Source organism: Carassius carassius, chromosome 9 (assembly GCF_963082965.1).
Source record: "Carassius carassius chromosome 9, fCarCar2.1, whole genome shotgun sequence".
NCBI lineage: Eukaryota > Metazoa > Chordata > Actinopteri > Cypriniformes > Cyprinidae > Carassius > Carassius carassius.
Genome location: NC_081763.1, coordinates 25,836,943 through 25,909,031, shown reverse-complemented (window position 1 = coordinate 25,909,031; position 72,089 = coordinate 25,836,943). Strand labels below are relative to the sequence as shown.

General features: G+C 40.5%; 1 protein-coding gene across 1 annotated transcript; it reads right to left on the bottom strand.

Annotated features, from left to right (window-relative positions):
• Positions 1-19,538: 19,538 nt before the first annotated feature.
• Positions 19,539-52,979, bottom strand: LOC132149430 (protein shisa-9B-like). Its single transcript, XM_059558667.1, has 4 exons — positions 52,116-52,979; positions 49,534-49,655; positions 29,652-29,804; positions 19,539-20,921 (listed from the first exon to the last, which is right to left on the bottom strand). The coding sequence occupies exons 1-4, from the start codon at positions 52,739-52,741 to the stop codon at positions 20,524-20,526; spliced, it is 1,299 nt and encodes a 432-aa protein (XP_059414650.1). The 5' UTR covers positions 52,742-52,979; the 3' UTR covers positions 19,539-20,523.
• Positions 52,980-72,089: the final 19,110 nt, after the last annotated feature.

The window sequence follows — 72,089 nt, the reverse complement described above, 5'->3', positions numbered from 1 at the left end:
CTGTTTCCTCAAATCAAACGTGCACGCGCAAGTGGGCAGGTCATGTGTGGCAAAAGGGTGGTTGCCATGGTTGCGAGAGAGTGACAGTCGCCTAAGCCAATCCTATGTTTCGTCCCGAAATGGAAATAATGAGCTGTGATTAATACAGATTAAACGGTCTAAAGTCACTCGATTTTTATACTCTTTTTATCAGAGTACTTACATTTTAATTATGCATTGATATATATAGAAAGTTTAAACAAATTTGGAAGAAAGTTGTTTATACATGTATTACCTACCCTGCCTTTAAGCGAGTTATCTGCAGTATTTCATTCAGTTATCATGGATCTATGTGCAAGCCAGAGAACGTTTGAGTTTAAAGTTCAAAGTAAAGTGGTCTTGCCCATTAAACGTGTTTTGATTGAAATGTGTATTGTTTGGATTGAAATAATGGTTTTCAAAATTCTATAGGCATGATTTTTTTACATTTCCAGCTCTGGTTGAATATTAAAGTTAAAATCAATAATCAGAATTAAATAGTTGTGTTCTTATTTTTAGATAGTCTAGTGTGACAACTTACCTGCCGATGGGGCAAGTTGTCACAAGTGCACATTCTCTATTCAACAGTACTACAATTCCGTAATGATATAAGATATGAAAATGTAATGAAAACAACATATGTGCCCAAGACTTCATTCTTTCATTTGGTATGACATTTATATCATTTTGATCTAGTTGCTCATTAAATGTTAGACAGTTTGAAAAGTGTGACAACTTACCCCGCTCTTCCCTATTGCATTGAATTTTATGTTTTGCCCCCGGCATGAAAACTACAGTACAGAGATTGGATAAAAAAAAAAAAAAAAGCATTTAAACATCATCTTCTTAAGAAAATTAATAAATATAATCTGACTTAGGGCCTACTTACATAAAAAAGGGGATGTTTTTTTTTGTTTTTCTTAATCCTCGAATATGAGATTCATACTCCCCTGCAAACTACATGGGCCATGAAAGCTTGAAATATACAATTTTAACTCCTCTTTTATTAGTATTATTATTATTACAGTATTTGTTTAAAGGTTAAATAAGCCATTCCATTGTTGAAACTTCAGTTAGAACCTGCAGCCTGTGGCCTCTTGTACTGTAGTTCACATTGTCTTTAATGCTGGGTCAACTTACTAACAGTGTTGTGCTAGTTACTAAGAAATAGTAACTAGTTACAGTTACTAGTTACTTAATTCAAAAAGTAACTCAATTACTTTGTTGATTACTTACACCAAAAAGTAATGCATTACTGTTAAAAGTAACTTTTTAGTTACTTTTTTAAAGAACTTTCTTTAATGTTCCCATTAATGCGCTTTTATGCGTTATGGTCCATACAAACACAAAGTAAAACAGAAAGTATTTTTTAAACACTATTTTGATTAAGTCAGACCAGCACAAACTGAATATTGTATATCACAAGGATTTCTGAAATAAATAACAAAACACCTGAATAATATATTCAGATTCAAAAACTAAAGTGGCTTCTGCATCATAAAAGCTGTTGTGTTGAGCCCTTAAAAATGTTTTAGGCTTAAAACTTTCACAGCTTAAGTATGAAAACTATCAACAATGGACAACATAACAAAAGACATTTTGAAATAAATAAATGAAAGCAATCTGAATTATTCAGAATCAATTTCGAGAAACATACATACATCTGTATATATATATATATATATATATATATATATATATATATATATATATATGTTATAATGCTAAGGAGCTGACTGAAAGCCAACGACTCCACAGTAGAGACAGGCTGCATGAGAAAAACATACAGAGAATCACTTAAGACACTTTGCTGTAGACCAATTCCACATAATAATATTCATTAAAACTGTATGTTAACACGTAGGAGCTTGCCGCATGAATCCGTGAGTAGGCTACAGTTTACAAATCCATGGGAACACATTGCGAAAGTGTGCGCGCAGATTATGAATTCGTGGGTACAGATTCAAAAACCGAGGGTACGGTTTACAAAATCTGAGCGCACGGATTGGAAATTCGTGGGCTAGGATAGGACATTCAAACCAGAAAGACACAGCTTACATTTGACTAAAAGGTTTTCATCTTTATGCTCAACTAAAGGGAAATAATGAGCATATTTCTACTTTGAGAAACTCGTGTTGCTCTCGCCTTGACTCGCCATTACTGCCGCACATACTTGAATAAACGGAAACACGCCCACAGTGCGTCTTCGTGTTTACAGTGGTTGGCATCCACCAATCCTACAATGTGTCGCTGCAAACAGGTTAGGCTGCACTTCAGTCAAAAAAAGTAACGGACAATGCACCATATGGTAACGGTAACGGAGTTAATTTATTTAAAAAGTAATGCGTTACAGTATTAGTTACTTTTAAAATGGAACTGCATTACAGTAACCCGTTACTAATAACGCGTTACTGCCCAACACTGCTTACTAAATGCCAAATATGTAAACATGAACAGTCATATGTTCATGTGTTTATGATTGTGATGCCAGTACCACTTCTGAACAAACATTTTACTTTTAATTTCCCAAAAATTATTGTTACAGGTAGTTATATGCATGTCTACAATTATCTGTTTAATCCATGTAAAACATTTTTCTCTCATAATATGTTCCCTTCAAGTGGAGTTAATAAAATTACAAAACATTTTCATTGTCAGTCTGTCGGTGGTAAAGTGGCAAACTCTTTCAGTGTAAAGTCCGTCACGCCAACTTCAAGCAGACTGTTGCCACAATTAATTAGTTTCATGATGCATTTTATAAATAGCATGTATATGTGAAACATTTAAGGAAATCCTAAGAGTGCTGCAGAAGGAGTGAGAAAAAGCCTTGTCAGAAAGTCTCCAGAGTATATGTAAACCTAGCAAAACATAACCAGTGGCCTCCAAATGCATTAAAAATTCATTTAATACAGGAGTATCAGCTTGTGCTTCCACCCACCCATCTGCTAGCTGGACCTGTGCTTCGTCCACGGGACTTTAGGATGGACTGGATCAGTCCACCATCACCATTAAACTGACACTACACAACCAGACATTATGCGACCACAGGACATTTCTGTTCAGGGTTTAGATTTAATACATTTAAACGTGGGTTATATGGTGACAAAAGTAGAAGCTTTTCAGATGTCTTGTTGAAGGTATGACTGGAGGCTGCTTGAATAGTGAGAGACGTATGGTAAAATGATGACAGATGTGCTATTACAGCACACAGAGAAGATAGGAAATATTCTGCATTTACTCACAAGGTCTCTTGTCATTTAAAGCCAATCAGAATAAACATATCAAATTTGAAACAAATTATTTGAATTAAATTGAACTGCTCCTGTTCAACAAGCAATAAGATGCTTTTCAAGAGCTGAACTCATAGGGCGGAAAATTACAAATTATATCTCTGTAATATCTCAGCTGATACCCTTTGACAGCATTGAGATTAAATTAAGAACAAATAGGAACTTTCATACTTTTTTCTACTTAGAATGGTATATTATATATATATATATTGCTTCCACGTTGAGAATAATACGATTTTTTTTTTTTTTCGGAACAGCAAATCAGCATATTAGAATGATTTGTGATGGATCATGTGACACTGAAGACTGGAATAATGATGCAGGATTTTTGCCATAACAGGAATAAATTACATTTTAAAATATATTAAAACAGAAAACAGTTACTTTAAATCATTCGTTTTTACAGTTTTTACTGTATATGTGATAATATAAATGATGGGCATAAAATACATGGTTCAAAAGCATTAAAAAAGTAATTTGAACGGTAATATTAGTGTATTGCCAGATTTGACATCAGTGGCATATCATTGGTTGAACTACTTCTGTAAGTTAAAATAAACAAAAAACAAGGCTGAATTTCCTCAGCGATGAATGGACAAGCTGTGATCAGTGAAAATTTCCACCCATCTGTTTTGAAACTCAGATTTTGACATCTTTTATTTTAAAAACATGTCCTTCCCTTTTTGGGTGAAATCAGAATATCAGGAGAGATAAAAAATCATATTGCATTAATACACCCTCATGTTGAGAGTCTAACACCAGAACATCCACTTTCATCATCCGAGGCCCAGAGAGCACGAGATGTTCTCATGTCTTAGGGAATAACCTGCTGTGAAAGAATGATGAGAACTGCACAGAAAGACCTAGAGCAAATCTGGCCTGTCCTAAATCACAACATGCTTTATTAGTCCAGAAGTTTGATGTCTGTTTTATTAGTTTGGATGTAGCTGAAAACACATAACATATCACATAGGGGTTGAACAAAGCAGATGAACCACAAAAAGAGAACTCAAATGCCTCAAAGAAAAAAAATGTCCTATTTAAGTCAGTCAAACTTTTTCTGTAACCACTCCCATGATCAGAAACATAGCTTGTACCTTAAATCAAACACAATGGGTTGTTTCTAATTTTAGGCATTGTTATGTTTGATTAAATCCTGCTTGTTAAAGCTGTAATTCACAAACAGACAATAACAAGACATTACAAAGCCTGTTATTAAAATTAACGTGTATGTTTCAGTATTGTTCACTCTAGCACAAAGTTTGGGATCCAAAACATCTAATTGAATGTGCATTTCCCCCTCACTGTGAGAGAGCTCCACAGGATTCGGCATCAGGGGAAGATCTCTTGCACGAGTCTATTGCAAACAAGCAAAAGTAGGTTAACTGTAGGAGACATTAAATGCCCTTTTCCCACTTGTTTGAAAAGCAAAGTGCTAAAATCAGTGGCACTGGCCCATTTAAATGTACCCCAAACTTGGAACGTGCTTGGAATTATTGGCATTGGCCTTACTTTATCTAAAATAGTTTATGACCCATTTCTACTGCCACAAAAGAAGAGTAAATTTCTGTATGTTTCCATTGTCATTTAGGCCATTTTTTTCTGTATGTCAAAGTGGCTGAAATATCTGGATCAGATTTTCTGTCTGGTTTATTATTTATTTGTTGGGATTGATGATTTCAATCGGAAAAGGATCAGGCATAACACAAGCCGGACTCAAACTACCATAACCCACCACCCACCAGTTCACATCAACAGTAATCGATCTTTCTAGTTTATGGTTTTTAGAATACTTGATTTAGGTTCAGATTTAGGTTCAGGTTATTTTATTTGTAAGTAGATTTGGTTTTCAGTATTCCAGTTCATACATCTTGTTCATACATCTTTTTTTCAAACCATACAGATAGTGGACAGCATAATAAATATGATTAAAGTGATCCAAATTCCCATCATCACTTGCAATATTGCCATGTATTGTTTATCACACACATACACACACAATGGTTTTATATACTCTGCATAGACCAACTATACTGCTTTTTTTGAAGCACCAAAAGGTTTTGTTAAGCCACAAAATGCCACATTTGTCATTTCGATTTTTATCACAGTTGTGTTTCCATTCGCCTTTCATCCAGGTTCAGTAGCCCATGTCTCTTTCTTCTCCTATAAATGCACTGAGACAACTGAGACAGATGCAAAACAACAGAAGGAGCTTTCTTCCCTAACATGAAAATGCAGCTGTGGCATCATGTCCCTGTGGACCATAAGATCAATTAAACCTTTTGCTGGCAGAGCTGGAAAATGTAAGGCCCCCTCCTTCCCTTCCACCTTTGAACTGTGGATTTTGAAAAAACAGATTTGTTCTGCTTCATTTTTTCAGGAGGAATCAATTGTGAATGAAATTTCCAGAGGCCCATTTTGACGGACTATTAAAGCACGGGATATTTTTGTCTTCCAAAAGTCAGACCTTCAAGTAGAGTCATTCAGATGTGCCCTATTATGCTCCCTAATTCTATTCTGAAGACTACAGCCGTACTGGAATCACTGCTGCACAGGGAGACCCTGTCTGATAGAGGGCTGGGAAATTAGCATAATTTCTAAACAGCACTACCCTGGCCCTAATTACTGAAGGGTTTAATCAGCCATATTAATGAGGCCACGCTTTAGGCAGGTGAGAGACACTTTTACACCTGAAACAGCGTGTGTCATGGGAGAAACAGGACGCTTTTATGTCCTTGTCACTATCAAAAGGAACGTTAAAAACTACAACAGCCAGTCACATTGTTGATACACAGTTTAACCTTGGTTTCTAGGTTAATACCCAAGCGTCTAAAAACAAAAATAGCATTGCTTTAGGAAAAAAAACTTTTTTAATGAATTAAAAATTTGAATATATGTGCAGGCATTCCATTTCCATTCCATTCCAAATTGAGTCGCGGCTGCTAATTCCTCCCTGAAAGGTTTTTTCACCTCAAAGTTTTGGGCAGGAGATAAGGCTTTATTGACCACCTCCTCAGAAAGGGACGGTTTCTATAAGGTTTGTGTTAGCGGCGGGTGTCTGTCTGCACACACTCGGCATGTCAATACTTTAATCCCTTCTCTCTCGGTCTTTCTTGCCTTTGCTACAAAGTAAAAAAAGAAAAAGAAGGTAAGAAACGATTGCTTGGCTCATCCTCCAGGAAATATGGCCTAATAATTAATTAAATAAATAATTCAGATTCATATCTTTCTATTTCTAATGCATCTAGACTCTTTTTAAAAAGTGTACTTCAGCACACTTTTTAAAAGAGTACTTATTAAGGCAGTGATATAGTTGAAAACAATACTTGAATTTTCAGGCACTACAATTTAATGAATATGTATTATAGTTTGTAGAACTAAGTAAATTTATCTCATTTATCTAATTTATTTTATTTATTTAGTGTGATAAAGTTCGTATGGCAGAGAAGGAAGGAGACCAGGGTCGGCGTACTGAGGCTCGTGGGAACTTTAATACGCTAAATCAAAATGAACGAAACACACAGTCGCGCCACATGCGCATAAATCATAACATTGATACTTTCAGGCTCTCGCTTTCTGTCGGTCGTTTCTCCCACGAGTCCTCAGGTCTCTCACTTTCCTCTGGTTCCCAGCTGGCTTAAATACTGCTTCCCCACGCCAATCACTGCAATGAGAAGCAGGTGTCACTTGTTTCTCACTTAACTCACTTACCACCGCTGATCTCCTCACTCTCTCTCCCGTCGCAGACCTCGCTGAACCACACCTCCCCTGCCACATACCCCCACCGCCCGACTCAGGCCGGGGAGCCATCCGGCCTGCAGCCCCCCCCCCCCCCCCCCCCCCCCCATTCCTGGAGAGGAAGTCGGCCACAGCCATCTGCGCCCCCGGCCTGTGAATCACCTTGAACTTAAATGGCTGTAAAGCTAGATACCAACGGGTGATTCGCGCGTTGGTATCCTTCATGCGGTGGAGCCACTGGAGGGGCGCGTGGTCCGAGCAGAGGGTGAACTCCCGGCCCAGGAGGTAGTAACGAAGGGTGAGGACCGCCCACCTGATGGCCAAACACTCCTTTTCTATGGTGCTGTACTTAGCCTCTCTCTTAGAGAGCTTCCGGCTAATGTACAGCACCGGGCGATCCTCCCCCCCCACCTCCTGGGACAGGACCGCGCCCAGCCCCCTGTCCGACGCGTCAGTCTGCAACAAAAAGGGGAGAGAAAAGTTAGGAGAGTGCAGGAGCGGTCCACCACACAGGGCAGCCTTGACTCGGGTAAAGGCCTGTTGGCACCGCTCCGTCCATTGGACCGTATCTGGTACCTCCTTTTTAGTGAGGTCAGTCAGGGGGCTAGTGAGGTCCGAATAACCAGGAATAAATCTCCTATAATATCCCGCCAGCCCCAGGAACTGCCTCACCTCCTTTTTGGTCTTGGGTCTGGGGCAAGTCGCAATTGCTGCCGTCTTGTCAATTTGGGGACGCACTTGCCCGTGACCCAAGTGGAAGCCCAGATACCTTACCTCCACCCGCGCACTTCTTCGGGTTGGCCGTTAGCCCCGCCCGTCTCAGCGCCTCGAGGACAGCCCTCACATGCTCCATATGCCGCCGCCAGTCGCCACTATAAATGATAATATCATCCAGGTAGGCGGCGGCATATGCAGCATGCGGGCGCAGCACCCGATCCATGAGACGCTGGAACGTAGCGGGGGCCCCGAACAAGCCGAACGGAAGCGTCACAAATTGGTGTAAACCAAACGGCGTGGTGAAGGCTGTTTTTTCTCTAGACATGGGAGATAAGGGGATCTGCCAATATCCTTTTGTCAAGTCCAATGTCGAATAAAAGCGAGCCGTACCTAACCGATCGAGCAACTCGTCAATCCGTGGCATTGGATAAGCATCAAATTTTGACACTGCGTTCACCCTGCGATAGTCCACACAAAATCGCACCGAGCCGTCCGTTTTGGGGACCAAAACAATCGGGCTCGCCCAATCACTGTGGGACTCCTCGATTACTCCTAACCCCAGCATCGCCTCTAATTCTGTCTGAACCACCTTTTTCTTGTGTTCAGGTAATCTATATGGCCGGCTGCGAACCACCACGCCCGGCTCCGTCTCAATATGGTGCTGAATCAGATTAGTACGACCAGGTAGAGGCGAAAACACGTCTGCAAATTCGGACTGTAACTGTCCAATGTCAGTGAGCTGCGAGGGCGAGAGGTGATCCCCTCCCGGGGCCAGGGCGAGGGATTTTCCTTTAATGATCGCCTCTGGCCCGAGATCCTCCTCTCCGCTCACTGCCGTCGCTAGCAACACTGACTCCTCTTCGCTCCATTTTTTAAGGAGGTTGAGGTGATAAATTTGCCTGCAGTCGCCTCTATCTGTTCGTACTACTTCATAATTGAGATCGCCTATTCGCTGTGTGACCTCAAAGGGCCCTTGCCACTTTGATAATAATTTGGAGCTGGAGGTTGGCAGTAATACGAGCACTCTATCTCCCGGTGCAAATTCTCGGAGCTTAGCTCCCCTGTTATACAGCTGGCTTTGTCTGCCCTGGGCCTGAAGCAAATTCTCCATTGAGAGCCGCCCCAGTGTATGGAGTTTTGCTCTCAGGTCCATGACATACTGAATTTCATTTTTGCTATCCGAATGTCCGTCCTCCCAAGTTTCTTTTAGGACGTCCAGCACCCCGCGGGGCTGGCGTCCGTAAAGAAGCTCAAAGGGGGAAAACCCCGTGGAGGCTTGGGGGACCTCGCGCACAGCGAATAAGAGGGGCTCTAGCCATCTATCCCAATTTTTCGCGTCTTCTTGTACGAATTTACGAATCATTGTTTTCAAAGTGCGATTAAATCGTTCGACCAGTCCGTCTGTTTGTGGGTGATAGACGCTGGTCCGTACCGCTTTAATGCCCAATAATTCGTATAATTCGCGAAACGTGCGTGACATAAACGCGGTGCCTTGGTCCGTGAGAATCTCTTTTGGGATTCCCACGCGGGAGATTAAACGAAACAGGGCGTCCGCCACACTCTTCGCCGAGATATTGCGGAGCGCCACTGCTTCGGGATATCGTGTTGCATAATCCACTATGACTAACGCAAAACGATGTCCCCGTGCGGATCGTTCTAATGGCCCGATGAGGTCCATACCAATTCGTTCGAAGGGGACCTGCACTAGAGGTAGAGGGCGCAACGGCGCTTTTGGGGTGGCCGGTGGGTTCACCAACTGACATTCCCGACACGACGCGCACCATCTGCGGACGTTCTCGTGAATGCCCGGCCAAAAAAATCGGGTCATTAGACGATTTAGCGTGGCTGTCATACCCAAATGCCCCGCCATTGGATTGCAATGTGCCGCCTGGAAAAGCATTTCCCGACGGCTCTTAGGTACTAATAATTGGGCCGTATCTTCCTTTGTCTGAGCGTCATGGGTCACTCGATACAACCGGTCCTTAATAACGGCAAAATACGGATAAGAGAGCGCGCGGTCAGGAAGGAGGACCTGCCCATCGATGGAACGGACCTGCTCGAACGCATGTTTAAGGGTTTCATCCTGGGACTGCTCCAGGGGAAAGTCATCGCGGCTGGAAAGGTTTAGCCTCACCAACTCGCTCGGTTCCCCTGAAGCTTCCCCACTGGGTCCGGGTACACACTCTCCCACCTGGGCGCACGCCCCGCTAACCGGGCCTCTCTTTTTCCCAGAGGCATCCACTGTTAAACACCCCAATAATTGTTCAAAAGCTGGCCAATTGGTACCCAAGATTAGTGGATGCCGGAGGCGCGGACTAACGGCCACCTCCACATAATGCTTTTGTCCCCTAAATTTGATGCCTATGGTTTTTATGGGGTATTCCACTATATCCCCGTGCACACACCTCACCTTAACCACGCGGCCCGTATCCAATGCCCCGGATTGTATCAGGCTTTGATGGATGGAGGTCTGGTTACAACCTGAATCCACCAAAGCCTGATAGGTACCCCCCTTAATACTCACGGGTATTTGGTACAACCCGGCTTGATCGGGGGCAGCCTGCGGGTCGTCCGGGATCCGGACCCACGTCCCCACTTCCATAACCGGGCACCGGTCCACAACATGGCCCGGATCCCCGCAACGCCAGCAGGCCGGCCCAGGCCCCCCCGCCACCCTAGTGGTTGGAAGTGGGTCAGGTGATTGACGTGGGGAAGCAGCTGGCCGCTCAGCCAGACCCTCCCCGTGCGGCGGCCCCATTCCCCTGGCCGGACCCCGTGACATGGCGGCCGGCTCTGTCCCTGCTCTCCAACGGGGGGCGGCCCTCGGTGGCCCCGTGTACCGAGACCTGGGTAAAGGGACAGGCTTTGGAGGAAGAGGAGAGAGAGAGGGGGGGGAAGAGAGAGAGAGAGAGACAGATGGAAGGGGTTCGCCGACCCCGGAACACGCCGCCAGCTGATCCTCCGCCAGTTGGATGGCCAGATCCAGCGACGCCGGCCGGTGGCACTGGACCCACTGAGCAGTCCTCTTCGGGAGTCGTGAGATGAACTGCTCCAGCACCACGGTGTTGATAATGGTCTCGGCGTCGCTTCCTCCGGCCAACAGCCATTTGCGGCAGGAGTCCCGGAGCTGCTGGGCTAAGACAAAGGGCCGGCCCACTTCGGTCAGTTCTAGCGACCGGAAGCGTTGACGGTGCTGCTCGGGGCTGAGGCCGACCCTTTGGAGCACTGCTCTTTTTAAGTCTGCGTATACCAGGAGGTTCTGGACGGGCAGTTGTTGAGCAGCCTTCTGGGCCTCCCCTGACAGCAGCGGAATTATCCGGACCGGCCAGCTGTCCTCCGGCCACCCACACGCCTCGGCCGTCCTCTCAAACAGATCGAGGAACGCTTCCGGATCATCTGTTGGCCCCATCTTCGTAAGAGGCATGTGGGCAGCAGGGCTGGAACTGGGGGAGGCCGACCTCGTCCGAACCTCCCGGTCCAGCATGCTCCGGAACAGCTCGCGGTCCTCCCGCTGGACCTGCATCATTGCCTGAAACCGATGTTCGTGGTCGGCTCGCAGCTCCAGCAGGGCTTGATGTTGTTCCTGATGCAGGCCCGCGAGCGATGTAATGAGCTCCGCAAACGGCGTTCCCGATGTTCCTGACGGGGTTTGCATGGCGGCGTCGTTCTCCTTCCTTCCCGGGTTTTCGGCACCAGTGTGATAAAGTTCGTATGGCAGAGAAGGAAGGAGACCAGGGTCGGCGTACTGAGGCTCGTGGGAACTTTATTACGCTAAATCAAAATGAACGAAACACACAGTCGCGCCACATGCGCATAAATCATAACATTGATACTTTCAGGCTCTCGCTTTCTGTCGGTCGTTTCTCCCACGAGTCCTCAGGTCTCTCACTTTCCTCTGGTTCCCAGCCGGCTTAAATACTGCTTCCCCACGCCAATCACTGCAATGAGAAGCAGGTGTCACTTGTTTCTCACTTAACTCACTTACCACCGCTGATCTCCTCACTCTCTCTCCCGTCGCAGACCTCGCTGAACCACACCTCCCCTGCCACATTTAGTAAACTAAATCTAAGTGTAATAATGAATAACACACTACAGTTAAAATGATACACAAGTATACTTTAAATATGCTCCAGTATGTTATCAGGTGTACTTCATACAGCATGACACAAGATTATTAAACGTCAAACAGTTAATTTGACATTATTACAAAGTGCACTTTTTTAGAATGTTAAGAAATATAGTGTAGTGTACTTTAATTCTGAAATGTATTAATATATATATATATATATATATATATATATATATATATATATATATATATATATATATATATATATATATATATTTCAGAATTACACTACACATGCACATTCAATTCAGTTGAGCACACAATGAAATACTACCACAGAAATCTGCAAGATTTTGTTCAAATTCAAGCGACTTTTATTCTAAACATTAATCTCATGCAGTTTAACCAATAAGCAAATGATGTTTTTCTTACTGGTGGCTGTGGAATTTGTGCAATCTCATTCACATGTTTTCGTACCATCTCCTTGCCCCCCAGTCACGGTTATGTTTAACGGTGGACATCTATGCTTACTTTTTTCAAAAATTTTTATGTTTTAATACTAATCACATAGTACTAATTGAAATTGCCAACTTGTATAAATTATGTTTTCTAATGAGATCAGGTTGGCAGGACCTAATGATCGAAGACCACAACCATGACTTTTTTCTGAATGACTTAACGGTTATGGAAGAGGATAAAGGAGACATTAAAGGAAAATTTCCTAAGGTCAGTGAGGGCTTTCTTCATAGAATGGCCAGGAGCACATTAGACAATAATTAAAGGCCTTTGCTTCTTTGAAAAAAGGCCACATACTCCTAGAGTGAAGTAGCTGACAGCGGTGTTAAAAGTTATTATTGAAAAATAGCTGATTAGCTCTCATTTGGAAGAACTCATGATTGAAACTGTGCTTTTCTAAACTTATGTACTGCAAAGCCTTCGGCAAAATCCAAATTAGTGCTGATTCTCTGTTTTGCACATCAGTGCTGCAGATATAAACCCTCACACTATCTCCTCAAGGTATTGATCAATTTTGCTACAAAGCAATTCTGGCAGTGTTTTTTAATACTTCCAAAATTCAGATGTCCTCAACCTTACCAGATATTTGTCCTTACTAAAAGGAACGGTTCACAGTTAGGATTTAAATTCTGCCATTATTTACTCACCCACTCATGTGACTTCCTTTATTATATGGAAGCATGAAAACGTCAGTTCATTCAAGTCAAATCAAGTCACATTTATATATAGCCGTGCCTTATACAACACAGATTGTTTCAAAGCATCTTACATCAATTACTGTATGAAATATTTAATCTCAGCTATAAGCAGCTCTACAGAACACAGATATTATTTATCTCAGTTTAGTTCATTGTTGTTTCAGTTCAGTTCAATAACTGTTATTGTTGCTTCAAGTTTATCATTTATGACCCAAATTAATCCAACTATAAAGCAGCTCTGCAGAAAGCAATAGTGTCATTATTCATCCCAAGACAGTTCAGTGCAGATTAAGTTCAATTCAATAAGTGTTTTTATTTTCATTATTCTGTTTAAATTTTCTTTTCATTCAATATTGTCAGTGCAGTTAAATTGATAATATTACTGAATATTAATGGTCTTTATTGTCTTATTTCCTCTAAAAGCATGGAAAGAAGTGACAAGTTCTATTTTTCTAAATAACTTCTTTTGTGTTACACAGAAGAAAGAAAGTCATAAGGTTGGATCGGCATGAGGGTGAGAAAAAGATGACAGAATCTTTATTTTTGGGTCTAAGTGGGTGATGTTGGCCAAAATCAGCTATTTGTTAGCACTCTCATTCATTTTTGTGACATCCAAAGTGGCAAACTTTAATGAGCCTTCCATAAAGAATATATACAGTACTGTGCAAAAGTTTTAGGCCACTAGTATTTTCACCAACAAAAAATAGTTTTAAGTCAGTTATTTCTATCTTTTGCTGTAGTGTGTCAGTAGTAAATATCAGTTTACATTTCCTAACATTATTTTTGCTGTTAATAGTAATAATCCAGTGATAATTTTTTGTTTGCACAAGGAGTCTGACAGCAGCCAGGGCTCCGCACAGAGATCTGATCTCACCATCATCAGTCTGTCTGGAATAACATGAAGAAACAGAACAAACTGAGACAGACTAAATCAAGAAGAACTGTGGCAATGTCTTCAAGATGCTTCAAGAAACCTACCTGCAAAGCTACCTGAAAAACAACGCACAAGTGCACCTAGGACAAAAGCTTTTTTTTTAAAGCATAGTGTGGTCACACCAAATGTTGATTTTTTATTTTTATTTTTTATTCTGATAACAGAGCTAACTAAGCCAAGCTAACCAGCTAAATCTTTACCCCTTTGCCAGAATAAGCTACAATATTCCCATATTCAAGTATCTGGTCTGTGAAACAACACATTTTGTGCCTAATAGCCTATATCAGAACATTATGGCTCATCTTCACTGCAGTATAAGGCACATCTTCCCAGACAACAGAATCTGCCTAAAATCATTTGACATGTTAAACATTAGCATAGTTAATGTAAAAAAATTAATAAATCCATGTATAGAGGAGACATTTATTGTAAATATGTTTTGTGATTTGAACAGTACAACAGTGCTTAAACTTTCAACTTCCACATAGAAATGTTACATAGAATACATTGTTTAAAAAATGTACCTTAGTGTATTAAATGTGATCTGCGAGCTGCAAGATGTGCTCTGTTTCCCAGATGCTTCGTTTTGCATCACCAATGAAGTAGACACAGCATTATGACTAACTGAATACTATATTGACACATTTTCAAATAAAGCTGGATCACAAAATAACCTTCAATAAAAGACACTCAGGTTTCATTGTATGATTTGAGCTTGTGCAGGTATTACTTTGGCGGGTAATCCTCAGTGCTTCGTCTATGAGATTTACAATATAGACCACTGAACTGGACAGACTTGGTCTCATCAGCAACTACTATGTTACTACTTACGAATATCAAGTTATTGTCTAACTCTTTTGGCTTTATGTGAAGAATATGATATGAAATATTTCATAAAAGAGTGTGATACTATAGTATACCATCGGCATAACAGCATTACCAGAATAAACAAATAAATCAATGAATTTCTGACTACTTGTCATAAGTATTTGAGGTATTACTTTTCAAAATGAGATTCTAGAAAATCGCATTTGAGTGTTTAAAATGAACCAGTTAACAGATGCAAATACACAAACCAACATCAATATCAATTGCAGTGGGGTTATGGGGGTTTTCAACACATGAAATAAAGGGCAATATCATTTAGCACAGCTTATTATAACATCTGCCATAATGCATTCGCTCAGCATCTAAACTTCATGATCACAGCATTAAAGTTGTTCAAATTTTCAGCCCTTTTGTGATGTAATGTACACCTGACTGTTCAAGACTGCGTCTGTTATGTGCTAGCTTGTCATGTCTCTAACTAATAAATAATACCTTGTGCTGATGTCAAAAGATAAAAACCTCTGTATGTTCTTTCTATGCATTCATTCATTTCCAACCCTAATAACCCATGAGTGAAAACATAAAAATGACATCTAGTGACTGTTAATGAACAGCAAGGCACAATGATAGGTGGAAACAGAAATCAGTAATAAGAAGACCCTCCTATGCATCATACATTTCAACACATCTGAGATGAATTCACTAAGCAGTTGCACCACATTTTTTGTGAGGTATTTTAGCTCTTTAAATCTTTATTCACTAACAAACCATAATCCAGGTTAACCAGGTATTATTTACATTGGTATAGTTCTGTTTGGTGTATTAGGTTACATAAGTGGTCCAGACTCTTTGCACCAATTGTGAATAGCAACAAAAATAATCTTTTTACATTAATGGTAAATAGAAGTGATATTTGTAAATGTCTGAGCAAAGAGTTTAGGTATGGTCACATTGGTGAAATTTCAGCTAACTTTTGCAGACAAAAAGGTACATTGTCTATTGTCAATAGTGTAGAGATTTATGAAGCATGCTCACATAGAAGTCACGTTTAAACCAGCTTAAAGCAGGTTGTTGTTGAAATCACGTGACCACCTTGAACCCAATGCAAAATCTGTGTTAGGAAAATCTCCTAGATTCTAAATTACTTCTAAATTACTTGAATTCACTTCAGAAATTCAACTGTAAATGAACTGTAAATTAGCCTTAGCAAACACGATTGATTATTTGTACTGTACATATAGTTTAAATAAATATTAGCTTTAAATTATTAGATTTTCTGTGCAAACATGCCTGATTTACTATGTACATTAAGATTCATTCACACTAAGTTTGATCATGTGAAAGTTAGACACTGAAATTTATATCAGCAACAGCAGGATATGTCACACTTAACATTTTATGTTTTTAGTAAATAATAACATATAATAATAATAATAATGCATTCAAAATGTGAAAATATACTGCCCAACACTTTCCTGCAACACTGCAAACCATGAGTCAAGAGATCATTCTGTAACATATATATTTTCTATTGGTTTCGAATTTGTTTTTTTAAGCAGATTTATAGGTCAGAACTTAACTTTTCTCCAAATCAAAATCTGATATGCAAGACAACACTTTTTTCTCATTTGTTTCACTGTTTGGTTTATGTGTAGGCATGGCAATGATTGAATCAAGAGTGACCAAGCATGTGTAAGTATAGTATGACTGCATCTTAATGTGTATCATAGATTACTTCATATTCACAAAATCATGCAGTATTTATTTTGCTGTATTCTATATTGCGCAAACTGTTTTTACCTTTGGTGCTAAAACAATGGTAATAAACGAATCAGTGGGTGCAAATCATTCTTAGTGAATTCTCTCCCAATTGTTAACCCAGATTATTTCCCACATGCCTGATTTCTATATCACAATGGCGATTTCATATGTTATATTATGCAGTCAGACTAAAGCCCTGGAATCCAGCTGTGCAGGTCTTTTTTAGCTGCATGGCGAATCTTGACATTATCTGTGCTAATCCATTTCTGCTGTGTTTGGAGATTTCAGAGGGAAAGGTATTCACTATGAGATTCAATTCCAAGAAAAGTGCCCCCGGTGAGTGATCCTGTAGTGCGCTCTGAGTCATGAGGTGACCTGCAGTGAGACACTCAGGTTTAATAGATGTTGAGTGTACTCAGTGACTGACAGACCAGCAGCCAGTATGTCAGGCTTAAGTAATGGTTTGTTGCAGGCTGTTTGGCTGTGACGCACAAAGACAGTATTCAATGGCATGAAGAAGACAAGCAGTTAAACTGGAGTCAGGGCTTGTATTATTGTGCAGTGTATTTTTTTTTTTTGAGTGAATTCATAGGACAGCTGAGGCCAAAATTAGACACAATACTGATATTGCTATGTTATTAAATCTTGACAGAGATTTTTATTTCTCATCATACATAATCAATCTTAAATTTACATGCAACATGATTTGGATTCCAACTGGTCTAAAGATCTTAAAATGTTTTATTTATATGCGGCTTGGCTGGTCATACTAGATTTATGGAATCTGAAATTTTTAGCTTTTGTAGCTGTCTTGCTGTTCTAATATTTGTTCAAATGGCTTAGGGGGTGATAATTTATTCTTGTTGGGCTTTAAAACATTTCAGTTTGCAGTAGAAGACATACTACACCTAAAATGTCACTAGCTGACAGATATAATTTACATAGCTGTCCTGAGAAGCTGTCGCAGTCTCTGTGGCAGCCTTTCACTCTAGGAAAAATCTGTTCAAATACAGCCCAATGTGCTCTGTATTGATTTTATTTAAAAAAATTCACAGGTGTTTCAACCGTATTTAGAAACACCTGGATTTTAGGGAAGAAAGTAATGTCCATACATTTTTGAGTTAAGTAGATGGGTTTGTTTCTTCATCAGAACAGATTTAGAGAAATTTTGCATTACATTATTTGCTCACCAATGGATCCTCTGCAGTGAATGGGTGCCATCAGACCGAGAGACAAAACAGCTGATAGAAACATCACAATAATCCACATGTAAGAAACAATACTCCAGACAATCATTTACTGTCTTATAAAGTGAAAGAAAAAGCAAAGCAAGTTTATTTACATAGCACATTTCATACACAAGGGTAACTCAAAGTGCTTTACAAATGGGTTTTTGAGTCTAAATTTAAATGTGACTAATGTTTTAGCACATCTGATCTCTTTTGGAGGCTGATTCCAACTGCGGGTGGCAAAATAGCTAAAAGCGGACTCCCCTTGTTTTACCCCTTGGTATTTCTAACTGATTTGATCCTAATGATCTGAGTGCTCTGTTAGGTTTATATTCAGCAAGCACATCTGTAATGGTCCTTTTTAGGTCCTAGGCCAGGGTTATTCAAATCTTGTCCTGGAGGGCCAATGCGCTGCAGAGTTTAGCTCCAACACTGATCAAACTCACCTACCTGTGATTTTCTAATGATCCCAAAGACACTGATTAACAGGCTCAGGTGTCTTTGATCAGGGTTGGAGCTAAACTCCAGGCATTGGCCCTCCAGGACAAGATTTGAATAACCCTGTCCTAGGCCATTGAGTGATTTATACATGAGTAAAAGTACTTTAAAATCAATCCTTAATATAACTAGAAGCCAGTGTAGGGCCCGAGGACTGGTGTGATATGCTCAGACTTTCTGGTTCTAGTCAGAATTCTGGCAGCAGTGTTCTGGATGAGCTGCAGCTGTCTAATAAAAGCATAAACAAATCCATCATTAAACCATTTTAACTGTACACTGTCGCTTTAGGCTACAATTCGAGTCTATAAACCATAATAATGCTTCCTTCAGTGAAAAAGTCCATCCTCTTTTGTCCTCTCATATCAAAATCTTATGAACACTTATAAATAGTGCTTGATCAGAGCATATTTCTCTCCTGATTACAAACACAAACACTGTAGTCTAGGAGTTCCTTGTGTGGCTGTTTTGTCTCTCATTCTGATGGCACCCATTCACTGCAGGGAATCCATTGGTGAGCAAGTGATGTAATGCTAAACATCTCCAAATCTCTTAAGATGGAGAACAAACTCATCTACTCTACATCTCGGATGGCCTGGGCTGAGAACATTTTCAGCAAAATTTCATTTTTGATTGGACTATTCCTTTACCTTAAAGTTAAAGTGAGTAATTTCTGTGCCACTAGCAGCAGGTCAGTCAGTGACATTTAGACCCTCTAATGGTCAAATATCACTGCACAGTTTTGTAGGTCAGAGTTCACCAAACTTAAAAACAGCAGAATACAAACACAAATTCTAGTGCGGCCACCCCTTAAGTTTACTATACTAAAACTGAGAATGGGTTTCCTACTTGTGAAATAAGTGTGTGTGTGAGTGTGACACTGCAGAAATCTGCACTGCTAGATAAGTAAATGTCTTTTTATTTTCACTATAAATTAGCCTGCTAATTTGCCATCTCGATTTAGGTAAATGATGTAGGTCATTTTAAGTGTACTGAGATAAAGCCACTTGTTTCACAGCAATCTAAGTTTATGTGATCCACATTATTCACAGCCAGATACTTGGGATAATTTGAATGTGGATGACAAAACACTGAATGCAGCATTTTATGCTAATTGAAATGGTTCACATTATGTTGCTAAAGACAAAAGAAACTACTGAATCAGTTTTCAATACCCAAAATACTTGGAATGCAACAATGGCAGTGTTGTAACCATCTTGTTCAGTATCAGAATTAACCATTCACTTTTATCAAACCTAACATTGAAAAGTAATGAATGTCTATCATTAACCCTATGGTACTTCCTTTGTCTACAGTCTACAGTTGCACTAAAAGATAGGGCCATACAATATGTGAACACATCAGAGAAAAATGGCAAAACAGAAAGGAAAATGTGTATTTTAGAACACTGACAATCAACATTTTCTTCTGGAATATGACAGCCGTAAACAATAGGTTTGTTTATATTTTATGCATCTTTGTTATTGAAGAAACACCATGTGCTCACTGAAAAGCACAAGAGCTCTCATATAACGAGTTCCTCTGTTGGAAAGGCACAAGCCCAGTGTTTTTCAGGGTATAGCGTGTTACTTTGCTACAGGAGGTTTTTGGTGCACACGCTCTGGAAAGTCTTGAGTGTTGAGATGAGAAGAGCTAGAGACATGATTGTCCTCACATCATCTTTAACCTTCTAGACCGATGTCTTTTGCTTATCCGAGGAAGCTTTTGACATTTTACATCCTTGGTAACATTCTGTTATGTACAAGATTATGAGAAAACAGGACAGTGTACCTTGAGGGACTTTCTCACAAGCTTTCAGGTTGTTACGAATCATGACAGTTGTGCCATCTAGTACGTTTGATTGCATTGATTGTTTAGGGTTTAAAGGTGTCCTCATCACTTTGACGGACGGCTTTGTGACATACTCATCACTACAGGTCAGATTATTCATTTGTAACAGAATGGACACAGAACGAGTTCCTTTGAACAATGTTACATTCTCCCATTCAAATGAGGCCAGGGCACACCTGTTCCATGCCCAGCCGCTCAAAGACAAACAGCACACATACAGCCATGCAGATCTTGATCTGGACCGCTCAGTCAATCCTTCCAGTAGGACGGGGTCCTAATCCACACTTCTTCCTCTATCAGGCTTCCTTTATTATCCTCATTCTCCGATCCACAAATCCACTCAGGCCTGGGCTCGATAAACCCGATGTTGCAGCCCCGTTCACACGGTCACCTCAGTCTTGCTGTTGGTGACAAAGTACGGATGTGGTGGCAGGTAGTGCTGGCTGTGGGCAGACGTCAGCTCGTTCACTTGCTCCATGGTGGTGCTGTGTCTCTTGGGGGCGTACATGTGCCGGCGACCCAGCGTTTCTGTCATCTCCCAGCCCTTCAGCATGCCAGGGTTGGCAATGGTGTTCGAGCCAAAAGCCAGCGGGTGAGAGCTGTGGACCTTGGTGCTTTTGGACTTGTGTCCGTTCTGCTTTTGGCAGGGCAACTCTGGGCTGTAAGGGTTGGTGGGCTCCTGCTCCAGGCTCACCGAGTGCATGGGAAGAGTGCCTTTCGCTGCCAGGTCGGCTAGGTGCCGTCTGTTGGTGTAGAAGTTTTCATTTGCTTTTTCAGCTGGAAAAGAAAGACAGAAGAGCAAATGTGAGAAAAAAAATCAATAACACTTCATTAGTCAGATGCAAAAAAACAACCTGATTGCAGATTTTTTTTTCATCCCCTCATAAGTACCAAATAATTACACATTTAATAGATCAAGGGTTATCATCTTTTTTTCCCAAATGAGCTATATTTTGCTCTGAAAATATTTGACAACCATTTCCTCATACAAAAAAAAAACAGCAAGTTTCTGTATAGAAACGGTTAATTATTTATTGACCACCATGTCATTATAAACTAGTTATTTTTCTAATTTCCGAAATATTTTCACAAATACAATTACATTCTCAAATAACACAACATATACACTTACTTTTAAATGTTTGAGTTCTGTAAGTTTTTTTTTTTTTAAGCAATGTTATTGATCAAAAGTGACAGTAAATGTCAAAATTATGTTACAAAAGATTCTGAACTTTCTTTTCATCAAATGTTCCTGAAAATCAGCATAGTAGAATGATTTCTGAAGGATCATGGGACACCGAAGACTTGAGAATGAGATGCTGAAAATTCAACTTTGCATCACAGGAATAAATTACATTTTAAAATGTATTCAAAAATAATAATATTTTGTAATAATATTTCACAAGATTAGTATTTTTACTGTATTTTTGATCAATTAAATGCAGCCTTTGTGCATCAGCAGAAGACTTATATAGAGCATGAGTTTGATATTTTTGGAATTACATGAAGGTGAGTAAATAATAATTTCGAAAAATATTTATTTAATTTTATTTAACTAAATCAATATATATATTGATTTAGTTAAATAAATCAATAGCATTCTACTATGCTGATATATATATATATAAATTATGGTTTCTTTACAAAAATATCTTAGTGAAGTGAATGCTGATATCTAAGAGTACCTCACATATTTATTATAAGACAAGCTTTTAAGTTGGAATTGTGAATGGCGACCAAATTAGTTAGACTGTTTGGTGCTGTTATAATGCTAATGTCAACATGCTCTTCACTCTTTGCTTCAAGAAAATGTGTTTTTTGAATGCAAAATTAGTCTGGATTGCTTCCATCATCAAATGGAAATATGCAGCTCTTCCTGCTCTTTTTTTCAACCAGTGGTAGTCGATCATTGATAGCGTGAGACACAACTTGCTAAGACCAGATCAGACAACAGAGTATAAGTGATTCTTATGTGTTTACAGACAGTATTACTAATCATTTCTGTTTTTATGTGTGTGTTACAACATTTTTTATAAAATCCATGGAATGTTGCTAACGGTGTATCACCTTCCAACTCAGCCAGGCTTTAATTGGGACTGACTACACTCTGCTTGAAGTCCTCCTCATTTCAGTATGACATTTTAGACATTTTAGACATTTTAATTAAATATCCTTCAGTTGACCTTTTTAACAGCTTTGACACCCCAATGAGTCACAGTAAACCGCAGATCTAAAACCTCATACCAGGAGGCCAATCGCAAAATAAGCCAGCCCGACGAGAGAAGAGCTGACCTCTGACGAGACTCTTTCATTGACATCAATGCGCTGAGATTAATTTCACATCAGAGGAAGGTAGCGCACTGAACTCAAATGTTTCAGACCCCCAACTGTGGCTTGTCTCCTGGGCTTGTCTCTAACAAACTGTCCATTTTTGGTTTCCTAGTGATCAGTCTGCACAGACAGCACTTCAGTGGATTAACAACTGAGTAGTTTCATCTGTGGCTGAAAGTCTCAAAGCATCACTATCATCACACATTTCTGCTTCGGCTGGTTGTTTGTCTGCTGTTTGCTAGCTGTCATCTCACTGAAGTTTTTTGATAGGCTTCACTCTAATGCCAAACGAATTGATGTGAGAAGTATAAAGTGACTATGTTACTACCAAATGTTACCACTGCAGTGATGGGCGCATTTAGGGGTGGGGTGGAGTGGGGGTATTGGACAATGATTTCTGTAAAGTGAAGTGACATTCAGCCAAGTATGGTGGCCCATACTCAGAATTTGTGCTCTGCATTTAACCCATCCGAAATGCACACACACAGAGCAGTGAACACACACACACACTGTGAGCACACACCCGGAGCAGTGGGCAGCCATTTATGCTGCGGCGCCCGGGGAGCAGTTGGGGGTTCGATGCCTTGCTCAAGGGCACCTAAGTCGTGGTATTGAAGGTGGAGAGAGAACTGTACATGCACTCCCCCCACCCACAATTCCTGCCGGCCCGGGACTCGAACTCACAACCTTTCGATTGGGAGTCCGACTCTCTAACCATTAGGCCACGACTTCCCTGTAAACCTGTGAATCATGCGAGTTCATTGAGATTTTGACCAGCAGGCATCATCAGAATGTGGTGTTTCGAGGGCTTTGAAACAGTGGATCATTTTGCAAAGCAATTGGTTCAACTGATTCGAAGTTTCGAAAAGGTTTGTTTCTTCCATCACTATAGAACGCAACTTAAGTGATTTAATTATTAATTATTTAAAATAAAAGAATCCGGCAGCTCAGCGGCGGTACAGCAACCATGGCGACGGGGCGTGGCGTCTCCGTTCCCTCCTTCAGGTGATCGAGGGTTAACATACGTAACCAAGAAACTCCCTTTCAGTCGGTCACTCTCGACGCCACGTCGGTGACCGACGAATATGGGATCCCTATCAAAGCGCCATGGGTGCTGCCCCTTCCAGTGCCCTGTGCGAGCCGCCTGCGCCCCTATTAGGTGTAGGCCGGGGCTCAGAACAAGTAGCTCCACTCACCGTTGTCAAAGCACTACCTCATTGGGTGAGATTGGATAACACTGGGAAAACGTACCCGGTCCACTTGGAACCGGGACGCTGCGGAAGCCCCATCCTTCCGGAAGGAGGTCTCGGAGGCAAATACACATATAGCATCCGTTTAGGAGTATACAGAGAAATTTGAGGTGATTAAAAAGGCTATACCATGGACTATACACATACGAGTACGAAGGCTATAGAACCTAGCGAACGTGTTAGGGGTCGCCCAGCCCGCAGCTCTACAAATATCTGTCAGCGAGGCACCACGAGCCAGCGCCCAGGAGGAAGCAACACTTCTAGTTGAGTGAGCTCACAACCTGAACGGGCAGGGCACATCCTGAGCCTGATAAGCCAGGGTTATGGCATCCACAATCCAGTGGGCCATCCTCTGCTTAGAGATGGCACTCCCCTTCTGCCGGCCTCCGTAACAGACAAAGAGCTGGTCTGAGGTCCTGAAGCTTTGTGTCCGGTCTACGTAGCACCTTAATGCTCGGACGGGACAAAGCAAAGCCAGGGCTGGGTCTGCCTCCTCCAGGGCACGTAGCCAGGCCGGGGCCTAAGGATTACCTGGGAATCAGCCGGCCCGAACTCTAGGCACGAATCGTCGACCGAAAATGCATGCAGATCCCCTACCCTCTTGATGGAGGCCAGTGCAAGCAGGAGCAGAGTTTTCAATGAAAGAAACTTTAGCTCAACTGAATGCAAAGGCTCGAATGGGCCCTGTTGTAGTGATTTAAGCACTAGAGACAGGTCCCAAGAGGGTATACAGGGGAACCCTCTAAGGAACCTGACGATGAGGTCATGCTTAGCCAAAGACTTCCCATTCACGGGGTCATGGTACGCAGCAATAGCAGCAACCTGGACTTTGAGGGTGGAGGGAGTCAGCCTTCGCTCCAGACCTTGCTGCAGAAAGGACAGGACGACCGCAATCGGGCATCTGCGGGGGTCTTCTCGGTGAGAAGAACACCACTCGACGAACAGGTTCCACTTCAAGGCGTAAGCGTGTCTTGTAGATGGTGCTCTTGCCGAAGTGATGGTGTTCGCTACCTCTTGGGGTAGGTCACCTAGAACCTCTGCATCCCGTACAGGGACCAGACATGGAGTTTCCAAAGGTCTGGACGCAGGTGCCACATGGTGCCCCATCTCTGAGTCAGTAGATCCTTCGTCAGAGGAATTGGCCAAGGAGGGGCTGTCGCAAGGAGCACTAGTTCGGGGAACCAGGTCCGCGTGGGCCAATACGGTGCTACTAGCAAGAATTGCTCCTCGTCCTCCCAGACTTTGCACAGTGTCTGTGCGAGAAGGCTCACTGGGGGAAATGCATACTTGCATACTTACCCTGAGACTGTATGACTGTTGTATGTGGCCCCCCAGCCGGTGGTGGAGGCATCCGTGTAAACCACAGCATCTCTGGAGATCTGCTCTAGGGGCACCCCTGCCCAGAGAAATGCAAGATCTGACCATGGATTGAGGGTTTGGCGACAGGCCGGTGTAACTTGGACCCGGTGAGTGCCGCGCTTCCACGCCCACCTCGGGACTCGGCCATAAAGCCAGTGCTGAAGCGGTCTCATATGTAATAGGCCGAGCGGTGTAAGTGCCGCCGCGGCCGCCATATGCCCCAGGAGCCTCTGAAAGAGTTTCAGTGGGACCGCTGTCCTGCTCTTGAATGTATTCAAGCAGGCTAGCACCAACCGTGCACATTCCTCTGTGAGGCGTGCTGTCTGTTCGACTGAATCCAACTTCATAGCGAGAAAAGAGATCCTTTGCCAAGGCGAGAGTTTGCTCTTTTCCCAGCTGACCTGAAGGCCCAACAGGCTCAGGTGCCGGAGCACCACATCCCTGTGCTCACACAACTGATCTCGAGACAATGCTAGTATCAGCCAATCGTCTAAGTAGTTGAGAATGCGAACACCCTGCTCTCTGAGAGGAACGAGAGCTGCCTCCGTGACTTTCGTGAAGACACGGGGAGACCGGGACAGCCCGGAGGGCAGGATTTTGTACTGATATGCCAGTCCTTCGAAAGCAGAAAAGGTCTGTGGCGCGGAAGGATGGACACATGAAAGTTCACGTCCTTCAGGTCGATCGCTGCAAAACCAATCTTGGGGACAGACGCACCTGAAAATGCGTTTCTGTGTCAACACTTTGAACGGTAGCCGATGGAGCTCGACTGCGTCGCCGAAGAGGCCGGTCTGGGACACAGGGTCATTGAGAAACCGGACCTTGTCGGTGTCCTTCATGTCTGCCAGACCCAGCCAGAGATGGCGCTCCTGGACCACTAATGTGGACATCGCACGACCCAGCGAACTCGCGGTGACCTTCGTTGCTCGAAGCACAAGGCCAGTGGCGGTTCGGTGTTCTTCCAGAAGCGCTGGATCATGACCATCCTCGTGCAGGTCCTTCAGTGCCTTAGCCTGGTGCACCTGCAGTAACGTCATCGCGTGTAAGGCGGAAGCAGCTTCCCTGCAAGCCGCATAGGCACTGCCGGTCAGACCAGACGAGTGCCTACTGTGACCCTCAAACCACCTACTGCCACGCTACTGCCGGAAGTGGTTCTCATCTGTCGGCTGCCAGAACGAGCCCGAGATCGTGGCCGCAGCAACGGGACTCCTCCCCCCTGAAGGAAGCGTAGCCTGGTTCGCAGCTCCGAGATGGTCATATTCCCGCAATGAGAACATGACTCATCCACGAAAGCCACCTCACCGTGCTCGACGCCCAGACACGTGAGGCAGCGATCGTGACCATCACCCATTGCCAGGTAACGACCGCACCCAGAAACACACGGGTGAAACAGCATCCTTATAAGGACGATCCGTCGTCTTTACAAAGGCGCACCCGTGAAACTCTTTTAGAGAAATTTGCTCTTTAGGAAATGCTCTTTTAATGCTGAGGCGCACAGGGGAATTGGCCGCTTGCAACACGACAAGGGTAGTGCAGCCTGAAGTGTGCAATCCACTCGACACAGGAACGATCGCCGCTGAAGCGCCGTGTCGCCAACACACGAAGCTTCCGAGAGTGTGCTGTGTTCACAGCAGACACAGTTGAGCAGAGCGATACTAACGCTCGGCTCCGAAGCGAAAAGCTGAAATGCATTGCACCTGCTGCCTTCTTATACAGATATCAGCGGCAGCTGGATGCAGTAATTGCATGCCAATGTACATTGGCTCGTTTAGTTTACACTCGAAGTAGATTGGTCTATCGAAACGATATCCCATATTCGTTGGTCACCGACGTGGCGTAGAGAGTGACCGACTGAAAGGGAACCTAGATTACATGTAATCAGTTACTACTCAGCACTGTTGATAGTACAAGATAGCACTGTTAGCATACTTGCCAACCTTGAGACCTCAGAATTAGGGAGATATTAAAAAGGACCGGGGGGGGGGGTGTTGTGTGTCGTCATATATATCACATACACAAACGATGTGTCGTCATATATAATATCACATACACAAACGCAAAGAAAAATGTAATTCATTTATTTGACAAATTCAATTCCATAAGGCCTCTCCTCAGGAGGTTAGACCCTAATTTGTTGAATGAAGAGATATGAAATAGCTAGATCTTATCAATAAACATTTATTAATTCATAGCCTAATGCAGCAATTACATAAGTAAACTCTCAAAACATTATAATTATGACATTTCATTTTTAAATTTTCATGTAACAGTCTAAAGCTAAATAAATAGCTGTTCTTGCCTTTCATTTCAGACATCTGCTTCTAGGGGCCGTTCACATATTACATCTTTTTCGCGCTCAAGGTCGTTATTTCAACCGTAGGTGCGTGGCCGCGGTGAGCACGCTCATAATGGAAGCAACGTGGTGTGCTACTTTTTCCAGGCGGGTTTTTCCTTCTCATCTCCAGAAATATATCTAGTAGTAAAGCTAATGCGAGCCGAGGTGAGGCTAGAAATCAATTAATCCTTTGCTGATACTTCTTCGTCGTCATCATGGAGAGCGCAGTTTGGTTGCATAGCAACGACAGACGCCATGGGAGCGCAAGCATAGACATGTATAGAAAGGCTAGATGGCTCAAGGCGGAGTCAGCTGTGTCGTCACTTGGCGGCCATCTTAGGTCAGGAGACTGCGCTGCTGCTCCCTGCTGCTGTGGACGGAAGGTGAGTGACATACGCCAACTAAAATGCTCGTAACTTGCTGAATTCTTGACGGATTTACAAACGGTTTGGTTTATTACAAACCTTATTAACGTGGCTATGATTTGTGCTGATGCCGATGTTTAAATTGTAGCTTCACGTTTTGAGAAACGCTTAACATTGCAGCGTAGCTGTGTGTTTCATGGCTGCCCTCTACTCTAAAGTGATACCACAGTCGACATTTTCAATTATTAACAGGTTTCCTGAGACCAACAACGTTTCTTGACAACCTAATCTTTTGTCTAAATGTCATTTTGTGGATGTGGTTGTATTTATTTGCTGGCTAGAAGTGAAGAGGTCGTAAGTGAGTCACCAAGCAATTGTAAATTGGTGGGAGAGGCAGGGTTAGTCTTTCGTTTCAACATAGCTTTGAGTTACACATGATTTCCAAGTGGTTTGGTTTCTTAAAAACATCTTTACATTTGGATTACTTTGTTGGTTTTTTGTTTACAGAACTTCTGATTACGCTTGTGGAAAATGAGAGGAGGAGAGGGAGGGAGCTGTATTGATTATATTGTATTGATGGAAAGAGTTTTGTGTCCAATTGTGTCTTAATGTTTTTTTTTTTTTTATGTATATTTTGTATATTTTTTTTGTAAGTTTTTTCTAATTGTGTGCCTTTGGACCTAAGTAAAAAAAAACAGAAAAAAAAACCCATCTCTTTTCTCTTTATTTTACAGAATGGCAACTTGAGACAGATTTATATTATACATAAATTTACACATGTATTTAATAATGTAAATATTAGTAATAAACTAAATTGCACTATTTCATGTTTCATGTACCTTATAAATATTGACATCATTACTGTGTGTGTGTATGGGTATACCTAGTACTTTACCTGTCTAGTCTACTTAATATACTATTTTCTTAATAAACTCCGTGGCTATAATTTTTCACAAGTATGCAGTTAAATAGCCGCATCCCTGAAGTTTATGACACACCAAGCCGTTTGAAAATCGGTTGAAAATTGAGCAAAATATAGTTATTTCAGCACTACATGCACAATAGACTTTAATGTTATAACTGGACGAGCGGTCCTGTCCTAAGATGGCCGCCGTGTGACGTCGTCGGGTCCCATTGGCTCTCAGTGCCGGTAAGCTATTTAGCCTTTCTATACATGTCTATGAGCGCAAGCGTTTGGTCTAAAACGGCGCCCAGTGACGGATGGTGTAGCAATATTGTTGTCCGGGTGGAAATCGGGAGAAAGGTCGGTCCGGGAGATTTTCGGGAGGGGCTTTGAAATTCGGGAGTCTCCCGGAAAATTAGGGAGGGTTGGCATGTATGACTGTTAGTGGTGGACATAATAAATTCTGAAGCACTGATAATTCAGTGACTGGAAAAGACAAATTAGATATTTCACCAAAGCATTTTTTGTTTCCCAACATTATAATTCATAACATACATATTCCATAAAACATAATGTCTGATTCTGTGCATACCTTTATGCTGGTTTGCAGCTCTCCTGACATCAAAATCTGAATATATAATTTCTAATAAATTAATTAAGCTCATCAGTTTTTGCAAAGATTAAGGACTGTGACCATGCATTAGGAGAACATGCTGTAGCTGTGCTCATAAAACATTTAAGTCAAGACCAGACCCCTAACATCCAGAACAATATAAGACCATGTAAAGCTCCAAAAAATGTCCTGCCAGTACATCAAAAAGATCTCAGGTCAAGATCACATGACTAAGAAATCTAGCAAAAAGTAATCACACAAGTTTCAAACATAATTTTCTCAATAATGAGCTTGATTAACATAATTCAATAAAATCCACATAAAAGCACATTTAAGAATGGCCGACTTACCCACAGCCTTGAGTGAAGCATACTTGTTGTGCTCATTTCCAGTTTGAGATGGCTCATAGGGCTGGGCTACAGGTACCTGTCCAAGGGCAGGGTATTGTGTCATAGCTTGCATCATAGATGATCCAGGTCCCACACTGTTTATTTGGGCACCCTCTAAAGCAAAAGAACAAACAACAGATATAAGATGTAAAGTTTTTCCATAAATGTTATCATTTTAAAATAAAAGTAATGCTTCCAGAGTCGTCATGACCTACCTACCTTATTGTTTGTTAGATTGTTCGGTTGTTTGTTCATTCATTCATTCATTCATTTTTATTTATTGATTTATTTGAAGGGAAATCAGTGTCAGTCCTGTGAGGTGGATGGGTTATCTCTCCAAAGGAGAAGTGCTCACTAACACAAATTTAGACAGATTTGTGAACAATATTTGAGAGAAATAGGCCTTTTGTATACATAAAAAAAGTTCAGCTCATGAAAAATGGGTGCAAAGTGTTGCGTTTATAATTTTGTTCAGTCTTTGTGTGTATATACACAGGGGTTAAAGTGGGCCGGAACAAATTAATAAATAAATAGATTCATGAATATCAATGATAGAGCGATGGTAGGCTATAGTAAAAAAAATAAATTGCGTGTGGACTGTCAAATTGCAGCCAGCCTGGTGCTTCTGATCTGAAGGAGTCTTTACGCATCAAGTAATATCACCCCCTGGCCCTGCCTTCACAAACACGCTTCCCGACGTGTGTTATGTTCTAAGTCACGGTTCTCCTGTCTGATTTGAGGGCATCGCTGGTTCAACGCAAGTCGTGGTGTTTACAGTTGCTGTTCTAGCCACAGCTAGTCGATGTTGCAGTGGAGTTAAAAGTCTAAGGTAAAGTAGGCTAATGTCAAATTTCCATAATTAAGACAGGGCAACAAACACAAGTTAAAGAACGAGCAAGGCTCCAAGTTAGACTATTATTTGCAGGGCGGTATGGCTCTGTTCATCAGCTAATGAGGAATTCACCAAGGATATTTTCGTAAACAAAAACTGAAACTAAGATTTAAACTATTGGTCAAAATTTTTTTTTTTTTCGGAAACTGGAATAAAAAAAAAAAAAAACACAATAATTGAAAAACGAAACTAACAACAGTTACTGAAATAAAATATTAATGAGCAAAAATCAAAAAACGTTTTCGTTATTAATAAGCTCATTACAGTGGCGATTAACCGCTCAATGAAGGACCGTAACCTTGAACACATTGCTAGCGTTGTTAGTCCCAAGCGGCTGATCATAAAGGATGCGTCTGTGGCAGTGAAATGGAAAATAACACAGGTTATGAGACAGAAGTTGAACTTTAAACTTGAGTGCTGCATTTTATTTTCTTGTGCAAGACGCGGGTGCAACAGCAAAACAAGTTTGTCAAGCACAAAAAAAAACAAAAAACTTTATTGTAGCCTACTACTACCGTATGTTTGAGATGTCATATTTTCATGAAGGTTGACAGGCTGAAATGTGCTGCATACACAAACAGACAGACACACGATTTCATCTTTAATATGAATTAGTTTGTCTGAATTTTTCATAGTTTTTACTTGTATACTTTTAAGTTGCATTTATTTGTTTTTGTTTTTATTTTGTTCAATCCCAAACCATTATTTTATTTTTATTATTAAGATGTCTGCACAAGAGTTAACTAATCTGTGCAAAAAAATTTAACTTTGATGAAATTAAATGTCTTGCTTTGGTCTTCACTGGAAGTGTTCTGTTTGCTCTGCTAAACTATAATTACTAATAAAATAATATAATATAATTACTAAAACTGAAACTTGATCTAAATAAAATAAAAACTATATAGAAATGTGTTCGTGAAATAAAAAATAAACTAAAACTAACAAAACCATTAATGAAACTAACTAAAACTAAACTGAAATTTAAAACTAAATTGAAAATGATATTAAAATAAAAACTAATTTAAATTTGCTAAACTATCATAACCTTGTGACAAACATAAGGTTAACTGCAAGGTAGTTGGCTAGCACTCCAGCTTGTCACTATTGAAAGAGACAAAAATGTCCATGAATAGTAATTACACAGAATAAGGCAGTCTGTCAAAACAAAACAAAACAAAATAAAACCATTAAAATATCAAGTAAATAAGTATTGTGATACTTGGTGCCACAGTGACACTCTTGTCCCAAAAATTATTTCTATAACACGATACTCAATATGTTGTCCCACGGCGTGTAATTTTTCCCTGTTGCACCTACACAAAATTTGAGCGTTCCCCCACCTGCTAAATCCCACTTTAACCAAGGCATATACATATATATCTATCTATAATAGATATATATATATATATATAATAGATATATCCCAAATATTTAAGTAAATAATGATGCTGAATGACTATGACGCTTCTTGGTACTACTTATTTCTTTTGTGGAGGAGCATTACGGACATTATTCAGGAAGGCTAAACATTGTATCAGAATCTATTGTTCTTCTACACATTAACACCCTCAGAAATCTTTCCCAGTGCGTTGTCTCACAGCAGTTGGGATACCTCCCATCAGAGTCCGCTAAATTAACATTTAACAATATCTTTAACTGCCTGAGGGCTGTTCCATTGACCCATCAACACAACTTGTGAGTTTTCTCTTTGGTGATTCACTCTATTCCCCCAGGAAGCAGATCATTAGTCATGGATTTCTGGAGCTCCAGCCAGGCTCTCCTGTGCTACTAATCGAATCCGTTTGGACTGCTGATGTCAAAACATGTTAATGCCTAAAGCACTGGCAAGTGACGGTCACAATGGACAATTTATTGGGTTTTTTTTTTCCACAAATCTTTGCACTTGATTACATCAAAGACTTTAATATTGAGGGCTGCAGATGGTGTAAATCATAAATGATATTTTTAGAGATTGCATTAGTTGACATCTGGCCAGCTGAAGGGGGGCACAGGAGCATGAAAAATTGACTTGCCTTCTGTTATTTCTAACCACGATGAGTTGCATGAGATATAGAAAGTACAGACACCGGATGGCAACTGGGAAACAAAAAACAGTATATTAGCTGTAAAAGACACTGTTTGTCTAATTCTTTCGTTGTGAATTATGCACAGAATGAGTGTTGTATTTGTTTTCAATGCAAATCATGTTTTTTGTAGCACTATGCTACAGTGCAATAGCACTGTCTGATATTTTTCTGTTCTTCAGATGTGTTTTAGTTGTTTAACTCTTGTTGACCTGTTGTCTTGGAAACCTCTTTTATTCAATCTTACTGGATGGCTGTTTGCTACAAGATTCTGTCATCTGCATCACAGGACAGACGGGCTCTTTGCTTAATACACTTCAAACACAAAAGGGCTGAAGACAAATAAATAAAAAATATCAGTTTTTCTTCTATTTCAGTTTTCTCTCTAAAACCACACAGACTATAGCACAGTTGACACTGTTGGCATCCATTGTATTGTTTTATTTTTTTGGTTTTACAAGAAAGTCAACAGAGGAACAGCTATTTAAATTTCATATTAAAGGGTTAGTTCACCTAAAAATTACAATTAGCCCATAAATTACTCACCCTCAGGAATTCCTAGGTGTTTAAGACTTTCTTCTTTCAGATGGATCCAGTCTGAGTTATATTAAAAAAAAATCTAAATTTAAAAAAAATAATACATTTAAAAAAAAGTTTCTCAAATGGCTCCGGGGAGTGAACAAAGGCTTTCTGCAGCGAAAGTATGCATTTTTGTAAGAAAAATATCCATATTCATGGAAGCAACTCTGGGAGGATGATGTATGAGGTTAGCCTTGTGCATGCATGAGTTGTAAAAAAAAAAAAAAAAAAAAAAAAAAAAAACAACTTACAATTGCAAGAAAAATGGCAAATTTGTGAGATAAAAGATTGCAATTACCTTTTTATTTTTTATCCCGTGGCATAAACGTGCTTCCAAATTATAGTAATAATTAGAAACGGTGCAAATAAAATCATATTTTGATTCATATAATCAATCATCTACATCATTTGGAAATGTTGCTCATAAAGGAAATGACTTTAATCATAAAGAAATAATCTCAGATAATTAGATTAAACAATTTGACAGTTCAGACTCCAGGCTTCCAAACATGAAGATCCCATAAATGCATCAGTTAATATGCTTATAAACCAGGTGTGCAGAATATCTCATTAAATGTGAGGAAATTAATTACGCAGTGATCCAAAATCTCTTAGGCAGTAAGATTAATTCCAGTTCTAATCAAAAGAGGGGATGAAAATAAGTCATTATGCAGTGGAACTGTAATAAAGGCAGGGAAAATGTCCTGTCACAGAAAATTAAATGCCTGTCCTGGGGTTCCATGAATGATTATTGAATGTTTCCAGAATCAATCTTTCAAATACGGAGCTCCACCTAAAACAACCTTATCTTCAGAAATGCTGTTTCTGTGGACTCTTTCCTGACTCGATTGTGGCATCCATTGAGACTGATTGCAGGTAATGGTTTTTCAAATCCACTGACAGTGACAAATTTTCTTTTTGACGTGGTCATTTGTCAAACGGAGTATGATACTACCTCCTGGTTATTAATATTGAAGCAAAGAGACACTTGTGGCATTATTCAAGACACAACACTGATTTAAAATTAAATTAAATTAAATTAAATTAAATTAAATTAAATTAAATTAAATTAAATTAAATTAAATTAAATTAAATTAAATTAAATTAAATTAAATTAAATTAAAAATGTAAATTAAATGTATGCATTTAGCAGACGCTTTTATCCATAGCGACTTACAGTGCATTCAGGCTATCAATTTTTACCTATAATGTGTTCCCGGGGAATCGAAGCCCCAACCTTGCGCTTGCTAACGCAATGCGTTACCACTTGAGCTACAGGAGCACTAAATTTAAACTAAAAAAAAAACGGGGGGACTAAAATCTAAAATCTTGTCCAGGGCACCAACAGAGCCTGGTCCGGCCCTGACTAGAGACATTCACTGTGGTAAATGAAACATTCCCACCTGTATTTAAAACACTTATTTAACCAGCTTGAGAAAAGCACCGGATGGTGGAAAATAGATTTGTAGCCCACAACCTGTTCCATCTTTCAGATAACTGGATTAGCTCACTGTTCATACAGAACAATCACACCACATGAGAAGCCGCAACGGGTTTGGGAATAACTAGCCACTGATTCCTCATCTGTAGAGATGAAACTTTAGTTTCTTTGGGCTTTTCTGTAGCATTGCTGTGACGAGTGGGGCGGGGCCGAGAGCCGTGGGAATGGAGCAAGTCCGGTGGAGTTAATGATAGCGACACCTACCTCGCTCCGTTCCCACGGCTCTTGGCCCTGCCCCTCTCGTCACAATTGCCATGCAACCTCCAATCCATAATAAGCAGCCTTGATTTAGGATACCCTAAGTATATATATATATATATATATATATATATATATATATATATATATATATATATATATATATATATATATATATATATATATATATATATATATATATATATATATATATATATATATATATATATATATATATATATATATATATATATATTGCAGAGAACAATCATTCCAAGCAAAAATCATTTATTAAGTATATTTGTCTTCTGGTTTTTAGGAAAAATATGTGAACATTCTTAAAGAAGATACATTTACTGAAACTGCAGAAGATTAATTTTGGTCTACAAAACCCAAAATTGATAAATTCTGTCATTATTACGCACGCATGTGTCTCACCAAGTCATATCTTTCTAAACCTGTATTACTTCTGTGAAACACAAAAGTAGATATTTTTAATAAAGTTGGTAACCAAAATATTGTATTTTATGCTCAACAGAAGAAAGAAAGTCAGGTATGTTATGTTTCAGGTCATTGCCTCAAAAATATGTTTTGAAATACCATAAATATGGTAACAGAGGGAAGTCGTGGCCTAATGGTTAGAGATACGGACTCCCAATCGAAAGGTTGTGAGTTCGAGTCCCGGGCTGGCAGGAATTGTGGGTGGGGGGAGTGCATGTACAGTTCTCTCTCCACTTTCAATACCACGACTTAGGTGCCCTTGAGCAAGGCATCGAACCCCCAACTGCTCCACGGGCGCCGCAGCATAATTGGCTGCCCACTGCTCTGGGTGTGTGCTCACAGTGTGGGTGTGTGTTCACTGCTCTGTGTGTGTGCATTTCGGATGGGTTAAATGCAGAGCACAAATTCTGAGTATGGGTCACCATACTTGGCTGAATGTCACTTCACTTCATATCAATTGCCATGGAGATGAATGGAAATGCGAACGGATCGCTCTCTTCTGGTAATATAGACCTGGTTGGCTGGTCAGGAGCTTAACAGCAGACAAAGCTGCTTGTGTTTGGATAAAAATAGATTTCAAGTGACAAAACTATAAACGCCGGAGTGACAGAAATTGCTGTAATTTGTGAGGGGGTTCAGAGAGAGAGAAAGAAAGCCAGTGACCGTTTTTCTGGCAGGAGATGTCAGCTATGCGTGAGATGTCACCCAGTACTGGGTTCTCATCATTTCACTCAGCCAGAATGTCTGATTGGAATTTAGCCCATTTTTGAAGAGAGCAACTTAATGAATGTGCCAGTTCTAGTTATGCTACATGCACAGTTCGATTCCCTCCTGGACTGTGATTCAGAAGCCTTATCTAACGCTGCTAATATATAACTGAGGTCAACTTTGGGAGGGAAAAAATGCATGAGACATTTTCGTCAATACCTAATAGAGATATTTTGTCCCTTGGAGATATTTTAGTTAGACTGGTGCTGAATTTTTCATGAAGAAAACAATAATCAATGCACCTGCATTTTTCCAATAAATAATACATCTAAAATGACCAAAATTTAGATGTCTGTGTTTTAATCAGCATGTTTGTCTGTGTTTTTAAGTGGCATGCATACTTGGCAGATTTTAATTCCTTCTTTAATTTTACATCTGGATGTATTTGAAGTATATTATACAGCACACACTAGAGGGTTTGTGTACAGAGAGACCAAAAATAAAATTTCATATATATACAGTACAGACCAAAAGTTTGGACACACCTTCTCATTCAAAGAGTTTTCTTTATTTTCATGACTATGACAATCGGTATTTACTAAATTATTTTACAAAATTTTTTATTTTCAAATTCAGTTTCCATTGCATTCTTGCCTGTACTGCATCATTAGTATGGTACCGCTTCATGTGGTTATTTTCCATAAATATTCAATACCCTTCCTCAGCCTCAAATACAATAAATATTAATGGACAGAGATCGGCACAGCATTACCCATTACCCACCTTCAAATATTCCCATAGTTATTAGTACTACTGTTTGCTCCTCCACAGCAAATGGGTTTATATTGTACTGATGCAGCCTTGAGAGACAGTCAGTCAGACCAGGACTTGAAAAATGGGTAACAGCAGAAACATGTTATTTGATTTTCAATGAGCCACGCCATAGTGACCAGAGGGCATAACATGGGAATACAAAATGTATGCTACATGAAACAAATGGAGCAATCAAAATCATTGAAAGCACTAAAACAACTGCCTTGTAGATTTATTTAAGAGTTTACAGTTTATTTGTTTACAGAGGCTGCTTGTATTGATATTTTACATTAAATTGAGTGTTCAAATGCTTTTGGGACTCATCATTGACATTTCTTTCTAAAAACACAGTTTCACCTGATGGTGAACTCAGTTTAACATTGATATATTTTTTTATATTAATGAAAAAATAAATTATACATTGTAAGTCTAATGTTGTGTTTAAAAAGAAAGCCATAAAAATGTTTTTTTTTGTATGCACTTTTTCAGTGCAAAACCCTGCGATGGGAATCATGGGATTTACAAATCGCCATCTGGCTTAAAGGAATAGATGACCTAAAAATGAAAATTTGCAGAAAATTTACTCACCCTCAGGCCATTCAAAATGTGGATGAATTTGTTTCTTTATCAGAACAGATTTGTAGAAATTTAGCATTGCATCACTTGCCATGTTTGGGTGAACTATTAATTTAAGATGTGGTCACATTTAACATCGTTCTCCATATTTTCATGGAAGAAATCCAGTCATTTTGAATACAGTAATTTGCTTGAGGGCAAAACATTTCCCAACACAGATTTCACTTAAATTCATCACACAGATTTGCAGCATCAAGCCAATCTGCTAGTTAGTGGTGTTGACTAAGGAGCAAAGCATAAGCTTTTTTACACAGTAAACATTTAGTGAAGCGATGATAAAACAACACAGACAGCATAAATGTCAATATAAACACAATTCCTAATAATTGTGTTTTTATGTTTGTTTCATAATGGAGTAAAATGTTCAACATGGTAAACAAACACAAACCACATTCAACCTGAAAAAAAAAAAAAAAAGCTCAAAATCAATAAACACATCAGTTTATCTGATATGAACTGCCTCACTCCCTAAATGCTAAACATAGTAATAACCTGATTTTTTTCTCTCAGTGAACTCTTCAAACACTTGTTCCAGAAACTCTGGAAGATAAGATGCCCTCCAGACAAAATTCTGCCACTAAAAAATGTAGAACAATAAAAAATAAATAGAAAAAAAATGGACCCATTTCTTACAGCGGTTCCATAAAATCCAGATTGGACTGACCCACTTCAGGAGTGCACATCACCGCTGGGCTTACATTTTGACTGAGAGGAAGTGGTCGGACAGCCACTCAATGACATGGTTTTTAAGTTGAGAAGAAATACTAACCCCCCCCCCCCCCCCCCCCACACACACACACACACTTGAACACCTGCTGTAAAAAGAGGCCATGCTACCGTAAGTGCTCCAGTTGTGGTGGGAGGCTTGTGCCATGGACAAATGATAGGAACAGGAGTTAGCACTCATGTGCCACACAGTCAGGGGGACAGCATGTTGACACATTGTAGAAGAATAATTTTCATGCTGTTTATGACGGCTCCGCACTTGCATAACAATAACAGCTCTTGTAGGGTGCCATTATGCCACCAGAATACATTTGGGCAAGTACTTGAAGCTATAGAACATGTACAAACCAACAATCCACATTTTGAAAAACACTGCAAAATACATGCCTACAACTACTAAGCTGTTCAATATATGACTATAAATTTTTTTTTAAGTTTGGGGAACGAAAATGCCCACGCCGCCAGACTTTCAAATCTCTGCCTAATGTGGAAGAGCACAGCTAAAGCAAGAGAAGGAGCCTGACAGAATTCGGGGACAACCCGTCCAATGGCCAAACTTCAGAAGGAGTGAGTCTTGACCCCCAGGAGAGGGGAGATCAGAGGACTCGAGGCTTAGGATAACATCCTGATCACCGCCTAGCATAAGCTTCTTCTGGCCGGAGGCCTCAGCCTCAGCGCACCATGGAGGAAACATTAAACCAGAGGGTTTCTGCCCACTGACTGGCCACCGAGAGGGGCGCGGTAGGCCACCATGGCCGCCACATGGACCTTCATGGTGGAGTGGGTCAACCCTGCGGAGAGCCTGCAGGAACTCCAGCACTGTACCATACGGGCAGTTAACTGGGTCGAGCTGGCGGTCTCCGCACCAAGAAGTGAAAAGCTTCGACTTCAAGGCATACAGTTTCCTCATTGAGGGAGCTCTGGATTGGAGAACGGTCTTACAACCTCGGTTGAGAGACGGGAAGCTAAGAGTTGTGCCTCTTCAGAGACTACACCTACAGTCTCTAAGCTCCATGCGGGGGCGCATTCTCCGCCTGCGAGAGGAGATCTCTCCTGATGGGAACCTCCCATGGAGTGCCGTCAAAAAGAGAAATCAGGCCCAGGAACCATTCCCGGCCCGGCCAGAACGGGGCTACTAACAGCAGCCTGCTCCGTCCTGGCACACTCTCTCCAGAACTTTAGAGAGCAGAGCAATCGGGGGAAAAAATTTACAGATGAAGCCTCGGCCACGTCTGTACCATGGCGTCCAGCCCCAGTGGAGCTGGATGAGTCAGAGGAAGCCAGAGGGGACAGTGCGATGTGTCTCGAGTCGCAAACAGATTTACCCGAGTCTGGCCCAACTCTCCAACTCTGCTTCATCACCTTGGTGTGAAGCCACCATTCCCCGGGCCTTGGCCCCTGCTTCAACAGGATGTCTGCTCCCATATTAAGATGCCCAGGAATGTGAACTCTGAGCGAGAGGAATTTGTCCTGGGCCCACACAAGGATATGGTACGCTATTTGTATAAACGGCGTGAGTTCAGACCTCCTTGGTGGTTGATGTAAGAGACCACCGCTGTGTTGTCGGTGCGCACCAACACATGGCGACCTCTTAGGTCTGGGAGAAAATAACGAAGTGCACGAAGCACGGCCAGCATCTCCAGGCAGTTGATGTGCCATGTCAGATGGCGACCACTCCACAGACCGCGGGCAGGGTGGCCACTCATGACCGCACCCAAGCTGGTGAGGGACGCGCCTGTCGCTAGCATCCCGCGACGACAAGGAGCTCCCAGCACCGGGCCCTGAGACAAGAACCAAGGCTTCCTCCACATATCCAAGGCACGTAGGCAGCGCCGCGTGACCTTTAGCATGCAAAGTGGGTTTCCCTTCAGGGAGAACCCCTTGGTCTCGAGCCACCACTGTAGGGGTCTCATGTACAGCAGGCCAATAGTATTCACGTTGGACGCACCTGCCATCAGACCCAGCAATCTCCGTGATTGCTTGACAGTGAGTGACCGGCCTTCTCTCACTCTCGCGACTGCAGTGAGGATCGACTCGATCCGAGCAGGTGACATACGTGCCTGCATCGTGGTCGAATCCCACACCATGCCCAGATAAGTGGATCTCTGAACTGGAGAAAAAGGACACTTTTTTTGGCGTTAAGTCTTAACCCCAGCTTTTTCAAGTGAGCGAGAACGACACCTCGGTGCCGAACCGTCATCTGCTCAGATTGAGCTGATATCAACCAAACGTCAATGTGGTTGTGTCGTGAAAGTGTGGGGTGAGAGTGAAAGGCCAGAGGAAGATCCGTATTGGTAGGCTTTTGCCCCCAAAAGCAAACCTCAGGAACTTACGATGAAGAAGGATGGAGATAAGTGCATCTTTTGATAGATCGTGACACACCAGTCCTTGGACTTGGCCTGTGCAGGCGTGCTAAACTTCAGTCCCCTGACTGAGAGGTTCAAAAAGCACAGATCTAGAAAAGGACACAACACCTCATCCTTCCTTGGAACAGTGAAGTACCGGCTGTAGGACCGGACTCTGCAACCCAAGGAGGGACCACATCGATGGTCTCCGTCCTCAGAGAGAGTCTACTTCTGTTCCATTACCAGAGCTTGCTTGGGGCCCACCAGAACTGGATTCTGTGGCCTCTCACTACAGTGTGCAGGACCCACTGAGACAGCCAAACTAGCTGCTCTGGAAACCTCCCAGGAGGTCACGAGCCTCTTAGCACCGCTACGTTTCCGGGCGGTAACTGAGAGAAGCGCTCGGTGGAGAACGCTGCGCCCTGGAACACCGGCAGGGTTGGCAGATCGATCTCCTGAGGGCACTGAGGAGAGACGGGCACCGTGTAATGCGGTGTATACCGCTCTTCCCCAGAGGGGCCTGCCCTCCGAGGTCCTGAGCCGCAGCCTCAGGACTCTCGTAGCTGAAGTCTCCTAAAAACGACGTGCTTCAGACCCACGTTGTCTGCTAGGAAGACTAGAGCCTGCTCGGGGCAGGACCCCGTGAAGTACACTTGGCAGGGGCTCCCACACTGCCATGTGACCTCCTAAGGGAACCAGTCTCGCGAGACTGGCCTCTGGTGTGCCTAGAGTCACTAGCTCGGAGTCCTGAAGCGGCGGATCAGCAGGGGACGACCATACTAGCTGCTCTAAAGACCTCCGTAGAGGTAGCGAGCCTCTCAGCACCGCTACGTTTCCGGGCGGTAACTGAGAGAAGCGCTCGCTGGAGACCGCTGCACCCTGGAACACCGGCAGGGTTGGCAGATCGATCTCCTGAGGGCACTGAGGAGAGATGGGCAACGTGTAATGCGGTGTACACCACTCTTCCCCAGAGGGAGCTGGCCCTCAAAACGTCCTAGGCCTTACGCGTCAGGACGTTATGATGAAGGCTATCCAGCGAAAACAACGGTCCGTAGAACTGCTTTCCACTAGAAGCCTTCGGCCTGGGAGCGCCACTCTGACTCTAGCGTCTGCGGAGTACAAAAGTGACACCCCCGGCATGAGGGGCTGGAACATGGTTGGGACTGCTCCGCCCAGCAGCCCCTGACCGCCTCAATCTCCTCAGAGGAAGAGTGGTACACACGTGTTCTCACATAAGAAATTACATCCCTAGAGCCCCTGCACCTCTAACTTCACATAGTCAGATAAATATTAATATATAGTAGTCAACAACCAGACTTGTCAACACTGTCTGGTGTAGAACTCACATAAAGATGAAACAATGTAATACACGTGTTGTCTTTTTTATATATATATATATATATATATATATATGCTACTCAGTCACACAGACAGCATCAATCCCCTCAGAGAAAGACGAATGCTGCAGCGAGCTCTGCCTCCGAGGACGAAGAAACCCCAGCACGGGTTTTCAAGCCTCGAGACTGAGCTCTAGATCTAGTGAACACGGGGTGGAGATAGGACGAGCCGTCTCCAACCCGTTCGCCAGATCATGTGCGATTCCCGCCATCGCGGTCGCCGCCGTGCATCAGCCCCAGCGCGACCGCAACCGCAAGATCGCATGCACGGATACACTCCTCATAGCGTGCCCGACGAGAGAGCATGCAGCAGCAGCGAGCTGTCTCAGAGGGCGAAAAAACCGCAGCGCTGGCTTTTTTTTTTTTTTTTCAAGCCTCGCTGGTTTCCAAGCCTCGAGAACGAGCTCTAGATCTAGTAAACATGGGTGGAGATAGGACGAGCCGTCTCCAAACCGTTCACCAGATCATGTGCGATTCCCGCCATCGCGGTCGCCACCGTGCATCAGCCCCAGCGCGACCGCAACTGCAAGATCGCATGCACGGACACACTCCTCGGAGCGTGCCCGGCGAGAGCGGAGCGCTTCACTCTCAAGCAGACAACACACAGCTCGTGTGTCCCTCCCTTTTTTTTTTTGGAAAACACACAGCCTGAACGCTGCCTGCTCTCGCCCAAAACTTCTCTTGATTGAAGCTTTGACAATGGAGTTTATCAGTGGACAAACGACACTAAATAAGACTCACAAACAGATAGTGACTGACACACACACAGAGCGCTTGCTGAAGACACAATGCTGATTTCCGGCTTTGCCGCTCATGCTTTATGGTTCCTGGTCTCTGACGTCACCCGCCTATGACGTCACGCCCTTCCTTTGGACTGATTATACACATTATTCAGAGACGTCACGCTGGACGCGTTCCCCAAACGTTCTCGACGCAGCGTCTCGTTCCTGAAGAGGAACTTATTTTCCTCTGAGGTACACTTGCAATGTACACTAATTATTTTCATATTTATTATTAAACATTATTATTTATTTTTTTATTTTTTTGGCTGTCCTGCCTTTAATAAACACCCCCTTAGCATGTGGAATCATAAATTACAGTTTGCTGCCCTGGGATGCAGCTTTTCAAATATAGTTTTTAACTTTTCTATATCTCAATGCCAGTTTCTTCCAAAAGCCTGCATCACATGTGACAGGATCACAAAATAATCTGTACTGATAATTATACTATGGACCCTTTTTACAAACTGTCATGATAGTTTCCACCGTTAATAACATCATAAATCTAGCAATTATTTTATTTTTATTTTTTTCACTCAGAACTGGTCAACGATGCTGAGTGAGTGAATGTAATACAAAGTCTGAGAGACTGACAGCAAATTTGACAGCTTTTTTGCTTTCTTTTAAATAGTATAAACTAGGCAAAAAATACAAGTAGCCATGATTTAACTAAAACTATGATGGATTAATAAAATGTGGCCATGAATTAATAAGTCGTGGGAACAAATTCTTATTTGCAACAATGATATATTTTTTTCCACATATACATTGGCCTCCATTCCAAACAAACTGATAGTATGAGACTGGAATGACCAGAGATCTTAAACTAACAAGATAATCTTTTCTAAACAGCCACTCTTTTGCTTTTTTTTCAGTACGCTATGCAGAGCTGTAGGTGCTACACAATATCCATCCTGTTATATTACGTCAAGCTTCTGAACACACAATAGGTGATTTTGATCTGTACATGTGGGCGGTTTTATGTTAATGTTTCATAAATCTGACACACTTTAGAACAAGGTGATTTTTTTTTTGCATCTTAAAAGATCACATTTGATTTCTCATGATGTGACCTTTTAAATTAAATTGGGCAATTGCTCCTTTACAATCATCTATGGCCATTTTCAGCTCAATCTGTGGGAGTGTTTGACTGATGGTGGGATGTATGAAGGTCTGAAGCAATCCACCCCCTATTGTGACACAGATCTCAAAGAGCCTATTTGGGCCCGATAAAAAAGCAGCCTTTCTCAGCTCTCATCATCTCAACAGTTGCTTTAGCAGTGTGAGCTCGCATGCACCCTCTGAAAAGCCAGACGGGCGATTTATGTCACAGCTCCAATCGGGGATTATTTATATGTTTTGCTTGGTTTTGATGGTGTGCTTTTTTTTCTAATTATAATGTGTTAACTTGGAGCCTATGCGATCTGAGAAGTCCACACCATTACTTGCCAGTCATCGCAGCCTTCTTCGGATGCTGTTGATTTACATAGCCACCTACCTGCCAGCACATTGACTGGCAGGAAATTAACTGATAATTATTCGAGGGGGAAGTGGGGCATTAGAGGGAAGAGGGAACTCTGTTTAAGATGTGATAACTGATCTGACTTCCCGGGCTCTACTTGTCCCTGCCTAAATTCATTAACCAATAACAGTCATTCCAGCTGTACTCTTAATCCCTCCCCTAACATATTTTACCATTAAGTGTTCAGCACCATTATGAGAGACTGCAATGATTAAACTGCAAAGGAGAAGAGTGACCACTCTACTGTACTGCAAAAAGTAATTGGAGTTTATTGAAGATATCAGATGATATTTTGATATAAAGTTCAGTATTTATTCAATATGAACTATATTATCAGCGTAACTGTTTCTTTGAAAAAAAAAAACGTGAAATTTCTTAAAATCCCAAAAATATATGTTTATTAGAACATTTAAATTAAATATGAAATTCAGGATTTTCAATGTGATCTCAGATAGGGAGGCAATAATATTAAAATTATGACTGAAACCAATAAGCTGATAATTATTTTCATGCGCTGTATGATAAAATCATTTTAAAAGCTAGTCAGTTTAGGTCTCACAACATCATATTGTAGGGTATGTTAATTTGATATTTAATTTGACAATGATTCTTTGATAAATTGTGGATTCCAGGAGTAGCGTAGCATAACAGCGCCTGTGAAAAACATAATATTCAAATAAAAAATAAAAATCATTCAATTCTTTTAGTTGTTTATCCCTGGGTTTAAGATCAAATATAAATAGATAAATTAACACTGTTAGTGAGTGTTGGATAACGGTGAAGGTGATTTAAATACAAAAATTGGAAATATTTAAATTGTTTTTTGTTTTTTTTAGGAAAAGTTTGTGATATGCTGAAATTCCATAACAAGATATTGTGACTGATACGTTGACAAATTTATGACCAGGTCATTATTTTCCATCGTGCTAAAAGGGCAATCACTACCAACATTCATGCATCTGGCACAACACCCATATGATCCCATTATGATGGTTTATTTTGCCTTTTTTCAGTTCAGCTGTATTTTTATTTTTTCACAGAGAATGAAAACAATGGTCAGCAAAATCTAACACCATTTCCATGGAAACAAGCAGTGCAGCCAACCAGGTAAAGCTGTCTGTGTAACTAAACCACAGCTGAACTCAAGGACTTTTGACAGGAATATTCACTCCTTGTAAAATTTCTTCTGTTGTGTTTCGCTACTGTAAGTGCAGAGAACACATAGCATTATTATAATCTGGATACATCAGCTATGACTTAACTCAGCTGCAGTTTTACGAACTCCACACAGTACTGCATTTCGATTCATCTTCATGCTGCTTTCACCTCTAACAGTTATTTAGTCCTTTAAGCTCACAAAATCTGCTCTAAGCTGTTCTGATGTGTAAACAGAAGACAGAGAGTTGATTAGGTTAACTGGCATAATAATGAGTCACCGTTAGTTTCTTTGCCCAGTGGGTTCTGAGTTTAAGCAGATTCTTATGAGTAAAACTGTGCTGTACAAACACTGGCTCAGGGTGTGAATTAATTATGTATCATTGCTGTCACCTGTTTAAATAAAAACAGCCTCTGTACAGTTTAAAAACAGTAACTGTGGGCATCCCAGACTTATTGTGCAAGTTAGATCTGTATTGTAATGGAAAATTGCAGCGGTTGGGCTGTAAATACATAAAGCTCTCAAGCCAAATCAAGTTTATTGTGCTTGGTTAACCCGGACTGCTGGACCGGGACTATGAAATGCATTCCAGTCACTGATTCACTAATGGTAATTCTGTTTTTCCAACCACTATATGACTCAGTTTTGAAAATACGGATGTAATTTCAAGTCAGTGTGTTGTAGAACAGAGGTATTTCGAGTGTAATTAGATACAGTAGCATGTGACAAGAAATTTTGGCAGTGAGACGGTCTGAGGAGGAGGAGATGGACCATTCTTAGAAAGTTATGTCCTGCCTTTCAATTAAATTAACCAGTCGCCTCATTACTAAAGGCATCGTCCAGGGAGTCAAGTTTTGGCTAGATTCAGTGGTTTGAAGGTTTAACAAAAAGCTTCAACAAAAAGCTTCATAGATGGCTAAAACATAGCGCTATTGTGATATCAAAAAAGTTATTCTTAACCACTCAGCATTATGCTAAGCTAATAGGCTAAGCTGTTAGCTTGCTAACTGAAGGATAACTGAAAACAGAAAGATGGAAATATTTAATTTCTCAGTTTTTGGCTCTGGTGATGTGTAAAATGTGAAGTAAAATATATTTTCATGATTAAGAACAATACATCGTTATGCATTTCATGGACATGAGCAAATCAATCTGAAGAATAAAGTTTATTAGCCTGACTTGAGCAAAAGAAGGTTATAGAATTACAAAAAAATAAAAAAATAATAATATTTCATTTACCAAAAGTGGCAATAAATACATTTATAATTTCACAGAATATTTCTATAAAAATAATAATAATAATAATAATAAAAAAAAAAAAAAAATATATATATATATATATATATATATATATATATATATATATATATAGTATATTACGAGCCAGAGCTAAACTCGTCACCCACATTGGCACCACAGCACAGCGTCTGGTTTGGCACAAGGCTCTGTCACTAAGTTTCTACTTCAGTCTTCTCAACTTTCATGAATGGCATGGCTCTCGACTTTGTCTGCTTTGCTTTATATGTGTAACCTTGTTTAATACAACAAGGCCAAGTCAACCCCTGGTCCCAGTGTGGCACCAGTCAGCACTTCTCAAGTAAACACTTTAATGGGTTTGTGGCCACATAGCCTTAAATGTGAGCAAGCTGGTGGTTTGGACAGTTTCCCCCATTTTGTACAGCAAGATGTTTGAGCTCCCTGCAGACGGTCCTTCTCTTATAATGTTATTTCTCTCCTGTATTTGTATAGACAGCTCTTTAGAGGAGCAACACCTGCATGTCGCTCGCTCTGCCCCGTTGCACTGTCAGCACCAAGCGAAATCACTCAGCCAGCCTGTTAACATATATTCCCCATTGCCTCTTAAGTGTTGTTGGAGGAAAAACACGGGTGTGCACTACAGATTTCACTCTCTTGCTCAAAGTGCTCGATTTGTTTTCTTTCCAAGAAATCAGTTTCTTCCATCTCAGATAATAAGCGGAGATGAACAGAAAAAGTCAAGCATGAACATGCATTGTGATAACAGGCGAATATCAACAAAGAGCTTTTCACTTCCACTTAAATTCAGAAATTACACTCCCTGTTCACTGTTAAAGGAATTGTTCACCAAATAAAATCTCACCCTCAGGCCATCTAAGATTTCTTCGAAAAAGCAGATCTAGAGAAATTGCTCATCAATGGATCTTCTATTGTGAATGGGTGATGCTAAATTTCTCCAAGCTTGTCTAATTTAAAAAAACAAAAAACAAAAAAAAAAAAAAACATTTTCTACATCATGGATGGCCTGAGGGTGAGAACATTTTCAGCAAATTTTAATTTTTTTGGAGAACTATTCCTATAAAGCAACCGCTGTCAGGCCACTGAATTACACTATGGAAAAATAAAAGCCACCAGACTTTATACAGCAATTTATTTACATAAACATGCTTTCCCAGGCACATCGGAGAGTTTGCATGAAAGACACAGGCTATAAAAAGAGCATACGACATCTGCTACAACTGCTTTTCTGACTCTTATTAGGAGGCCATCAAATAAAACATAACTGTTTGACTCAACACAAGGCATACTGATCTAAACAACTGGGAAACAGATCGGGAATCCGTCAGCACCATGGCAACACTGTGACATGCCACTAGACAATGTTAGTAAATCAGTGCTGTCTGTGGGCTGAACTTTATTGCATTAGACTTCCTAGCTCTTAATATTTCATTTTAAACATTATTTATGGAGGAAGCATTACTGATTGTTTTTCATGCCAGATATCTTTTGGTAAATAATATATTCACATTGCCTTGCAAAGTAATGTTTAATCTTTTTTGCCTCAGCTAAATTAAAGGAACTTATAGTTAAGCAATTAGATACAATATGGCCTCGAGTGCCTTGTCACTTTAAAAAATGGTTACTATATATAAAAAATATAAAGAAAACTATTTTTCATTATTTATTTTTTTATTCTGCAAATTCATTCAGGTCTATCTTTTTAGTAGATACAGTTCCAGACTAAATAGACCACTGCATTTCAACAAAAATATGAATCTGCTATAGGAGCAAACAGTAATATAGTGAACAGCTGCTTTACATCATAACTGCCTGTAACTATATCATGAAGTGTTCTTTGTATTGACTAAAAGGCATCCAGGACCAGAACTATCTGTTTTTATCATTTTTAATATTGTGCAGTCAGCCTATAGGACCAGAACTTCCCATTTTATAACATATTGCACTGACTAATCAGCATCCAAGTTTAGAAATGACCGTTTTAGAATATTCCATATTGACCAAATCAGCATCCATGATCAGAACAGTCTGATGTAAAATATTTTGTATTGACCAGTAAGCACCCAGGACTGGATCAATGCATTTTAAAATATATTGGATCAACCAATCAGCATGCACTACAAGAATTATCTGTTTTATAATATTTTATTCATTCACCAGTCAGCATCCAGTATCAGAACTATCCAAATATATAAAAGAAATTAGAACACTTGCCAAAGTAAACATGATATTTTTAAAGTGATGATTTTATTGTTCTTATATTTTACTGCACATTTGTATTTTTTTACATGAAATAACAGCATGAGGGAGGTGAAAAGAGAGTGAGCGAGAGAGATAGAGTTGTGTGTGTGAGAGTGTGTGTGTGTGTGTGTGTGTGTGTGCTTGCTGTGTGTGTTAATCAGCCACTTAGCCTGTAGTAATTACTATATCAGCATGTTAAATGATCACTATAGACGCAGGTGCTACTGCAGCCCACCGGACATGCCAAAAGTGGGCTTCTGTAACTACTTCCCCTGTTCTCAGTAGGAGTCGAATCAAGCAGGCGAATATATTTACTGTTGAATAGCCATAGGACCTCACAGCTGCTTCTCTGGGGTGAAGAAGATGCATCTGCTTCTACTGGATTGTCACAGCAGAGAGTGTTTTCCAGAATGGACTAAACTGAGCTTTGAGTGATATGGATTTGACCTGTTGTGCGTGAGCTCTGATGGTAAGGAACAGATTTACTTACGCAGGTTGTTTCCTGTTGCTCTGGCCTGCATGTTCTCGTAGTGTTGTCCATGCGCCGCCAAGCTCTCCTCTCTCTCCACATGTTCTCCTGGAGCTGTCTGGCGCATCACCTGGGCCAGTGCTCTATGGAGAAAAGCTTCATTTACTTATCTTACAAAAAATAAAACTGTTAATTAATTTAGAGCAATTCAGTACATATTTACTGTTTGTGACTGACATTTGTTTAGTAGATTATAAATAAATGTTGACAAAGTTCTACTGCAACAATGTTATATTAGACCAAAATGAAAATCTGATAAAATATGCTGATGAGTAGTTTTCTTTCCCTTTGTTGATGCATCTCCTATTGAAACAGCAATCATTTATTTATTTATTTATTTATTTATTATTTAAATAGCCAATATGCTTTAGTTTTAATGCAAGATCCGGTTATAATAGTGAAGTTAAGTGTGGTCAAGTATGGTGACCCATACCCGGAATTTGTGCTCTGCATTTAACCCATCCAAGTGCACATACACAGTAGTGAACACACACACCGTGAACACAGATCCAGAGCATTGGACAGCCATATTGCTGCGGCAGTTGGGGCTTCACTGCCTTGCTCAAGGGTCTTACCTCAGTCACTGGTATTGAGAGTGGAAGAGAGTGCTGGTTATTCACTCCCCCCACCGACAATTCCTGCCGAACCTGAGACTCGAACCCACAACCTTCATGTTACAAAGCCGACTCTAATATTGCATGTTGGGAAATTTATAACTAATTTTTTGTAGGCTGAAATTTGTAACACCCTGTGTTAGCAAAGTCATTAAGTTTCAGTTGATAAGATTAACAAGCATTTTCAGGAATAAGAAAATCCTCTCTAAGTTAAAATGACTGAAACACAACATAAGGGTAAAACTATGTATATCTGCTAAAAGCTGTATTTTTCAGTATTTAAGAAAATACTCTCATAATACTTGACCTAAGAGACATATGGTCTAAGCTACAAAACTCCCATCTTATGTACATAAAACTGATAGATTCCTTCACACCAAAGCTTTGAAATAGTATGGAAAGACCTTTTTGTGGACATACGTTGATTAAACTATCATGAAAATAATTTAAATGGTCACCATGGTGCAATATTCAAAAGGCACTCTATTAAAAGGGTGTAAATAGCGTGTTGTGGGTGGTGGGTGGTACACTATGGCAAATATGAGTTTTGATTGTGTGTACGGGTTAGTCTAAATAGAGTGAAAGGTCAGTGCACAAACAGAATGTCCTTGAAATATTAGTGTCATTAGACACAGATCAGTGTCCATTATCCTACTAATGTCATGGACACCTCTCTACCGATGTTTAGATGAGTGAGCATACGTGAATGTTCGTTTGTTTGGAGTAGAGGCTTTTATAGACTAAATCTGTGCTTCACCATGGAGATAATTAGAGACTTGCGGAGATGTTGATGAATGTTCTAAACACTGCTGATCGAATGCTAGTCAGTTTATTTGTTTGTTTTTGAGTTGTTGGTTTTTTTGTAGTACATCTGCTTTCAGCTCCCTCTGATTATCTGCAATTTATCTAGAGTCTTCCGGAGAAAACATGTCCAGTCTTTAATTTTTATTCAAAGAAAGAAATGCCTTTTTCTTGATTTGAAAGAAAGTTACTTTGTACATTCCATCCCTTAAATAGGCCTACTAAACCTTGAAACTCAAATGAATACCTGTCTGTGAAACTAAAGTACCATATTCTGTGCTTCTGTACATGTCAGTGTTGTAGACTGCTTGAGTGATAAATGGAGAGACAGGAAAATGAAGCCAGTAGAAGTTAGAAAAACTAGCACAAGGTCATGATGATAGAGTCGTGTCAGTGTAATCCTTGAAAGCCTTGAGCTATGCTGAATGACATCCCAGAGGAAAACCGTCTTGTTTTGAGGTTGCTTGTGATAGCTCAAAAGATATAAGCACTCTCATTCATACTGATATCAATGTAAACTAAACTAAATAAACAAATCTCATTAGGACAGAATAAAAATAGATGCAAATTAGGTCATTGTTGACCTATTGTGAGATTTTACAGCTAAATCAATGCAAATAGCACATCTCTGATTTTTCAGGAATACTGTCATATAATGAAGTCCATAATGAAACATCTGATGGCAGACTATCTTGCAAATTGAAGGACTGTTTGTGCCATTGTAAGATAATTTCTGAAACTCTGAAATGTGGAAACATGCAAACAACTTAAGTAAACATCTCCATTTGTTAATCACATTGTTGTCTACAAGAAATACAAATTGAGATATTAAGGAGATCTAATTTTTATCTTTTTATTTCCTGTGGAATAAACTGCTCATCTCTACAACAATTAACAACAACTTCTGGAAAGGATAGGCCTAAATAAAACACACAATTACATATACATATAGAGATATAGAGACACATATAGATGTAAAATAGCATATATATTTGGTTTTGGAATGATTATTATTTATTTTAAATCTCATTTTCTTTCATTCCTATGAGATAAAATCAGCTCCACAACAATCACGCAGACAATTTACAACTGCGTTTGAACTTGAATTCGTAAACATAAGTCACGTACCTGGACATGTTCTCTCTGTGAGGTCGATGCGCCTTCTCCAAGCCAAGTTTGGTGAATATTCCAACCAGCGCCATGATAGCAACTACTCCGCATATGATATACACAATCAAATTTGTTTTATCCTTGGTCGAATCGTGTTGGTCCATCATCTTCGGTGGTGGCCGGCCTGTCATAGACCATGGCGGGGTGTCGTAGTTTTTGCATGTGGTCTGATCTAATCTGGAGTTCTTAAACTCGCAGCAGAACCTGAAGCCACAGGTCCCGCAACAGTACAGGTAGCTACCCGTCCGGCACACGAACGGAGGATCCCACTGACCCATCACATCATAATAGCCCCGACACCTTTCCTCCGTGTGAGGGGTCTCAGAGAGACCGTTTTCCCCGTCTCTGGAGTCGTTGAACCTGGACGCCGTCGCCAAACCATCCAGGTTTTTCCCAGGTTCTCCATCCGCGTCGCACACAAGAACTTTCATCAAAAAGTAACCCAGTAGTAAACCAGTGCTTTTCATCCTGCGCTCTTCTCTCCTCTTCTTTGCCACGGCTAATCGGACGCTGGAAAATAGAGTTAGGTATCTTTTGTCATGGAGTGTCAGGACGCATATCTCCATCAAGAACATCACCGCCATCAGAGTTGATGCTCATGTTTGAGGATACTTGAGCGCCACGGTTGGTTTGTGCGGGCTTTGAAGTTTGCAAGTGTTCGAATATATATATGTAGATTTCTATCGTTTCCAAGTGTGGCATAGCAATAAACACTACTGTGTTTTGTCTACTATTTTAGCCTATCCTAAACACCAGCGGTCTTGCGCACTCTGGTGCGTGGAGTGTCTGGAGCGCAGTGAGCAGCGCTTGACCAGAGCGCTGAGTGAGACTGAATGCGTAATGATGAGAGGGGAGGTGGGGAGACACCCAAGTATGGGCACATGGAAGTAACAAAAGGATTAGGAGAAGGAGAGAGAGAGAGAGAGAGAGAGATGTATGCACTCACTCTAATGCGAATGATAAATGTTTTTATGCCTTTATGCCCTTAAAAAAAAAAATAAAATAAATAATAATAAAAAATTGGTTGCAACTGAACTCAAATGGAAAGCTGTTGATAGGGTAGCACTTTTTATCTCTGGTGAAATTGATGAAACCTATATGCTTGTATATATATATATATAAATATGGGGGGGGGGGGGGTATTTTGGCTTTCTTGAGGGGGGATCAGTGAATTGATTTCACGCAGCGACATTTTAAATTCTTGGAGTGGCACTGACAAAGCGGCATGATAGTATTTAATTTCAATAACAGTTGGCAAATTCCGGCGACATTAGTGACAGACACCAGTGATGAAAGTTGAGAGGAAATCAACTTCATGCAAATGATAAGATACATGATGCAGTGACTTCCAGTGGTAGTTCTAAGTTGGACTCAGAGTAGGAACACCAACCAGAAAACAACAGCACATCAACCCTATGAACTGCACTTAAGGAAAAGTAAACACAGGCACAGTGGTGTTGATATTTTAAAATCTTCCAAGATTTTGGAACTTGGTATATAAATTCAGTGGAGAATGCCTTATTCATAAGCTGGAAGAATGTGCCTGGTGAATTTATTTTCATATTCATCTCTCTCGCTTTTTTTTCTGCGTCCTGTAATACAGCATAGAGGGAGGGAGAATTCTATTTTTCCTTTTAAAAATGTTTTTTTGAGGTTGTTCTGTCATACAGTGTTGTCTGTAGGCACTTAGTGAGTAATTCTGGGAATTGTGAGCACATGTAATGTAGTTTTACCGAAGCTCTTCTACCTAACTAAATCAAATGTTTATTCAAAAGTCAATTTAGTTGCCAGTTAGACAGTTGATTACACAATCAAAAAGCAAACCCCAGACAGGCTTACATATCTCAAGAGAGATAATATAAATCAATTTTATCGTGTTAATATTCTGTATTAATCTCTTGTTTTGTATGGACTGCATTTACAAAATTATATGCGTCCTAATGGGCATTTGGCATGGCAAACAAGACCTCCGCTCAGAATAAGCTAATTACATACTGCTGCAGATGAATAAGTAATCTGCATTGTTTGTCTTTGAGCGGACAAATAAACCTGCCTAAGGTGGCAGAAATTGAAACCTTTGAAAGGAAAATGAAGCCCTAATGCAACTACATAAAATAAGGGTTTTGGTGTATTAATATTCTGAGCAAATTCATAAAACCTTGCATGAAAACAGCAAAACTGCTGCATGTATGAGGGTTATCAGAATGCACGAGTCAATGAGGCCATACGTAAGGTACTTGAGAGACACTGAGGGATCACTTGGTCTTGTTATTGCCATGGTAACCAGGTGCATAATGGCCTAATTTCATTTTCCAGGACCTATTGAATTAGTAAAGTAATTTTTTAAACACACAGAAAGCCAGGGAAAAGTGCCGTCTTTCTTTTTTTTCTTCAACAGCACAATCCTTCAAGTTGTATAAAGGACAGCTGAAGCTGAATGATGGGTTGTGCAAGAGATGCACCCTGTTGTTTAAAGGTCAGTACGTAGTGAATTTCCTCATTTTTTTTTCTTCTGTTGTGCATCCAAGGAAATTCTTTGTGGAGAGCATATATGTCTTTCAGAAACAGAAACTTTCAGAAATTTTCGTTTTCGTCAGCTCTATTTTATTTTCATATCTAACTAATTGCATTTTTAGTCTTGATATCTTGAAAGTCTCAGAATGCTTTGGAATGGGTGCCGTCAGTGTCACATACGGTGATACAAGAAACACAGGAGAGATCCAATTGCAGGTGTGAGATTTATTACAAGGGCAAATCCAAAGGGGTAAACAGTCCAGGCAGGGTCAAAACCAGAAAATCCAAACACAGAAACAAAACAAGAACACATGGGAAGAGCAGACTCTGGGAAGTATTAAACATACAACAAGGACTCCGTGACAAAGACTCAGACAGACCGGGTATAAATACACAAAAGGATAAGGGGGAAACTGGAGACAGGTGGGGAACAATCAATTAACTAAAACAAGGAGGAAGGTGACCAAATAAGGAAACAGGAAGTGATAAGACAGACACCGTGGGAACGGAGGACACCTAGTGGACACCCAGGGAACACAACCCAGACACTGTGACAGAACCCCCCCTCTACGGAGCGGCTTCCAGACGCTCCACGATAGACAAAACAGAAACCAGGAGGGAGGTGGACAGGCGGAGGCTCAGGGGGAGGGACGGAGGGTCAGAAAAGAAAAACATGGGGAACAGGAACAGGAGTGAACACAAAAAGCAAAAACAACAACATGAAGCCCCCCAGGGCGGAGCGGAAGACCACCACAACCGTGTAGTCAACGCCAGAGTCCTCGAGGGCGGAGCGGAAGACCACCACAACAGTGTAGTCAACGCCAGAGTCCTCCAGGGCGGAGCGGAAGACCACCACAACCGTGTTGTCAGAGCGAGAGCCCCCCAGGGCGCAGCAGAAGACCACCACGTCCGTGTGGTCAGAGTGGAAGCCCCCCAGGGCGGAGCAGATGACCACCACGTCCTCGTGGTCGACGTCGGAGTCCCCCAGGGCGGAGCAGATGACCACCACGCCCCTGTGGTCGATGACGGAGTCCAACAGGGCAGAGCAGCAGACCACCCAGTGACTTGACTTGACTCTGAAAGTTCAACAGTGACCAGCCTAGTCTCTGGACAGTCCATGGTACCTAGCCCTGGCTCTGGAAGGTCATCAGTGACTAGCCCAGACTCAGGAAGATCATCAGTAACTTGACCTGACTCTGAAAGGTACACGATGACTAGCCTTGTCTGTGGAAAGTCCATGGTACCTAGCCCTGGCTCTGGAGGGTCATCGGTGACTGGCCCTGACTCTGGAGGGTCATCGGTGACTGGCCCTGACTCTGGAGGGTCCACAAGCACCTGACTAGCCTCTGGAAGGTCAACCGGAACCTCACTCAACTCTGAAAATTCAACAGTCACGTAACTCGACTCTGGAAGGTCAACAGGAACTTGACTCCTCCAGGACACCGCCTCGGGGACGGCGACGGCCTGTTCGGGAACGTCCTCCTGGACGGCAGCAGCCCGCTCGGGAACGTCCTCCTGGACGGCAGCGGCCCGCTCGGGAACGTTCTCCTGGCTTTGAGGAACGGTAGACGCCGGTCTCCTCCTCCTCCGCCCTCTATGATGGCGAGTCGGTGGCAGCTTGTCTGGAGACTCAGGCGTTGAGTCGGCCATCTTGTGCTGTGGCGCTGGGCTGGCGGCCATCTTGTGCTGTGGCTCTAAGCTGCTGGCCATCTTGTGCAGTGGCGCTGGGCTGGTGGCCATCTTGTGCTGTGGCTCTGGGCTGGCGGCCATCTTGTGTTGTGGCGCTGGGCTGGCGGCCATTTTGTCTGGAGACTCAGGTGTGGTTGCTGCATCCCACGGAGCACGATGGCGCAGGTAATGGGTAAACCCCCAAAAGTCCAGGATCTCCAACCCCTTCATCTCCCATTGAGGCAAAGGGTCATCCAGGCAATCATTAAAGTCAAAGTCAAAGTCAAAGTCACCTTTATTTATATAGCGCTTTAAACAAAATACATTGCGTCAAAGCAACTGAACAACATTCATTAGGAAAACAGTGTCAATAATGCAAAAATGATTGTTAAAGGCAGTTCATCATTGGATTCAGTTATGTCATCTCTGTTCAGTTAAATAGTGTCTGTGCATTTATTTGCAATCAAGTCAACGATATCGCTGTAGATGAAATGTCCCCAACTAAGCAAGCCAGAGGCGACAGCGGCAAGGAACCGAAACTCCATCGGTGACAGAATGGAGAAAAAAAACCTTGGGAGAAACCAGGCTCAGTTGGGGGGCCAGTTCTCCTCTGACCAGACGAAACCAGTAGTTCAATTCCAGGCTGCAGCAAAGTCAGATTGTGCAGAAGAATCATCTGTTTCCTGTGGTCTTGTTCTGGTGCTCCTCTGAGACAAGGTCTTTACAGGGGATCTGTATCTGGGGCTCTAGTTGTCCTGGTCTCCGCTGTCTTTCAGGGATGTAGAGGTCCTTTCTAGGTGCTGATCCAGCATCTGGTCTGGATACGTACTGGATCCGGGTGACTGCAGTGACCCTCTGATCTGGACACAGACTGGATCTGGTGGCCACGGTGACCTCGGAACAAGAGACAAACAGACAAATATTAGCGTAGATGCCATTCTTCTAATGATGTAGCAAGTACATAGGGTGTTATGGGAAGTGTTTCCGGTTCCGGTTTACCTAATTAATGCAGCCTAAAAATCCTTTAACAGATTTGGATAATAAAAGCATATTAGTATGTTATGTGTATGCCAGGTTAAAGAGATGGGTCTTTAATCTAGATTTAAACTGCAAGAGTGTGTCTGCCTCCCGAACAATGTTAGGTAGGTTATTCCAGAGTTTGGGCGCCAAATAGGAAAAGGATCTGCCGCCCGCAGTTGATTTTGATATTCTAGGTATTATCAAATTGCCTGAGTTTTGAGAACGTAGCGGACGTAGAGGATTATAATGTAAAAGGAGCTCATTCAAATACTGAGGTGCTAAACCATTCAGGGCTTTAGAAGTAATAAGCAATATTTTAAAATCTATACGATGCCTGATAGGGAGCCAGTGCAGTGTTGACAGGACCGGGCTAATATGGTCATACTTCCTGGTTCTAGTAAGAACTCTTGCTGCTGCATTTTGGACTAGCTCTAGTTTGTTTACTAAGCGTGCAGAACAACCACCCAATAAAGCATTACAATAATCTAACCTTGAGGTCATAAATGCATGGATTAACATTTCTGCATTTGACATTGAGAGCATAGGCCGTAATTTAGATATATTTTTGAGATGGAAAAATGCAGTTTTACAAATGCTAGAAACGTGGCTTTCTAAGGAAAGATTGCGATCAAATAGCACACCTAGGTTCCTAACTGATGACGAAGAATTGACAGAGCAACCATCAAGTCTTAGACAGTGTTCTAGGTTATTACAAGCGGAGTTTTTAGGTCCTATAATTAACACCTCTGTTTTTTTCAGAATTTAGCAGTAAGAAATTACTCGTGAAAGCTAACACCATGTTTCCTGATGATATCTCCCAAGGGTAACATATAAAGCGTGAAGAGTAGCGGCCCTAGTACTGAGCCTTGAGGTACTCCATACTGCACTTGTGATCGATAGGATACATCTTCATTCACTACTATGAACTGATGGCGGTCATAGAAGTACGATTTAAACCATGCTAATGCACTTCCACTGATGCCAACAAAGTGTTCAAGTCTATGCAAAAGAATGTTGTGGTCAATTGTTTCAAATGCAGCACTAAGATCCAATAAAACTAATAGAGAGATACACCGAAAGACTTTCGGTGATAAGTAAGTCTTTCGGTGCTGCGTCATTATACCCTAACCATGGTCCAAAACAATTGTGCCAGGCCACCCACCTCACTCCCCCTTTGACGAAGGGTGGTTAAGTTTCGGAATCTCCCCCTCCGTTCCTCCATGGTGGCTGGGGAACAGATTCGAAATCCCACACCGCTGGATCTAGGCATGACGGAGTCCTTCTGTCACGTACGGTGATACAAGAAACACAGGAGAGATCCAATTGCAGGTGTGAGATTTATTACAAGGGCAAATCCAAAGGGGTAAACAGTCCAGGCAGGGTCAAAACCAGAAAATCCAAACACATAGAAACAAAACAAGAACACATGGGAAGAGCAGACTCTGGGAAGTATCAAACATACATTAAGGACTCCGTGACAAAGACTCAGACAGACCGGGTATAAATACACAAAAGGATAATGGGGAAACTGGAGACAGGTGGGGAACAATCAATTAACTAAAACAAGGAGGAAGGTGACCAAATAAGGAAACAGGAAGTTATAATAAGACAGACACCGTGGGAACGGAGGACACCTAGTGGACACCCAGGGAACACAACCCAGACACTGTGACAGTCAGAATGAGAGTCAGTAATCCACACTACTCAATTAAGGTCTTGTGAAGCTGTTTATAATAAACCAACCCATCATTAAGACGTTTTTCAATTCAAACTATTGCTTCTGGACAAAATAGCATAATGCCTCCTCCAGTGAAAAAAGTCCACCACTCAATGTTTTCATGTGATCTGTGCATATTTCTCTCCTGATTCAGACAAGATGACTTGTTCACTCCAGAATGCAATAGTATAGATAGAGGACTAATATTTCACAAAAAAAAAAACAAAAAAAAAAGAAAAAAAACCTTTTAGTGATGGATGTTTATTACTTACATTACTTGTGGATTATTTAGATGTTTTTATCAGCTGTTTGGACTCTCATATTGACGGCACCCATTCACTGTAGAGGATCCACTGGCGAGCTAAATGTAGTGATGTAAAAGTGATCTAATGATAAATTTATGCAACTCTTTTCTGATACAGAAACAAACTCTTGGATGGCCTGAGGGTGAGTACTGTACATTTTCAGGAAATGTTCCTATTCCTATTACAAGAAAGAGCATTTTTGTTAAGGTAGTGTTCATCCATTGAAGCCAAGATGCTCTTTCGATCCTTTTCAAATCGTGCTGTATAATGATCATCAGGTTTTACACAAATTTGTAGAGTTCCTGCAGTTCGAGTCCTTCTGTTAAAGCAGTAGAGGGACAAACCAAGTAAGACTTTTACACAAATTGAAACAATACAGTTCAATTTGTAATGACAATATTGTATTAGATTAGAAAAAAAATTTGACTTTTGGACCCCACTGTATTTCATTAACTCCACATAGCTTAGTCATTTGCATCTTCAGCTATTGTTGATTTGTTTTTTTAGTCCTCTGTTATCACCATCACAATGAGGGGCCTTGATCATGCATAAACTCAAAGTTTGTCATAGATCATTTATTTTTGGATGGGGTGTTAATCTGGAATTTTAGCAGTGTTCTGAAAGCACCATCTGCCACCTGAGCAATCTAGCTCATTTGCGTTTGATGTAAGTTTGAGCCACAGAAAGCTTCTTTATTCACAATTGGCTGTCAAGGGAATCATGGCTATTTTTTGTTTGTATCTTTAAAGACTGCTGTAAATAGTTCAGTCATTCCTCTGGGATTTAACTCAAGTTTGTTTAGAGAGACAAAACTCTGTATGAGCGTCTCAGAGAGCACAGCTGGCAGCTCCTGATCAGACCATCGCATTGAAAAAAATTCTGACCGCGTCACTTTTAACAATTTAACATGTCAGTGCTTTACTTCTTAGCCAGACTGTTTTAGAGGCAGCTGTATATCATGAATGGACAGTCACCTTAGGATTTATGGATTCGGGCTGCAGTAGAATAGAGCTGTGCAGCCTAAAGAGAAAAGGTCACCTGACAGATAAAACCAAAATCTGAAACACGTTTTGAATCATTGCTCTCATTGTGTGTTCGCAAAATTGGAACAGACTTTTGTCAATCCATACATCATTTATCTTTCTGAACCTCTTAAATCCGTCTGCCTATGTAATTTAATTCATTATAAAGGTTTGTGAAAGTGTGGGGAAAAAGGGAATTATACTATTCTGTGATTGATAAAAAACTGTAAAGATCTACAAAAGTTTGTAAGCAACCTATATTTTCATTGAAATCCATAGCCATGTAGTACCAAAATTAGATGTAATCTTTTTTCACCTGTTTTAATATAATTTAATAAATGGGATATACTATAAAGAATAATTTGGGGGGGGGGGGACTTTTTTTTTCATATGTTATAGTTGTATGAACTGTCACAAAACTTTTTCACATGTTCACATTTTTCTGCAATAACTGTGTACTCTATGCAAAGAAAATATTACATAAAATGCTAATTAGATTGAACTATTTATTAGAAATAATTTTGTGTAGTTTTCTTTTACCCAAAATATTTATTTTTAAAATAACCCTAGAATTTTTTTCTAATATTTATTAAAAAGTATTATTATCAAAAAATATTTTTTTTTTTCAAAAAATAATCATAATAAAATATATAACCCCTAAAAAAAGAAGAAACTCATACATAAATAAAATGCACCCCACACGTTAATTTTTTTTTTTTTTTTAGTTTGTAGGCTATTTTTCCTGGAGCTCATAGTCTGGAGTGATGCAGCCATCACTCCCCCAACCTTCTGTCAGGCCTGGCTGATCTCTGTCTTTGGCCATGTGGAGTGTGATGTGAGCACTTGATCACTGGCTGCTTTCTAGAAAAGGACACCACGTTATGCGTGACTCTCTCTTGTGAGAAGAAACCAGACAGTGACTCAGTTTAATAATATGATTTCAAGATGTAACAGCATCCCACAGAGGAGTATTCAAAGTGAAAAGATGTGTAAAGAGATTGTGGGGATTGTCTCTTTACATCATCAGTGACATCATTATCACTATACTGCTATAGGCTTCACCTCACAGTGTGTGGTGGAGGAATCTGTCTGGTGCTTGCATTTTAGTCTTCACGTATCATATGGCTGCCTAAATTACAGTTTAAAGGGCTTTAAAGGAATATTCTGGGTTTAATACAAGAAAAGCTCAACTGACAGCATATGACATAATGTTGATTACCACAAAATGTGGTTATGTAGTACATTTTAATATAATTAAATCATTAAAATATACTTCACTATCATATTTGTTGAAACTTGTATATTGTGTATTTAAATCAATTTGTAATTACAAGTTTGTAATGATGACTTTGCAGTTTAGTACATTTAAAATATATTAACTTTACACACAAGTTGAACACATAAAAAAGTAAGTGATATTATACCGTGCATGTCTTGTGGCTCTACTATTGAATCATTTAGTATTTTAACTTGCAAATTGGTGCATTTCACTACTATATATATATATAGTAATAATAACATTTTGTGATAATCAGCATTATGCCATAGGTGCATTGAAGTTGAAGTTGCACTCAGAAGATAAGGTGTTGTCTAATAAATATTTTAAACCCTTCTGTTGTTTGGAGCTACCAGAGTTATGTTAACCAGCCAAACCTTGACCTTGGCTCAAACAAACAGCTTTCGAAAGCACCACCGTGTTTACAATATTCATGGAAGCTGATCCTTGAATTGTTGCCTCTGCAAATTCAAATTCCACACTTCATCTTTAAGAATAATAGCTCCGACCAGTTTGGATTTAGTTTTGTCAACGTATAAATATATATTGATTACAATTCTCTAAGGGTTTTCACTTGACAAAGCACATAACCCGGATTCAATAGCATGAGCTGAAGAGAAGAATGGATTTTTTGGTTGTCTATAAAAAACAGCAATAGCTGTAGTGAGCAGGCATGCGGCACACAAAACGGCAGTGACATTGAAGGGGATTGTGTGACAGAGGAGAAAATAAATCTGCAAATTGCATTTGTTTTCATTTCCCATATCCAGCCTTGCTTAAGCAGCTGGCTTCACAAGATAAAACAAACAGTATTTGTATGTTTCAGAAAGCTTGTAATGCCCCTCTAGTAAATAAACCAATGTTTTTTGACATGCCAAAACCCTTAGCTCTCATGAAAGAGTTACTTCAATACTATAAATATGTTGATCCCTAAGTAGAGCTCATAACAAATAATTGTCCAACACATAAATATCACACAGCAGGGGCCAAAAGTTTGAGACAACTAGTAAAAATATTAAAAATTTTCTAATGTAATGCAATATATTTATAAAAAAATGTAACTAATAATTTAAATGAAAAGTAGAACAGTAAAGAAGAAATTTAGAATAGTAGAAAGGTATCAATTAATTTCATATATATATATATATATATATATATATATATATATATATATATATATATATATATATATATATATATATATATATATATATACAGTACAGACCAAAAGTTTGGACACACCTTCTCATTCAAAGAGTTTTCTTTATTTTCATGACTATGAAAATTGTAGATTCACACTGAAGGCATCAAAACTATGAATTAACACATGTGGAATTATATATGGAATTATATACATAACAAAAAAGTGTGAAAAAACGGAAAATATGTCATATTCTAGGTTCTTCAAAGTAGCCACCTTTTGCTTTGATTACTGCTTTGCACACTCTTGGCTTTCTCTTGATGAGCTTCACGAGGTAGTCACCTGAAATGGTCTTCCAACAGTCTTGAAGGAGTTCCCCAAGAGATGCTTAGCACTTGTTGGCCCTTTTGCCTTCAGTCTGCGGTCCAGCTCACCCCTAAACCATCTCGATTGGGTTCAGGTCTGGTGACTGTGGAGGCCAGGTCATCTGGCGCAGCACCCCATCACTCTCCTTCTTGGTCAAATAGCCCTTGATGCCTTCAGTGTGACTCTACAATTTTCATAGTCATGAAAATAAAGAAGGCACTTTGAATGAGAAGGTGTGTCCAAACTTTTGGTCTGTACTAATATATATATATATATATATATATATATATATATATATATATATATATATATATATATATATATATATATATATATATATATATATATATATATATTAGATCTTATATCTTTTTCTGATGTAGAAATAAATCTACATCTCTGATGGCCTATATTCAGTTTTGGGAGAACAATTCCTTTGTGAATTTTTTTTTTTTTTAAGAAGAATGTAGTTGTGTTTATCTTAACGATTCAGTAGATTTCTAATGTAAATTAAACAAGAACTTCTCGCTTTCTTTTTCACTAAGCGCTCATATTTTAACTCAGATGTATAGGCTACGTCACAATATGAAAGACGAGATTACATTTTACCTGACGCTTTTATCCAAAGCGACTTACAATTGCTATATATGTCAGATGTTGCACACCTCTGGAGCAACTATGGGTTAAGTGTCTTGCTCAGGGACACATTGGTGTCTCATAGTGGATTCAAACCCGGGTCTCTCACACCAAAGGCATGTGTCTTATCCACTGCGCTAACACCACCCAATCTGGGGATCTAAAATACTTGTATTACATCACAACTTTATTTTTAAAAAGTTCGATATTTAAGATATTTAGGCTTTGTTTAAGCAAACTCACATTTATTCTGGCTTCATTCTGGTACATAACCCACTTTTTATAATTGAATCAATTCCTATCCTACATTTTTTCTCATTAAATCTCATGTTTTACTTTCAATGTCACATTACAGAAGTATGGATTCAAATCAGATTGTCTTTAGCACATTGTCTAAAGAAAAAAAGAGGCACAGATATAAAACAATGCAGAATAATGTTTTATTAATCACGTTTTATTCTTCAGATTATCATGGTTGTATCTGACAGAGCTATGATCGTTGTAAGGTGCATCTCGGCTATGAGTAAACTTTCAGAGATACTCTCTCAGTGTCAATGCATCAATTTGTTCCAACCAAGATTTTCATACCGACTTTCTATCTTTCTACTTTCCTCATTTGTCCTTCACTTCCTATTACACCCTTCACCTTCATATCTCTCTTTTCAGCGGAAATTGATAAAAAAAAAACCACAGAACAACTTGTTCGATTTTCTTTCTCCATTTCCTCTGTGCAGTCGTAGCATTTAAGAAGTCATTATAGTGTTTCATCTGGCATGCCGCCTTTGCACCTCTGCACCGGACTGTGATTGAGCAGCCAAACCTCACCATCAGCCGGCCTTCCTCCACTTGCTCGCCAGGGCACAGCCCACTGCCGCTCCGCCGGTAATTGAAAAGGAAATTAAATATGTTATCTGCTCTGCATGAGTCCACTGCCTCAACTGGGGGATTGTGCTGATGTGAGTTTCACTATTTTCCAAGAAAACAAGACAAGGGGCAGAATGATGGAAATGCATTGGGGGATTTTGGTGTCCTAACCAGGTGTGACACGGCAAGTTTCCAGCAACAATAGATTTGCCGGTCCACTTTGAAAGCAAAAATGCTGTGTGATGCTGCACAGTAGAGTAAAAGCCAGTCAGAACATGCTGGACAGTTATTATATTGAATTAAATTATATGACCCTTCAGAAATCATTCTAGCAGTGGCGTTTGGAATTTTTTTTAGTTAGGGCAGCACCAAATCCAACAACAAAAGGAAAAGTATTAAGACTTGAAACATTTTTAATAAAGATAATTGCTTTACCAAGTTCAAGATTGAAGATGATTCCCACAAAACTATATTTTCTTCACATTTTTTTCAGGATAAATTAAAAGATTTGTAAAAAAAAATTCATAATTCACAATTTATGTATACAGCGCAGAGGAAAAAAAATAATTATACATTTGTTTAGAGCATTTTCTATACATATATAAATAAGCACGAGTATAATTAGGCAGTAGGTAACCCGTCCGCCCAGCGGTGGTACAGCAGCTGTGGCGACAAGACGTGACGTCTCCATTCCCTCCTTCAGGGAACGAGGGTTACATACGAAACTGAGACGTTCCCTTTCAGTTGGTCACTTTCAACATCACGTCGGTAATGACCGAAGAATTGGGATACCTACCAAAACACCATGGATGCTACCCCTTTCAGTTTCTTTTGCATTGGCCAGGGCTCACAACAAGGCCAGTCACTGTTGTTGTAGCACTACACACTCAGTGACATTGGATAACACAGGGAAAACATACTCATTAAACTTGGGATAGGAACATATTAGAAGCCCCATCCTTCCCGAAGAGTCTGCCAGGGAAACCAAGGCTCTGAAGCTATACTGTGAAATTTACATGTATGGGATCCACATAGGTCTCTAGATATGGAACCCAGCCCTCTACCGGTTCTCACAGTATTCATCGAGGGGATGGAGGAGCTCAAAAGGGTGTTCAGTAAGGAAACTCTGGAGCAGTTATAGCCAACACTAACTGGGGCCTCTCAGTGCTTCTATCCATTTATGGTGAGAACACAGGAGGATAGCAGCTTCACATGAAGGCTCCAAACATCTCCAAATCAGCTGGACCATCTGGGGATGGAGTCTTCATTCTTTCAGGAGAGCAGCTCGTAACAGCTCATCGGCTGCCCGGTTATGCAACCTCAGATGCTTCTGACTCCAGAGGAGGATATTGTGGTCAAGTTGCAACATGTGACAGGAATGTAGACCACCTTGATGGCTGATGTATGCATTGGTCGCAGTGTTATCCATGTGGACCAGCATATGCTTGCCTTGTAAGCGCTCTTTGAGATGGTTCAAGGCAAGGCATACTGCCAGTGGTAAAGGCATCCATGTAAACCACAGTGTGCCTGGAGACCTGTTCCAGGGGCACTCCTGCCTGGAGAAATGCAAGGTTTGACCACGGGGTGAAGGTTTAGAGGCAGGCCTGTGTGACTAGGACCCCGGTGAGTGCCACATTGCCATGCCCACCTCGGGACTTGGCCATGAAGCAAGTGTTGAAGCGGTCTCATATGAAGCAGCCCTAGTGGCTTGACTGCCGCTGCAGCTGCCTTATGCCCTAAGAGCCTCTGCATTGGAGAGTGTTTGCTCTTTTCCCAGTTGACCTGAAGGCCCAACTGGCTGATGTGCATGAGCACCAAGTCCCTTTGTTCGCACAACTGATCCTGAGACTGAGCTAGTATAAGCCATTTGTTAAGGTAGTTGAGAGTTTGAATGACCCGCTTTCTCAGGGGAGCAAGAGCTGTCTCCGCAACTTTTATGAAGACACGGGGTGACAGGGATAACCCGACGGGCAGGACCTTTACTAATATGCTCATCCCTAGATTGGTCATAACCCAACGCCTTTCTTGGGTAAAATGAAGTAAGAGCTGTAAAACCCAGTCTTCATATCAGCTGGAGGGAACGGCTCTATCGTATCCTTTGCCAGTAGGACTGCAATCTCTGCACGCAAGACTCCCCTAAACTTGGGAGGATGCCAGGCGAATTGAATTGCATAGTCTGATGGTCAAAACAAGCCAGTGCCAGCCAGGCCCCCAGATACCAAACAAGCGGTACCAACAGAAACAAGACTTACCAGCAGTGGGGCAGTGAAGAGGAACGCAGGGACCAAGTCCAGGCATCTCGTAGCAGTTCCAAAGCGGGGTCTGTGTGTGTGCAACACTTACCTGCTTTCAGGCAGAGGGTACGTGAGTAGTACATTTGTTTGCATCAACAGGCTCCACAGTGCTGCTTTGCTGGAGGCTGCTGCATTTGCTGCGCGGGAGCGGGAGCAGCGGCAGGTGGTTGTCCTCAGTGACAAGCAGACTGAGAAGCTGCCCTAATATATATATATATATATAAATGAATGTGTATAAATGAAATGAATATAAATGAATATATATATATATATATAAATAAATGTGTATAAATGAAAAAAAAATTATATTATACATAATTATAATTAATTATAAAAATTACAAAATATAAATAAAACTGATAGCAATATCCAAATTATAAAAAAACTGACCCCAAACTTCATAAAGATAATAAAGTATTAAAAATGAATAATTAACAAATATACTCAGAAGGTTAATTAAAAGAAGAGTATACATAATTTAATACAAGAGACTATAGTTTCAAGTTTTTAATATGACAGTTTTCATGTTAATTTTGTCTGAAGCATTTAAAATCATTAATAAAAAAGCATTTCAGCATTTTTTGCTTCATTTTCCATTCTTTAGGTACAGCAAATTTAAAGGCCGAGCAGCCAGCAGTTCTTGATTTCAGGACATTCAGGAGGATGTAACTGGATGATCTAGTTTGGTATGCGACAGAGTGAGTTCCAAAATGTATTTAGGAACACCAAGACACCATAGTCCAGACAAATGATTCCTTTGTGTTTTCTTCTCACAAAAATTGCCACTTACTAAATGAGACAATGATATTTACAACAAAGAGCTCTTAGCCATTAAAGCAGATTTGACTACTAATTGACTGAGTGGATTCTATGAATATCAAAGGTGAATTCTCTCTGTATTATTTGAGTTCCATTAGCCCACATCCTCCTAACCCTAGTCCAATGAGAGATAATTGAAGACATCCATCTCACAGGACGAACCCACACAGTGTCTCCACCTTCGATCTGTATGTTCTTATTTTGTCTCTGAATTTATCAGACACAATATGTCCTTGAACCTGATTCCTCTTGCTATTAAAAGAACACCCATCCTTGTTAGGAAGTTTTGGTGGTAATCACCTGACAAGGACATTTCAACCTAAGTAGATGTGAGACCTGTGTGTGCACAGTCTAAGGAATCCCGGCAATGTCTACATATCTCTAAACGCTAGTTGTCTCACATTGCAGTGCTTTATCACTGACCTGCCTGTTTCGCAAGGCTTCCTTTTCATCATTTGGACATATCTTCAAAAACATATCATTGCTTGACTTTCACAGGTTAATGGAATAGTGTAGTGGTTATACTGTACGAGTTGACTGGCCAGTTTTTACACTCCTATTGCAGAAACTCTAAAAACATTTTATCCGTGAGCTACCCTGAGCTAAAGCCTGACTCATAAATAATAGACCTACGGCTAGAACCATCTAAACCAGTATATGGTCTCCCACACATGTGGAACACCCACACATGCTTAACAGACTGTATTTCACACTGACATCATAACAATGCTGATTGGCCATTTTTGCAAATCAGCTTTGCATTCTACACTGTTCGAAACAATGAATTTTAAATGAAAAAGACTGTAAAATTGCTACAGCAAAAATCTGTTATTTGGTTAACAGTAAGTTCCTTTTTACAAGGAAAACTAATAAATCCAACCTTACATTTTATGCTGTGGCTCCCGGGGAGCAGTTGGGCATTCGGTGCCTTGCTCAAGGGCACTTCAGTCGTGGTATTGCCAGCCCAAGGCTCGGACCCAAAACCTTAGGAGTCAAATCTCTAACTATTAGGCCACAACTTCCCCTGAGTAGGACTAACCTAAACCTAAATCTTAGTAGGACCTAAAGCATTATTCTTTGTGGGACTGATGTAACTGCATGCTAATTGAGTTTTGGATGTGACAGATTTATTAGTGAACTGCATAAGATTGATAATATAATGCAGAGCTGCTTATTGTGCAATCAGCATGATTGTGAAGTCATGATCACTGCTGTACCACTTCAAACTCCCAAAAAAAAAAAACACTCTCCTTTATGCCAGCATCTCTTTGATGTCAAATTCAGACAGCTCCAGTATGAACCATAATCTAATGTTGTTGTTTAATGTTTTTGCCAGACTGTGGAAAACAGTAAGATATTAATTCATTTTTATATAAATCATGATGAATAAGAGATAAAAAGGTGTCCAGTACAAAGCTATGTTAGCAAGGTACCTAGAATATTAATCTTATATCTTATAAATCTTACAAAAGTATGACTTTCAACATCAATTTGAATATATATTCTGTATTATTATTATTCTGTGTCACTTACATTACTCATTGGAGATTGCACTTTTAGGTGCTTATTTTGGAGGACATGTGAAACTTGAAGATATAAATGTTATAAAATATTGCAAATTTAGAATAAATTCTCTGAATTCTTCAAATACCGTACTTATGATTATATATTAGAATTTTTAGTAGGTTTTAAATGCATTTCAGAATATACTTCAGAAATCTCATATTTTCCATCTATCAATAAATACATATTTTTAATCAGAACAACAGCATAGTTCGCTTTAATAAGGAGGTAAATTTAATAAATCATAGACAACTCACAGTGTGACAGTTCCAGGTGTCTCAACTGACTAATGGCATTTTTAATTACAAGAGGACTTCGAACACGACCACTTCAAAACACAAAATAGTAAAGGGCGAATGTGTCAATATGTATTTGGGGCAGGTGTTTGTGTTCTGTATGTGAATTATTATTTGTCTGCTTGGTAAATCTCAATAGCTTTTGTGTCAAATATGAGATGCTCTCCACTCATTAATTATCATTCAGAAACATCACTTGTGATTCACCCTAGTAATTTAGGAAATTGTATCCATCCATTTGACACATTTGACTGTTTACACACAGAAACTGATATAGGTGTGTGATGCTGTGCTTCAGCGAGCCACATTCAGCCTGCCCACTCTGCATGATTCATTTGGATGGAGTTTGTGAGACTCAAAATAATTTTCTACCAGTGTTGACCTTAAGCCTGACCTCAGTATATATTGTATTTTCTCAAACATAGACTTATAAATACATATGAGCGTTGACTCTAATGATGCATAGAATGATTGAAATTGTCTTCATTCACTGTCAGGTTTACTTTGGAAGATCCGTCTCAGATGATTCAAATTATCATGGATTTGCATTATAAGACTTTTGGCTTTACATCATGAGCATACGTATAAATGTATGAAAGTCTTGCAAATTCTGTCTGGACTCTGAGTCCAAAATTATGCCAGTGTTGTGCAAGATCCAATCCTTCTTTTTCAACAAAGCCATTAATGCTTTCATGGTAATATGCTGATTTGCTGCTCAAGAAACCTTTCTTATTATTATTTATGTTGAAAACAGTTGTGCTGCTTAATATTTTTGTGGAAACCGTGATATGATTTTTCAGGATCCTTTGATGAATGGAAAGTTAAAAAGAACTGCATTTGAAATATAAATCTTTTGTAACATTATACTACAATTTAATGCATCCTTGTTGACTAAATGTATTTAAAAAAATCTTAGTGAAGACAAAACAGTTAAACAATAATGTACATCACATCACATATCACATTATATTACAAAGCTAAAATCTGTCAAATTAAAAATTTCTTTGTGTTCTAAGTTAGCCTTTAGTTAGTGATCAGACATATCAGCATAGTAGCTTAGCATAGCACTAACTGGTTAGAGGTCTGAGAAAATGACAAAAATGTTGTATGCATGAAATGCCAGTAGTTGGCGATTTCACTGTAAAAAACATTATGTGCCAACACACATATCTATCGACTGAACACATAATCCACATGTGAATGACGCAATCGTTTTCACAAATTCATGTTTCTGTAGTATGCACAGAGACGATAATGGCATTGTTTTCAAAAACTTACACTCTTTGATACCCATTTTTGAAAGTTTGGATTTTCAGGCACCTACAACACTGATGTTGTGGAAATGAACAGCCAAAACTCATAAAAGCTTTTCCTTTTTTTAGTTGAAAATGGAGAAAAGGAGGCCGTACAGGGTGCGATTCTGAAGGTCGGAACTTTGTGAGCGCCTCGCACGTCACGATTCAGTTTTTCTGAAAATCATACGGAGGCAGTCACACACGACACAAATTTAGTACGATTTTACAAACTCTGACGTAAGCATTACGTTTTGCACCATTTATCATCTTCTGATTGGTGAACTTCAGATGGATCGCCAAATCGTCTCGTTCAACCGCACATATGCCACGAATTTAAATTGACAGCGTCAGATTTTTTTGACATGTTTGAAAATTATCGGGAGGTGCTCGTAACATTTTCGGATCAGTCCGTATTTGTTCACGGTACGAGCCGCGACCATGCGAGCATCTGCGATTTTGAATGCTCATACGACAGCAAAAATCTAAGAAAACCTTATTTTGATTAGCTAGAACAAATGTTTTTTAATCAGGCATTGAGCACAGGGGCAGGATTCTGCAAGGGTATAGGAATGGATGGATATACATGGTCTGAATTACAGGCTTAGTAAAAACAATAAAAACAAAAAACTAATTACAGTGTAACAATGAACCTTCATAATCATCGGGAAGAAGGAGGTGGGAACCAGCGGACAATCAAATGATATTTAATCATGACAAAAGAAATACAAAACAGTGCCTCAGCTCCTCACGAACGACTGACGCACACAAATAAAAAGCAAAACACAAACTAAAATCCAGGCCTGGTCCTCTCTCGTCCTTCAATGTCGTCGCTCCAGTTTTATATCCTTCCATCTCCTCCGTGGGACGCGAGACCGGTGGGTCGAACAGGTGTCGCTCATCTCCAATCACTCCACCGGCCTCGCTCCTGTTCCCACGTCTCTCGGCCCCGCCCCACTCGTCACATACAGCAACAGTAAAAACATGACAACAGAGGTTTATTACAAATATGAATGGGAATTCACAAAGCTAGATATGTTTCCTAGAGGGTTTATCAAAATGTTTTTAGTTTTTTGCAGACATCGCCCCTTCTCTGCTATCAAAGAGAAATCCGTCATGTATTATGCTTGCGTTCAATC

What these genes read in the sequence shown, in the direction of transcription:
- LOC132149430 (XM_059558667.1), bottom strand. Translation starts at nt 52,741, where the DNA reads ATGGCGGTGATGTTCTTGATGGAGATATGCGTCCTGACACTCCATGAC. An exon ending in CACAGAGAGAACATGTCCAG is followed by an intron (nt 49,656 to 52,115) that starts GTACGTGACTTA and finishes TTTTCTCCATAG; the next exon opens with AGCACTGGCCCAGGTGATGC. An exon ending in AGCAACAGGAAACAACCTGC is followed by an intron (nt 29,805 to 49,533) that starts GTAAGTAAATCT and finishes CTTTTGCTTTAG; the next exon opens with AGGGTGCCCAAATAAACAGT.